The sequence below is a fragment of the Oratosquilla oratoria genome, chromosome 18 (genome assembly GCF_046742065.1).
Source record: "Oratosquilla oratoria isolate Oo_2021 chromosome 18, ASM4674206v1, whole genome shotgun sequence".
NCBI lineage: Eukaryota > Metazoa > Arthropoda > Malacostraca > Stomatopoda > Squillidae > Oratosquilla > Oratosquilla oratoria.
In genome coordinates this window covers 60,746,041-60,818,129 of record NC_134794.1, presented here as the reverse complement: position 1 = coordinate 60,818,129, position 72,089 = coordinate 60,746,041, and the positions used below count along the sequence as shown (strand labels likewise).

The 72,089-nt window shown below is 39.9% G+C and overlaps 4 protein-coding genes across 12 annotated transcripts in view; 1 reads left to right on the top strand and 3 right to left on the bottom strand.

The window, feature by feature from the left end:
* muc (dihydrolipoamide S-acetyltransferase muc) overlaps nt 1–9,524 on the top strand; it is an 18,467-nt gene extending 8,943 nt beyond the window's left edge. For both annotated transcript variants that reach the window (XM_076202196.1, XM_076202195.1), the window contains 5 exons: nt 904–1,097; nt 4,080–4,242; nt 5,159–5,298; nt 6,093–6,222; nt 8,468–9,524. In XM_076202196.1, coding sequence (XP_076058311.1) covers nt 904–1,097; nt 4,080–4,242; nt 5,159–5,298; nt 6,093–6,222 — 627 coding nt within the window. In that variant the 3' untranslated portion in view covers nt 8,468–9,524. The remainder of the gene's footprint in view (nt 1–903; nt 1,098–4,079; nt 4,243–5,158; nt 5,299–6,092; nt 6,223–8,467) is intronic.
* A 14,744-nt stretch (nt 9,525–24,268) lies between these two features.
* LOC143035301 (uncharacterized) lies at nt 24,269–33,811 on the bottom strand. 4 transcript variants are annotated; one of them, XM_076202191.1, is made up of 2 exons: nt 33,726–33,811; nt 24,269–25,590 (listed from the first exon to the last, which is right to left on the bottom strand). In XM_076202191.1, exon 2 carries the CDS (start codon nt 25,444–25,446, stop codon nt 24,793–24,795), a length of 654 nt encoding a protein of 217 aa, XP_076058306.1. In that variant the 5' UTR covers nt 25,447–25,590; nt 33,726–33,811; the 3' UTR covers nt 24,269–24,792. The 4 variants fall into 4 exon arrangements, with proteins under 4 accessions (XP_076058306.1, XP_076058308.1, XP_076058309.1 ...); XM_076202193.1 differs by lacking the exon at nt 33,726–33,811 and adding an exon at nt 33,476–33,712; XM_076202194.1 differs by lacking the exon at nt 33,726–33,811 and adding an exon at nt 33,529–33,712.
* Nucleotides 33,812–43,993: 10,182 nt separating this feature from the next.
* Nucleotides 43,994–48,573, bottom strand: LOC143035300 (uncharacterized). 5 transcript variants are annotated; one of them, XM_076202187.1, is made up of 3 exons: nt 48,395–48,564; nt 46,241–46,295; nt 43,994–45,356 (listed from the first exon to the last, which is right to left on the bottom strand). In XM_076202187.1, exon 3 carries the CDS (start codon nt 45,213–45,215, stop codon nt 44,442–44,444), a length of 774 nt encoding a protein of 257 aa, XP_076058302.1. In that variant the 5' UTR covers nt 45,216–45,356; nt 46,241–46,295; nt 48,395–48,564; the 3' UTR covers nt 43,994–44,441. The 5 variants fall into 5 exon arrangements, with proteins under 5 accessions (XP_076058302.1, XP_076058303.1, XP_076058304.1 ...); XM_076202188.1 differs by having other exon boundaries at nt 48,489–48,550; XM_076202189.1 differs by lacking the exon at nt 46,241–46,295 and having other exon boundaries at nt 48,489–48,573.
* Nucleotides 48,574–56,732: 8,159 nt separating this feature from the next.
* On the bottom strand, nt 56,733–60,153 carry LOC143034943 (uncharacterized). Its single transcript, XM_076201289.1, has one exon. It carries the CDS (start codon nt 59,947–59,949, stop codon nt 58,414–58,416), a length of 1,536 nt encoding a protein of 511 aa, XP_076057404.1. The 5' UTR covers nt 59,950–60,153; the 3' UTR covers nt 56,733–58,413.
* Between the last annotated feature and the right edge of the window lie 11,936 nt (nt 60,154–72,089).

The window sequence follows — 72,089 nt, the reverse complement described above, 5'->3', positions numbered from 1 at the left end:
CATCCAGGAGGTGCTAAAATAAGAGGTAGGGTGGAGGGGAGTGGAATGTATTTAAGGATGGAATGGGTGGGAATGTTTTTATGCCTTTTTCTTTTTTGGCTACCTCCCTTGTAAGGGGGAAAAAGCCTAGTGGAAAGGGAGTTGGGAGATAGGGTTGATGAAAGAGTATTAGGATGGTTTGGACACATGGAAAGAATGAGTGAAGAAAGACTAGTAAAAGAGGTATGGAAGGCAGATGTGGAGGGAGTGAACATGAGGGGACATCCTAGGATGAGGTGGATGGATGGGGTGAAGGGGGCTTTGGGGAAGAGGGGAATGTCTGTTGAGGAAGGACGGGAGAGGACAGAAGACAGGGGTGAATGGAGAGTGGTTGTATATAGATGATGTTGTGATGTCTAAGGTGGAATGGGTGGGGGGATGGGGGGGGAGGTAGTGTGTGTGATCAAAATTTGACGCAGCCCGAGGGGATTTCTCCCCGTCTTCTCCTTTTATGCATGTGGGGACGGAGAGGGGGGGTCACCAATTTAATGAGCGGCCTTGCTGTGGATGTGCTGTGTCTTGCGACACTGCTTCTGACCCAGGGCAGTGGACAAGGTGCAGGGATGACCCGTCATCCAGGAGGTGCTACGATGGGAGGGAGGGTGGAGGGGAGTGGAGTGTATTCAGGGATGGAATGGGTGGGAATGATTTTATGCCTTTTTCTTTTTGGCTACCTCCCTTGTAAGGGGGAAAAAGCCTTGGTATGTGTATGTAGTTTGTGTTTGTACTATATATTATCTACACTACTTTTATGGATGTTAAGACCATCTGTCATCTCTACCATCTATACTACTTTCATTTAAGTGTACTATTTATTTGTCTATCTATACTCTATTGATTGATATTGCCATTTGTCTTTTACAGACAATCCCGCACTATTATCTGAGTGTAGATGTAGAAATGGATCACATCATTGAGTTGCGTCGAGAGTTCAATGCTCTACTTGAGAAGGAAGGTATCAAGCTCTCAGTCAATGACTTCATTGTCAAGGCTTCTGCCTTGGCCAGCAAGAAGGTTCCAGAGTGTAACTCCTCATGGTTGGACACTGTTATCAGGGAGTAAGTTAATCCCAGTTGTCAAATGACCTTCCTCACATTCCTCTTTCTTGCATGTCTTTTCTATCTACATACGAAGGGGTTTATTCCCTTTACAAGGGAGGTAGCAAAGTCAAAAGGCATATACCCACTCCCATCCATTTCACTTCGATCCATTCCACTATCATGTGCCACCCTTTCCTCCTCTTCATCTTAGCTCCTCATGGATGATGAATCATCCCTGTATCCTGCCCAATGCCCTGTGTCAGAAATGTTGCAGCAAAATACAACAAGGCAATTTTACGTAATCAGCAAACACATATACACATACACACACACAGTTTGTGGTAATCTATGTGCCCCCAAAAACACGTTCTTGGAAAGAGTGACCAATCCAAAATGTTGAAAGACACAAGGCATACATTAAATGAAATGTTGAAAAAAGGAAAACTAGTAATTATGGGTGAGTTTAACTCTAAAGAAACATGTTGGGAGATGACAGTGAAGGGTGGAGAGGACCTTTGGGGAAGCATACTACTTGATATAACCATTGAATACACAATGACTCAATGGGTAAAAGAAAATACCAAATATAGAAATAACAAAGAACTGTCGAGACTAGATTTAATATTTACATCAGAGCCTGAAATTGTGAATAAAATTGAATACAAGACACCACTTGGGAAAAGTGAACACATACTACTTGAGCTCCAACTAAAAGAGTAGTGGATGTCTGGAACTAATTGGATGAAACAATAGTGTATGCAAATACCATACATGAATTTAAGAAAAACTAGATGTTGCAAGATACAAAGATGGGACACCATGAGCATAGCTCCCCTTCCCGTAGAATACAACTAGGTAAGTGCACACACACATACACAGACACACACTCCTTTGCGTCCCCTCACATAGAAAAAGAGAAGACAGGGCTGAGTCAAAATATCATTCACACATAACTACACACTATCCCCCATCCCTCACCCCCTCCTTTCCTTACATCATAGCATCATCTATACACAACCATTCTCTACTCGCCCTGTCTCCTGCCTTCCTTTCCTGATCAGTTGACATTCCCCTTTCAACCCATCCATCCATCTCATTATTGGTCATCCACTCAAGTTCAGGCCATCCACCTTTGCCCCCCACACCTTTTTTACAAATCTTTCTTCACTTGTTCCTTCCATGTGTCCAAACTATCCCAATACTCTTTTATTAGCCCTATCTTTTGGCTCATTTTCCATCCCAGCTCTCCTCTTCACCTTGTTTCTCACTCTGAGTAACCCTTACTACACCATCTCCGACATTTCATCTATCACACATTTAAATTTTTCCTCTCTGCCCCAGACAGTGCCATCGGCACAATCACCCATTCATATAATCTCTTTGCATCCATTCCCAAATGTATATTCCTCATGAAACTCTTCAATCACCCCCCCCCCCAAGACATTTACTTGCTTCTCAGTCTACAATTTACCTCCACCTCCACTCCTCCTTTTCCTGCCATGTGTGACCCTAAATACCAAGCTATCCATTTCCAGCTTGTTGCCAACCTCTCCCCTTATACATCTCATCACCTTTTACCCATATTTACCTTAAACTTTCTCCTATTGCATGCTTTCCCAAACTCTGTCACTAACTCCCTTAATCCCCTGTCTGGCCCACAGTCACAGTGTCATCAAGCAACAACTGGCTCAACTTCCACTTTTCTCTATTTTCTCTAACCATCTCTAGTCCCTTGCCCAGTCCTGTGGCACTCTACCCTCCATTAGACTCAAGCTCAAGAACCTCACTAGCCAGTCCACTATTACTGTACCTCCCTTTGTCAGACAGTCTACATGGCACCCATCAAACCCAGGTGCCTTACCTGCTCTCATCATTTTCAAAACAACTTGCATACATACATATACCAAAGGCTTTTTCCCCCTTACACAGGGGGGGGGGGTAGCCAAAAAGAAAAAGGCATAGAAATCACCCCCACTCATTTCATTTCCCATATATTCCACTCCCCTCCCTCCTATCTTGGCACCTCCTGGATGACGGGTCATCCCTGCATCCTGTCCACTGTCAACTTGCACCTCATCTTTATTTGTCTTCCATTCTCCTCTCCCATCACCATTTTCGTAGCACCTCCCACTACTACCACCGATCCCTCCCTATCCTCTGCATTTAACAGCTCTGTGAAAGACTGCCCACTTTCCACTTACTGCCTCCTCTTCTGTCAACATCTGTCCATCTGCACCTTTTACTTTTTCTTCTCTACTTGACTCTCCTCCTCTTCCTCTCTTAACTTCCTTCCAAAACATCTTTTTATTACTTTCAAAATTTTCTGTCATACTCCTTCCCCATTTTACATGTCTCCTTTTTGCTTCTTTTATCTTATGTTTTATTTTTCTTATTTTTTCTTCGTACCTCTCATAGGTTTCTCTTGTCCTACTTTGCAGCCAGTCCCTGAATCCTGGTTTCTCATCTACAACCTTCTTCATTTCATCATTCCACCACACACTACCTTTCCTTCTATTTCCTCTCATCCTCCTTGTTCCACATACCATCATTGTATACAAGGAGGGTGACCTATCTTTTAGTGTACAGCATTTGAACGTTTCTATTCTAATGCAAGGTTTTAGTTACCTCTGAATAAGGGTAACTGGAGTTTCACTGACTGGAAACCTGTAGTCCAACAAGAGTCAGCAGTAATCTTTAGACCCTACCTAATTCATTTCTGGGAAGAATATTTTTTGTCAAGGATACATGTAGGATGCAGTATTGTTTGACACAGCTGACTTTGTTTGCATTCGAGTTCTGAGAAAAGTTTGACTTCTGGGGCAAATTTCCAAAAGAATTTGTTTAGATTCGAAGTTATTCAGTCTCAGATGCTCAAATTACAAGTTATTGTTGTATTTGTGAGGGCTTGGCAACACTTACTAGCCACTGTAGGCTTGAAAGTGTCAGTGAGGCTGAAGTCAACATTGGATTGAAGATTGACCAGTTTGCATTCACTTGCAGGTATCATGATGTAGATGTTAGTGTGGCTGTCAGCACGGATAGAGGGTTAATTACCCCCATCGTCTTCAAGGCTGATGCAAAGGGTTTGGCTACAATTTCAACAGATATTAAGAGTTTAGCTGCAAAGGCACGTGAAGGAAAGCTTCAGCCACATGAATTCCAGGTAAGGAAGAAAAAATACGTCTTTAGTGGACACAAAGATCCTTAAATTTCCTGTATAAAGAGTGGCCAAGGTAAAGTAAACAAATCTATAGACTAAAAGGCTTTTTCCCTTTTATAAGAAAGGGAAGTAACAAGCCAAGTCATGCATCCACCCTTTACCCATCTTACATCCATCCAACACCCATTTGTTTTTGTTTTTTTGTCATCTTAGTTCCTTGTGGATGAAGGGCCATCTCTGCTTCACACCCACTGCCTTGGTCAGAAGCAGTACAGTGCAGATTTTACTCAGACAAATTGTGTGTACCTCTGGTCCATAGGGGTGTGTCAAAATAGTTTCTAATGTATTGGGAGGTAAGGATAATGAAAGAGTATTGGGAGGGTTTAGACACATGGAAAGAATAAGCAAAGAAAGATTAGTAAAAGAGGTGTGGAACGCAGAGCTGGAGGGAGTGAACATGAGGGATGATCAAGGATGAGATGGATGGATGGGGTAAAAGGGGGATGTCTGTTGAGGAAGGAAGGGAGAGGATAGGGGTGAATGGAGACTGGTTGTGTATGGATGATACTGTGATGTGTGGAAGGGATGGGTGGGAGGAGGGAGTAAGTGTGAATGATGTTTTGATGCAGCCCAAAGGGATTTCTCCCTGTCTTCTCTTTTTCTGCTTGAGAGGACAGAGAGGGGGGGGGGGGTGCCGAATAATTGAAGCAGCCTTGCTGTGGATGTGCTGTTTTGCTGCATTACTTCTGACCCAGGGTAGTGGGTGAGATGTAGATGTAGGGATGACCTGTCATCCAGGAGGAGCCAAGAGAAGAGGGAGGGAGGGTAAAATCCCTTGGTATATGTATGTATTACTATCATTACATTTGTTTATATTTTGTCACTATGTCTTTCTGATTCAGAAACTTTTGTATTTTAGGGTGGCACATTCTCTATCTCCAACCTTGGTATGTTTGGCGTTAAGAACTTTACAGCGATCATCAACCCTCCTCAGTCATGCATTTTGGCAGTCGGAGGCACAGAGAAAAGAGTGCTGCCAGATGAAGACAGTGAAAAAGGGTGAGTGATACATTTTGTCAAAGGACAGTATGAGATTAGTCAAGTGTTTGCTGTGAAGGTTAGCTGTGATGCCCTACTTTTCCTTCCCAAGAATTTGAGGAGATATTACATGATGCTGGGCATTATCATGGTATTTATATTGGTTTATTATTTGATTGATTGAGGGGTCAGGATTTAGGAAAGGGGATCAATCAATTCGTTACCCCTGGTCTCTGTTGCAGAAGATCAGCAGCCTTCTGGTAATCAGCAACACCCTCTGAGCCTAACCATAAATCATTTAGGGAAGATGTATTGTATTGTTTACAGATGATTAGTGTGGGGCACTGTAGTATGAGGTGTTCTCTGTGTGGTGGTTGCATTTGGGGCAATTTGAATCTGTGGCCAGGCCTATTCTGTGTTGGTACTGTCTTAAAGCTGGAAAGGGAACAGAGATAAAGGTAAATGTTGCCTAAAACTTGTACTGTCAGTATTCCATACAGAGAATTCAAGTCATAAAAAGGTAATTATGAATTTGTTTCAGCATCAAAGGTTACTTAACTGATTTTTACATTAAACATCGAGTGGAATGCAAATTGTCAATCTGTTGCCTGAATTCTCTCTTGTAAGAGACCACACCCACTGGTTCAGCCTGTAAATCATTTGAAGAGATTGTATTTTATTTATTTATTTATTTTATTTTTTATTTTATTTTTTTATTTATTTATTTATTTATTCTTTTTTAAAGGGAGAGTGGGAATAGTAGCAAATTAATCTTGGTTCATCAAGAAAATTAATGTTTTGTTACTTCTTTTCAGCTTCAAGGTTGCTCAGGTGATGTCGGTTACATTGAGTTGTGATCACCGCACAGTAGATGGAGCTGTAGGAGCCCAGTGGCTAAAAGCCTTCAAAAACTTCCTGGAGAAGCCGACCACTATGCTTCTTTAGGTAAAAATGTGATAATGTTGATTGTATTAAGTATGTGGATGTGCTCTGTTTGTGGATGTGTGACACTGTGTATTAAGTATGTGGATGTGCTGTGTCTTGCAACAGTGCTTGTGACCCAGGGCAGTGAACAGGATGCAGGGATGACCCGTCATCCAGGAGGTGCCAAGATGAGAGGGAGGGTGGAGGGGAGTGGAATATATAGGAAATGGAATGGGTGGGAGTGGTTTCTATGCCTTTTTCTTTTTGGCTACCCCCTGTGTAGGGGGAAAAGGCCTTTGGTATATGTATGGATGTATGTAATTAAGTATGTAAGAATATTGAAAATAACCCAGTGGGTTATTCTTAGGATATGCTCCTCATTGAAGAGTTTTTGTAAGCATACACGAAACCCTTCATTAAAGGGATAGCTGATTTAATAATTCAGTTGTTACCCAAAGTTCCACACAGTGGAAATCCTGCAGCCCCACTGTGGGGGCCAATGGTCCTTGGTTCCTCCCACAGACCTCAGAGGAGAAACCTCATAGTGTTTTTTGTGTTGCATTAGTGTGGGTTTATTATATGGTTTAATGTCACAAAAAAATATATATATATATAGTGTGAGACTCTTTCCATATCACTGGCCGAAAGTGATTAGGGAATGGGAGCAGTTGCAGGTTGTCAGTTCTCCATGCATGAAAAAGTCTGAGACGTACAGTTCAAGTTGATAGACAGTGATCTTGGGCCTGGTCCAGAGACCATGTGTCAGACCCTAATGGAGGCGAGGGGGTTGCCAGGTTTTGAATATGGGCAACATTGTTGCCCATCTTGTGGCACCACCGTATGTAGGTACTTGTCATTGGTCTATTGAGTGATTTAAGAAGTATCATATTAAAAAAGTTGAATATCATGTAATGAACTTTTTAAACGTGGAGTTACTTAGAGTATGGAGTTCCTTGAATAAAAAATACCTTAAATCAAGGGTCAAGTGTATACCATTTGCCCTTTCCCATTTGTAATAATTGGCCAATGAAAAAGGATTAGAAAGGGAACGAAAGGAGTAATTGGGGAAGAACGGTATGGGTTTCGGAAAGGAAGAGGATGTGTGGATCAAATGGATGTAGAGAAGGCTTATGACAGGGTCGGCAAAAGTCACTGTGGTAGGTGTGGCAGATATATGGGATAAGGAGAAAGTTGTTAGGTTCAGTCAAAAGTATGAGTAATAAAGTTTGTGTTATGGTTAGAATGGCTAGTTTGAAGTGAAGGTAGGGCCATGCCAGGTTTGTGTAATGTCACCATGGTTGTTTAACATGTACATGGATAGAGTGAGACAGTTGGTAAATGCTAGGGTGATGGGCAGGGGATTGGAGATTTAGTGAAAATGGAGAGTGGGAGGTGAACCAGTTGTTATTTGTTAACCCCTTCACTCCGGGCCAAAATCTCGCGGGCAGCATTAGCTGCCAGACGTGCAATGTTGCGTCATAATACTCGCATTATAAAAAATAAAGTCACCGCTGTATTGCTCATTCTCTCTTTCACCCGTGAATTTTGATAACCATAGAAAATATGATGAAGCCAGTTTACAGAGTATGGGGGTCACACAGGTACAACTACAATAAATATAATCAAGACACTGACATTGGCATCCTCACACACCCACTTGCTCCTCATGACGCCTACGTAGGCGTCATCGTATCAAAGGGGTTAATGACACTTTATTTGTGGCTGGGTCGGAGGAGGATCAAAGGCAGCTAGTGGCAGAATTTGCAAGGGTATGTGAGAGGAGAAAAGGGAAAGTAAATGTGGGCAGATGTAAGGTGATGAGTTGTACAAGTAGAGAATGCGGCAGGGAGGTGGAGAGTGTAAATGGTGAGAGGGTAGAGGAAGTGGAGAGTGACATTAAAGAAGCACCAAGAGGTGGGAAAATATGTTCATTTTAACAAATTTATTTTGTGCGGTATGGCAAAAGTTTGGAGACATTGTTAATAAAATTCTTTGAAAGGAAAAAAATGCTCTTAGACAGAGAAAACACAGACAAGAAACTCTACAATCATGAAGTCTTAGTAAAATATGATGATGATGATATGGTTTAACGTCACACACTCCACCCTATTGGGAGGCTAGGACGGTGCCCCTCACAGAGGGCTTTTTAGCTTAGTAAAATATACTTGAGAGAAAATCTCCTGTACACATAAATTTATATAGATGTACGTATACATCCATATATATTATATTTATGATATTTTTCTTTTCTTTTCCTCTCTTTCAGGGTGCTGTGTAAATGAATAGTGATTGAAGAATTTAATAGAAAAAAGGACTACTGGTTGTACTGATAATTTTGAAGAAAAATTTTATGTATATTAGGAAAGAAATAATAAAGGAAGAACTGTAGAGGGAGCCAGAGTTGCACTAGGAAATTTATTTGTATAATCAGTGATGATTTATGGTAACAGAAATGTAAAAAAAAAATATTAAGATATTTTGTAGCAAAAAAAAAAGTGGGGAATGGGAAGGGTATTGTGAAATGAATACAAGAGAAGGGTGTTGGGGTAAGTATATTAAATTTCAGTATCCCAATATCTTCATTAGGGTTATGAATTTCCAAGGTTTTCTTCTTGATGATACCCTGTGATGTATGTGGTGAAGCAACTGGTTTCAGCCAAAATAGGGCCTTCATTTATCTCAGGTTCATTTTGTCTTTGAATTTCCCCAGTACTGCATAAACACATTTGATATTAGCTAGAAGAATTTCTGTAAAAGTGTTACTGTTGTGAAAGGGTTAAGGGATGTTGAAAACAACCTCAATGTTTTCAAAATGGCACATGTATTAGGAAACGGAAAGAGGAACCATGACCCTGCCCTAGGGTATGGGGACCTTTATCACAAATTAGAATTACCTGGTAAGAGCCAAAAGAATTCTGTGCCTTTGTCCATAGTGTGTTAAATCAAGATTTAGCCTTTTTCCAGGGCCAAGTGCACTCGTACTAAATAAATTTGTAATAAACAGGAAGAATTGCAATTGTCAGACAGCATGTTGATGATGAATTAACAAGTTATCTCTAATGAATGTTCCTTTGAAGATTATGCATGAAAAGAAAAGATGAGTCAAAGTAGGTTTATATATACTAAAGGATAATAAATGTGAAGAGAATGAGGAGAGATTAGCAAATTTAGTAAGATAACAGCAGTAGCCTACCTTCACGAAAATTGCAAGGAAGGAAAATAGAAGAGGGAGAACAAGCTTGTGTAATATATTGTAATATAATTATCTTATTCCTGTTAATCTGGTGATGGTTTCACTGGATGAAATAAAAGGAAAATATGAACTAAGTGTGTTTCATACAAAAATTATTCTCTCACCTAGACTGTTTGGGAAAAAATCTGTCTTCGGAGTTATCCTGGAAGCTTCTTTCGCCTAAACTCCTTAGGATGTAATCTCTTTGTCTTTAAAGTTCAGAGGTTAGGTTCTTTGCCCCTATGAGACAAGAATTTAACTGCTGCCTTGCCACCACATGGTGCAACCTGGGATTGGTTCCCATGAGGAAAGTCGATGCACAGAATGAGGTAGTAACTTAATAACTGACAATATTGTCAGTCACTGTAATACTTTTTCCTCCTAATATACTAACAATACCTTCATTCTTCCTTTTTACTAAACCCGTAAATCATTCCATTGCCCCAAGTCTCTCACAGATCTATGGGTGAATGGATTGAGTAAACCCATGAAAATTCCTCAGTGGTGGTGTATGACAGCAGGAACCATAGAAGGTGATCTCTGGAAGACTCATTATGGTGTAAGTCTAGTGGTCACTGTACTAATATAGGTTAGCACTACAACTTGATAGCCATCTTGATGTCCGAGTAGCCCAATTTAGGATCTACTCTGCTTACTCAACATGGGGAAGGAGCAAAAGAAAAAGAAAAAAATATATATATATACAACCTGGCTTATTTCCACCTGGCTGGAGAACTATCCACAGTCTGCAAATAAAATAGATAACAAAGGAAACCAAAAGGTGCAGCACCCCTCCCGGATTTATTAAAGCCACCCTGCTGCTATCCCTTACCTCCCGCAAAACAAACACACACTTCAACGAACGGACGGCTTAGAGGACGTTCTGAAGAAAAGTGAAGTTTCGTGGATCCCAAAGCAAAGGAAGTGCCTATTGTATTTACAGGGTGGGGGGAAATTGCTCGTGGGGTAGTGGGAAAGAAGAGAAGGGGAGGGATTGCTGAGGGAAATGGAAGGAAATGAGGAAGGAGAAGACTTGGCCCAGGCAGACAAACGAAATGTAAACACCAAAAAACGGCCCCCCGACCAACTGAGTGACGACGAAATGTCTAATAAAAATGTAAAGATTAGAAGCATAGATAAGAGCAATACAGTAGAAAGTGATGAGAATATTTTCCAGGGATTTAAAGAGGGTGGGAGGGACACAACCCCCCCCCCGACTGACAAGACTAGAAGAGAAGTTCGATAAGATGATCGAGGACTGGGAGCATAGGTTCGGTCATGTTAACAACATTGTACAGAGGGTTGAAAAATTGGAAGAACTAGAGAAGGCGAACAAAAACTTAACTAAGGAAATAGAAGACCTAAAAAGACAGTTAAAAGAAGTAAAAAAGGAGAATGAAGAGTTAAAGATGAATAATAAAGAAAACAGAGAGGGATGGAAGACAATTCAAGAAAACAGTAAAGTTGCATTTACTGACATAAATAAACAGCAAATGAGAAAACAAACTGAAGACTCAGTTATTAAAGTGATGAGACAGAAGGAGAATATAGTAAGAGACTTAGCTGATAAAAAGAAATGTATAATTATATTAGGAATGGAAGAGAAACATAACCCAGATAGAACCTCAAGAACCAATGAGGAAAATGAAAAAGTAAGCAGTTTACTAAAATTAGTTCAGGAAGATGAACCAGAAATTATGAAGGAAATTGAGGAAAAATTCAGGCTTAGAAAGTATAGTACAGATAAGACCAGACCAATTAAGATTAAATTCAGGTCACAAACGACGGCAGAGAATATCTTATCCAAAACAGGGAAACTAGCAACAAGTGAACAATATAAAAAGGTATGGATAAAAAGGGAAATGAATATAGAGGAAAGAGAAGAAGAAAAGCAGAAAAGACTTGAAGCTAAGAAAAAAAAACGAGAGCAGAACGGAGTCAGAGAAAGAGTGATTCTATTGGAGAGTAGTGAATATGAAACTAAGGCGGTTCGACATACAAGAGAAAAACAAAAGGGAAACAGAGAACACAATGGAAGTGACAGAAAACTAAGAGTGTCTTACACAAATATAGATGGATTAATAACAGGATTGAATGAGCTGAATGATTATTTGAAAAAGAACCGGACATAATGGGAATTGTAGAAACAAAATTAAAAGGCCCACTACCACCCAACAGTGTAGGACATGATGCATATAATTATTGGATTAAAAACAGAGAGAAAAAGCAAGGGGGTGGAGTTATGTTCCTGACTAAGAAGGATATAAACGTGAGGGGTGTCATATATGGAAAGAATACAGTAGAGATGATTATGATAGAAGTGGAAGACAGAGATAAGAAGAGCAGAAAATTTGTGATAAATTATGTGCCTCCAAAAACAGCCTCATGGGAGGAGAGTGAACATAAAAGTATGTTAGAGGACACAAAGATAACATTAAACAAGATAATGGAAGATGGAGGAAGAATAGTTATGATGGGCGACTTTAATTGCAAAGAAATCTGCTGGGAAGAAATGACAGTAAAGGGTGGAGACAGCTCATGGGGAAACGCTCTACTTGAGATGATTACTGACCATACAATGACACAATGGATACAGGAGAACACTAGGTATAGAAATGAAGAAGAACCATCGAGACTAGACTTAATAATTACATCTGAACCTAGAATAGTGGACAAGATTGAATATAAAACACCAATAAGTAAAAGTGACCACATATTGATTGAACTGGAACTTAATGAAGAAAAATATATGAAAAGAAATGAACAATATAGACAAGGAAGAATGATGTATGAAAAAACAAACTTTGATAAAATAAGAGAATTCTTTCAACAAGAAAACTGGGAAGAAATATACACAGAAGAAACAACAGTGGAAGAGAAATGGAATATTTTGACAAAAATTTACAACAAAGGAGTGGAAAAGTATGTCCCAAGACAAAAACAAGAAAAAGAATATGTAAAATGCTGGTACAACAAAAGTTGTAGGGAGTTAAAAGACAAAAGAGACAAAGCCTGGACCAGATGGAAAAAAGACAGAAAACCTGAAAAATGGAAAATAGATACCGGTTATAGAAATGAATATGTACAAACGTGCAGAGAGGAAAAGAGAAAATATGAAAAAGATGTCATAGAAAAGTGTAAAGATCAACCAAAACTATTCTACAGATTTGTAAACAATAAACTGAAAAACAAACAAGACTTGGAGAAATTAAGACAAGGGGGAGTTGAATACACTGAGGAAATAGAAATGGCGGAAATTATGAACAAACATTTTAAATCAGTGTTTACAAGGGAGAGCATACAACCTGAAGAGATTGAATGGAAAGAGAAAGTCCCCCCTATGGAAGAAATAGAAGTAACAAAGAAGGAAATATTGACACACTTGAGTAATCTTGATGTCAGAAAATTGCATGGACCAGATGAAATAGCAAACTGGATTCTGAAAGAATGCAGGAATGAACTGGCAGACAAAATACATAGCATACTAAACAGTTCCTTGAAAGAAGGAAAAGTTCCAGAAGATTGGAAAAAAGCAAATATAGTACCTATATATAAAGGAGGAAATAAAGAAGAACCTACAAACTACTATAGACCAGTCTCTCTAACGAGTACAATAGCAAAAATTTGTGAAAGAATTATCAAAAGTAGATGGGTAAGATATTTAGAAAAAAACAACGTGCTCAATCCAAGGCAATTTGGATTCAGACAAGGACGATCATGCGTCACCAATTTAATATGTTTCTATTCAAGGCTAATAGATATAATACAAGAAAGAGATGGATGGGCGGACTGTGCATTTCTAGACCTAAAGAAAGCTTTTGACAAAGTACCACATAAGAAGTTGCTTAAGAAATTAGAAACTGAAAGAGGAATACAGGGAAAACTGCTAAATTGGATGGAAGACTTTTTGCAAGAAAGAAAAATGAGAGTAGTGATAAGAGACCAACACTCAAAATGGGATAAAGTAATAAGCGGTGTTCCGCAGGGAACAGTACTGGCCCCAATAATGTTTGCTATATATATTAATGATATGGATGAAGGAATTGAAAGCTATATGAGCTTCTTTGCAGATGATGCAAAACTACTAAAAAGAGTGAAAACAGAAGAAGATTGTGAATCACTACAGAGAGATATATATAAAGTAGAGGAATGGAGTAGGAAGTGGGAGATGGAGTTCAATACAAAAAAGTGTAGTATAATGGAATTTGGAAAAAGCAAAAACAGAATAACAGGATCATATAATTTAGGAGAAGAAGGAATAAAAAAAGTAGAAAATGAGAAGGACCTGGGAGTCATTGTTATGAATAATATGTCACCTGAGAAACATATAAATAAGATTTTTGGAGAAACTTATAATTTAATAAGAACAATCAAAGTTGCATTTACATACCTGGATGAAGAAATGGTGAAGAAAATCCTAATCACCCTGATAAGACCAAGATTGGAATATGCAGCAACAATATGGTCACCAAGTACAAAAAAATGTATAAAAAAACTTGAAAGAATACAAAGAGCAATTACAAAATTGGCACCAACACTCTCAAAACTATCATATGAAGAGAGACTAGAAAAACTTGAACTACAGACACTAGAGCAAAGAAGAGAGAGAGGAGATTTGATAGCTATTTACAGAATCATGAAAGGCATGGAAATTACTGATAGAGAGAATCTGATAAAATGGGATGACAGAAGTACAAGAGGACACGGAAAGAAAATAAAAAAAGACAGCTATAGAAGAGATTTGAAAAAGAACAGCTTTCCTCACAGAGTAATAGACAGTTGGAACAAATTAGATGAGAAAGTGGTGTGTGCAAAAACAATACATGAATTTAAAAATAGTTTAGATAAAATGAGATGTGAAGACGGGACCCCACGAGCATAGCTCCCCTTCCCGTAAAATACAACTAGGTAAATACACATCTCAACCCCTCCCCCCACCTACTGTAAACTCTCACCTCTTCCAATGCACTCAAATTTTGGACCTGTTTGACCCAATAGTATTGACAATTGCCTTCCCCCCTTCCAACAGATGGAATCTGCAATAAAATGACTACTGAGTCTCCACTATTAATTACTCCTGCACCATTGAAAGTTGTTGCATTTTTTAACCTTGCCCACTCCTCCAGGCCACCCCTTGCTTGACAAAAATGTCTCGGAGGAAATAGGGACTTCGTCTTTTCATGTGGAAAACCCTGCCAAATGATCCATTCAAACTGATCCCAAGTAGTAGGGCTTTAATGTGAAACCCAACTCATTTTAACCATTACAGGGGACAAGGTTTTTCTTACCAGCTGTGAATTCCATTTCAGAACTGCAGCCCTCTCATATCCTGCTTTAGAAAAGGATGACGATCTCAAAAACTGGATTTGGGAATGAGCTGAAAGAAATATATTTGCTATCTCTCCCATTTGGGTACTGATACCACAAGTGAGGCAGTGACTGAGAGTAATAGTATATTCATTCACTGCCAAGCTTTTCTCCCACTATCTAAGAATAATTTTAATCTTTCCATGCACTATATGGGCCAAAACATGGAACATGAGAGAGGAAGAGAGAAGGAGTTTGAATGTGTTCGAGATAAAATGCCTGAGAAGTATGATAGGGGTTACTAGGTTGGACAGTGAGAAATGAGGAGGATTATACCCTTGGGACCCCTTTTCCTGGTATTACACCCACTGTACTTGCCCCCGCTAGCGCTGTAGATTTTCACCTGTAAATATATCCACACTCATTCAGCTGGGTTTATCGCAACCACTCCGAATCTACGAAAGCTTTCTACCCTACGTAAACCCGATCATACATTGGTGGTAGAGGTGGTGTTTCGACAGATACGTTTACACTGTTGCCAACGGTACTCAGGTCCACTCCAACGCTCACCCCTGAAGAATACCGCTTGGCACAGTGCCGGGTGTGTAAATGTCTGATACGTTTACACAAGTTTGATGCAGACAAGGTCATCATATTAAGACGAGCAGAATTTGTTTTATTGGATTTAAATTGGACATTGGATACAAGAAGGAAAAAAGGCAAAAAATTATTTGCCAATAGAATGGTAAATGAATGGAATATACTTACTAACTATGCAGTAAGTACAGAAACTATTGGTTGTTTTAAGACGTTAAATAAGTTTATGATTAAGGATGATGGTGATAATGGACATGGAACTGCCTAATGTAGGCCTTATAGTCTCCTTCATTATGTTCTTACATAAAGCTTAAATTCCCACACAATTCTCTCAAAAATTATACCTAAGCACACTCAAAAAATCCCAACTACCATGATCATTAGATCTTACACCCGCCCCTAGGGAACACGACCCAAAACAACCATCATATTACATCAAGCCCAACAATAATGCACTTCATCATAAAATGGAATTGCCGAGTACTCATCCCAAACTGGGAAAACATATTCATCCTTCCCAAGGAATTTAATCTTGACTGCGTCTTTTTACAAGAAGTAGACACCCACCCACTACCAACCTAAAAAGCTATACCGCATAAACCCTTTCTCCCTACCCAAACCAAACGAAGAGGTACAGCAATCCTAGTCTGCCCAATCATCTCATCACTACCTTTATATTTCATGCCCCTCTCCAAGCCACTGCAGCCAAAATTTCCCTACATCGTTCGATAACAATCTGCTATTTATACCACCACCAAATTACATTAGAAACAACATCAGACCTTACCCGTCTAAACCCCATATCCTCTACGATTATGAAGAACAATGGTAACTGTCCATTCATTACCATTGTTCACTCATCTCGAGTTTGATTCTCCTTGGATAAACAATTTTTAGTGCGAATTTATGATTTGGAATTATATTTGTGAATTATATATGATTTTACATACAATTACGAGCAAAACAGACTTAGGTTTCTGGACCAATCTCCAAGCCAACAGCATTATTCTTAGGGTTAAAATATCGGCGTGTTTCAAGTATCGGTTATCGGTTCGCCCCCCCCCCCCCAAAAAAAAAAAACATTCCTGGATCCGCGCCTGCAAGGAGATTTCAGTGCAAGATATCCTCTTCAGGGAGGAACCACCACGACCCCTCGAGACAAAATAATATCCTCTCTACTAACAAATTGGCGTCCTTGTGCAAACTAGATCCCATAAACTAAAATTGGTTGGAGGTACCAGATCTACACCCTAGTGACCATTTCCCACTCCTTCCACCTTTTACTCTATCTTCCCCAACCACACACCAAACAAAGAGTCCCCCAAGAAAGTGGCCTCGACGATTTTCTTTTCCCCTGAAATGTCGATGACCTACTCGTTCTACATCGGAACCCACCCTGCTTGTAACAACCACCTTCTCCAGAAGAAACCAAGTGTACCAGTGAGCAGACTATGGATTGCGTTTCTTCACCTCAAAGTCAGTGAACATGCACTTTTGCAGACGGCGTTGGTTCAAAGATACATCAATGTTAGGAACAACCACCCTGCCAGTGGTACAACACACCTCAATTCTAGGCCTGATCCTCAACAAAATATACACCTGAACTACCCACCTTAGACAACTAAAAGAATCCTACCTCATAGCTTGTGGTCTTTTATGCTCCTCTTAACCCTTTAAACTCCGATGACAAGCTTCTTGTTATTTGCTCAAATAAAAAAAATCATAAAACACCAAAATGTTTGATCAAACACCAGAAAAATATGACGTCAGTTCTCGTGCGGTCAAGCCGCATCAGATGATATTCGGATGTACGGGCCGACGCGAGGCCTATCATAGCCAGTTTTCCATATCTACACCACAAGCGGCTGACATGAGTTGAATGGGTTAAAACTACTATTCCACACAAAATAAAGAACAAACATTAATCTTGATATCTTTAATATGAATACATTGTCACGAGGAAGCTGCACCGTGCAGTTGACATAGGAAATATTTTTCTATTGTGTGGGTCATCATATGCCTCTTTATATTAATCTGGCAAGAAATGTGGAAGATTTGTGTTAAACTTCAGGGGTCTCTATTTGGTGTTAATCCATCCCATGATTTTTGAGAAAAAAAACAAAAAAAAAAAAAAACTTGAGAACACTTTCCTGAGAAAGTTCCATCACACTGGTCGTACCGAAAAGACTTCTCTCATCTTTGGGTCATCACGTCATATTTGAGAACACTCCTGGGAAAGCTGCATCACAATGGTCACACCATTGTGATGCAGCTTTGAGAGTACCTGACTTAACACTTGAAATACATATGCGACAAAATTACCTTCCCTGTGGGATTAAAACCAAGGGCAGTATTTTCATGAGGAATTGTTTAACTATGTTAAGGATATCTAAGAGGCTAGCTGGAACTATATCCCTGACCTCACGACATTACTCATGCATCAATTCTCCAGATTTCGGAGGCGTATTGGGAAACATAGTGGCATCTTATTTGCTTGTGGGTTCTAGTCCCGCACTCCTCTCAGATTCTTAGGAGCGACTGTTACTTGCCCCTTCAGTCTAAGCGCATACTTGTAGATCAAAGGCGACTGCTCTGACTGCAGCTAGACGTCTCCTGGCGTAGAGTCTTTATCACCTCATTTAGGCCGTGGCATAATTGTACCATAGGCCTCGTGAAAGCACGGCCTGTGGTTTGACCCTCATAAAGAAGCCAATTTATTCAAACTGAAAACGAGTCTATATACAGGAACGTATAAATATGCAGCGTAGAATAATTCTAATCCACAGAGAAATGTCGACAGATAAGTAAAAGTTCACACGATTTCTACTGAAATTAATTTTCTTGACAGAGGATACTACCAAAATTTAAGAGAATCGTCTGACCAGTAAATAAATAATCAAGCGGGTATGTTTCATGTACCCATAGCTTAGCAGACTAAATTGTGACGATCTAAAACACAGTTACAATTGTAATAATGAAACATGCATATAGGAAACCTTATGGTCCATTACGAGGTTACACGAGGGAAAAAGTACAAAACTTAACTTTGGTGTTTATTCAAGAGAATTAAAAAAAAACTTAATTCTATTACATTCATTCGCCTTGACTGGAATCGTTAACTACTGACTGACAACGCGGTCGGCAACATCGTTTCTACCTACTTCATAGTTAATCTATTAAAAACGATATTTCTCAATTTGATGTTTTCTTTGGGATCTTTAAAGCTTTTACTAAGCCCCGAGTGTTTTCTTTTTGGTGAGTTTTATGGTTCACCGCTGTATCCTTTTCAATTTGTCAATATCTTATTTGGAGACCACACGAACACAGTATATTCCAAGTGTGGGCATACCAGTGATAAGCGGCTCATGTTGGACTATTGAAGTTAGTGAATGCAGGACTGGGCCCGGCATTTGGCAAATACAAGTTTTAGACATTTTAAGGTTACTCATAATTACACCAGGATCCTTTCCATTCTTCATATAAGTTGAGAGTTTTCACAATACAGTCAAACCTCACTTAACGATTACCTCACATTACGAATGATTAGCGTTATATATATAAATATATATATATATTAATAAATAAATAAATTAACATGTCTGTTTTTGGCAAAAATATCTAGCCGGTGACGGTGATTTGGTAACAGTCCACGAGAACCTGATTTGCTGAAAGTGGTGATGTCACGGCGACGGGGACAACTGATTGGCCGAAAGTGACGTCAAGGGAACGGAGACCACTGATTTTTGCCCGAGAACGCTGACGTCACGGCAACGGAGACGATTGATTGACCGCGAGCGAAGGGCAGGGCGCGAAGCGAGCAGCGCCGCAGGCCAAGCGCCCATGGTGAAGCCAGCGTTTGTGTGTGTGTGTGTGTGTGTGTGTATATATATATATATATATATCATTCGCTTAACGAGCTGCGTTTCGTGATTTGTATGCCCGACGCGAAGGCTTTCTACCTAGCTAGCCACAAGTCACGAGGAGTCTCTTTTCTGATTTGTGGCTGGCTCGTTCGCCGTCTGCTTCCCGGTCAGTGTTGCCACTGCTTGAAATGTTCTACTAGATTTTTTTCTTTTTCTTTTTTTACTTCGACCTTGAAGTAAATCTTGTAGTCTTCAAGTAACTCAGCTGATCGGTGCATAAAGATATCCAATATTACACCCGCAGCAAATTCAATTGTAAAATCATGATTATCTATTATTTTGGATTATTCCGACACATTTTCCTTCTGTCACTTCCGTAGTAAATGGCGCGTTTTCGCTATACCCATTTTCTTTCTAGCCAATCATATGCAGAGCCCTTGCATGGCTACGTGCCGCCCCAGGGCAAAGTTCTCAGTGACGTCACCCACCCCCCTTCCCATCTCCACTATTCCTTACTGCATATTATAGCTATTGACTTGCAAAATAATTAATCAGATTTTTAAAATGTTATTTAATGTCCCTATTGCGGAAAGGATAAGGGGAAAATATTACATGTTCTGTTGATTCTAACGCAACATTCGTATATTACGGTAAAATATTCAGAACTCCTTTGACCTTTATTATGATTATTTTATCAGCCTTGTGGGCTGCATGTCCTAGCTAGAACTGCCACCCCGGGGCATAGGCATATGCACCCTCCCCCCCATGTGAGGGCCGTGATCATATGTAACCATAAATGTCACGTGACTCTTCCAGCCAATCAACGTTTATCCTGCGGAGTCACGACTCCCGCCTTCAGTTTGAAAACGGTGGCTATGATGCTACGTTAGTCATGTGTGGGCTTGGGTAGATTACGTTAGGTTTGGTTAAGTTGGTAAGATTAGAAATAACCACTCATCTTTTAGTTCTTCGCCCAGAAACCCCCGATTCTTAGCTCCAATGCTTTGGCTCCCAAAATTGTGAATGGGGAGGGTGTGGTATACCTCGAAAACGAAGCATTTCTAACAGAAAATTCATAGAACTAAAGTCGTAGAGTCGTCCACAAATGGTATAAAACCCCGTTTCAATTTTGAAATTTTGAATATTTTACTGGCATTACTGTGTGTGGGGTGCATAACTCGAAAACGCGTCATTTTCGACGAAAATATCAAAGAAGAAAAGTATCTTAGAATTGTCCAAGACAGGGGTTCTTAACCTTTTTTTCTCCAATTCCCCACTTTTTAGTGAGCCAACTCTCCATTTCCCACCACAGCATCGGTCTTTGACAAATTCGATTTTAACCCATGAAGTGTTTAGTACGTAAATATACGCTTTGCTTTGTTGTGCCATTTTATGGCCCTTAATTTTTGTTTACATATATTAGATAAACAAACAAAAAGAAACAAAAACACATCGATTAAAAAAAAAAAAAAAAAAACCGTGGTTCTTCTGTCCGACCGATCATTCCCCACTTGGCAACTCCGCCATTCCCCACAGGTTAAGAACCACTGGTCCAAGACAACAGGAAACATGTTTTTGTAATAAAAAATTCTGCTGGTGCAATTCTGGATATTCTCTAACCGTTATGTCATTGTGGTAAGCGGGGTATGAAACGCAATTGGAAACGAAACATGTCAATGTGGTGATTGATTAGTGATGAAATAATGTGTCATAGATCAGTTTGTTATATACGTTCATTATGAAGCCAGTGATGAGAACTGGGCACGTATCATGCGCACAAGGAGAGAACGTTCTGTTCGTCTTACAGGAAAGCTCGGCTAATGAAATCAGCTATCTGTTTTTAGCGCTCGTTCCGCCAGCATGTTAGTGTCGCTTGTGATCGTCATACATATACCAAGGCTTTTTCCCCCTTCCAAGGGAGGTAGCCACAAAGGGAAAGGCATAAAAACACTCCCACCCATTTCATCCCTAAATACACTCCACACCCCTCCCACCCTTCCTCTCATCTGAGCACCTCCTGGATGACGGGTCATCCCTGAACCCTGCCCACCGCCCTGGGTCAGAAGCAGTGTCGCAAGACACAGTACATCCACAGCAAGGCCGCTTCATTTAATCGGCGACCCCCCCTCTCCGTCCCCCTTTGCATATAAGGAAAGTAACATGCAGTCGATACTTTAGGGTCTATATGGGGCGCCCCTACGGACCAGAGCCACACATCATTTTGTCTATGATAGAAGAAATTCTATTCATAGAGAAATGATGACACTTTTATACTACGACTGTCCCTCCGTTATGCTGTCCCCCAACCCCTTGTTGCTGTCCTGTACCATTTCTCTGAGTATTCTCTTTCTGATTGGGGGAATTCCCTGTGGTGGGGGAAAAGAATACTGCCACCAAGTTTTCCCACTTGGATCGTAAGAGGCGAGAAGAAAGGGACGGGGAGAGGGACTAGGCATCCTTCTCCCTGTAGCCCCACGGGGTACACATCCTAAAGACAAAAGTAAGGCCGCTTGTGATCGTAAATTTTCTAAATTTATGTTCAGACGCATTATTTGTGATTAATCCAGTGCAAATTTTAATAAGCCTTGCAAGAATATCCCTGAAGATAAAACCGCAACCCAGGGATATGAGAAGACAAATCACCGTAGAAGTTAAACGTGAAATAATTGAAAGTGATAACGAGGTGTGAGCGTGGCTGACTTAGTACGCGCATACAATCGACAATCGAACTACCTAAACAATTTACACTATCCTCAAGAACAAGATTAGTGGGATAGAGGATTCAAAAAGAGTGACAAGGATATCTATGCAACGACCACGTATTCTTGATATTGAAAGGTTCTCATATGGATCAACGAGAAGCAAATGCAAAGCGACATTTTTACCGAGAGCATCATTTGTGAGAAGGCGAAAGTAGTTTTCGCCGACCTCGTTAAAGAAAATGCAAAGAGCACCAACGGACAAAGAAGCATTCAAGGTAAGTCGTGGGTCGTTCGATAAGTTTAAAAGAAGAACAGGCATCCACAGCGTTGCGAGGCACGGCGAAGCAGCAAGTTCAGACACAAAAAACAGAAGACAACTTCATCGGTGACTTGTGGATTCTGAGGGTTACCTACTGTGGCAGGTTTTTGTGACGAGTCTTTTAATGAAAAACCGTCTCACGCTGCTGCTTTGTACCAATGTAAGCGGCGATTTGAAAGTGAATCCGCTGCTCATTTTCCATTCAGAAAATCCACGACCCTTCAAGTGTCAAGTCCCGAAGAGCAGGCTGTAATGTGAAAGTCCAACAGCAAGGCTTGGGTGACACGTGGCCTTTTTATTGACTGGATCAATGAGGTGTTTGGTCCTTCTATGAAATATCATTTACTCGAGACGAATCTGCCACTTTGTGTCTTGCTTGTTATGGACAACGTTCCTGCCCATTCTCCAGGTCTGGATGATGACCTTGAATTTCAAATCATCAAGATCCAGTTCCTACTTCCTTTACTCCAGCCCATGGACCAGCAAGTCATCTCGAACTTTAAGAAGCTTTACACTAAAGCGTTCTTTGGGAGTTGTTTTGAGGTTGAGGGACCTAATCTCACTCCCAGAGAGTTTTGCAAAGACCACTTCCACATCGTCACCTGCCATGATCGACAAGTCATGGGAGGGGGCCACCAAGAGAACCTCTATTTCGGCTTGGAAGAAGCTTTGACCAGACAGTGTTGTCAAGCGCGACTTCGAGGGGTTTGATTCAGTGCCCGTGGAGCCTGTAGTCGGTGGCAAAGACCATGAGGATGGAGGTGGATAACAACGACATCGACGAGCTTGTGGAAGAGCAGAGACAGGAGCTGACCACTGAAGAGTTCATGGAGTTGCATTCTGTTTCACAGCAAGTTGTGGAGGAATTTTCGTCAGGGGAGGAGGTAAAAGCTTCAGCAGAACAACATTCCAGTGCTATAGAGATGGTTAAAATGTGGGACACTGTTTCATCATACGCAGAGAAGGATCACCCTAATAAGCCAGTGGCTATGCATGCTACAACTTTATTTAATAATAATGTTGTGTTGCATTTTTGCCAAATTTTGAAGCGTAGACAAAAACAAATGTCTCTAGACAGCTTTCTTGTGAAAAAAGATTCTAAAGAAAGTGCCAGCCAGTGAGTCACTTAAGACTTTTATACCAGAGAGTGAAGAGGAATCTCCCTTGAAGATTCTTCTCCTTCACATCAATAATCCTCCCCGTCTCCGTTACCCTTGTGCCAGGAGCAAACTTTTTTTTTTCATAAATTGCAACTTTATTTATATCTATTTTTATCTTATTTATTCTTTCCAAGGTTCATTTACTGTGCAATAAAATCTTTTTTATCATATGCATTAATAGTCTAATAAACTATTTTAGATATTACTACAAATTATTTTGGGGTATTTTTTCTTAAACATAGGACACATTATCGTATTCTACAATGATTCCTATCAGAAAAATTTTTTTACTTAACGAGTGTTTCGCTTTACGAGTAAAATTTGGGAATGAATTTAGTTCATTATGCGAGGTTCCACTGTACTGTGTTTGCAAGGATATTTTGCGGGGAAAAAATAATTTAATCATTTATTGAAAGATATTCTGAAGTGGTTTGTACAGAAAATTTATAATTCTGTGGATGAAATACAATATCATGGCAGCATACAACAATTTTTTATACATAAAAAGTGTCTTATACACCGGCAAATACGTTAACTTAAAGTCATAGTACTACTATGTGTGAACCTTTCTACTTCTTTGGGTTCAATTTCCCAGGTCTAGTGGATTCTTTTAAATGCTGCATTCAATATCGCTAATAAAATCTGCTAGACTTACCTCTGCTATGTTCTAATGTCACCTGGTCAACACCAGTGTAATTATAATCTCCCATTCATGGCACATTATGATTGCAAAAGTTGGGTTTTCTTAAGCGGCCCATACACGATCAATTATATTGCGCAATTTCATTGTCAATACTCTGAATTGACAATTAAATTGACCGTGTATGGGCAATATATTGCCCATACACAGTCAATTTAATTGTCAATTCAGAGTATTGACAATGAAATTGTGCAATATAATTGATCGTGTATGGGCCGCTTTAAACCAAGCCATTATCCACCAAAGATAATGTTTGTGGCCTATAATTTCTTAAGATGAAATACACTTACCACCTTATTTCTTAGTTACTATATAATTATCACATAATAGGAATCAAGATAATAAGAGAGTGAAGTATGTATTCAGCATTTCTACACATCGATCATCACATCCTCAATGGGAATAACTTACCAGGGGAAATCTGCTTGATACAGTTTACATGAGACACTCCTCACCTGTGTAGGTCCTCATATAATTGCAACAGTCTGATCAGAATGGTGGAAGACATAGGTTATACTGAAAAGCCTGGGTCACCACATATTTGAAAGCCTTCATTCCTGGGAAAGCTGTACCACAATAGCCACACTTGAAATTTTTCTTCCCTGCGTATGTCACCACGATATGTATGAGTGCTCCATTTTGAAAAGCTGCTTTGCTTAGGTCACATAGGTGGAATTCTCTCCAGAGCAGATTTCCATATGCTGTTTGGCATTACTCTTTGGTGAGAAGCTGCATTGCACTGGTCACATTGTTACGTTTCCCTTCAGCATGGGTCTCCATGTGTCGTTTGGCATTACTCTTTAGTGAGAAAGCTGCATCACACTGGTCGCATTGGAAAGGTTTCTCTCTTGTATGGGTCATCATGTGCCGTTGGAGATGACTCTTTCTTGAAAAAGCCGTGTTGCATAATTCACACTGGAAGGGTTTCTCTCCAGTGTGGGTCAACACATGATATTTAAGAGTACTTTGATTTGAAAAAGCTTCTTGACACATGTCACATTGGAAAGGCTTCTCTCCAGTATGGGTAACCATATGCTCTTTCATATGACTCTTTCGTACAAAAGTTGCGTCACAGAGTTCACACTGGAAAGGCTTCTCTCCAGTATGGATCATTGTATGCCGTCTAAGATTACTCTGGGTTGCAAAGGCTGAATCACACATCCCACATTGAAAAGGCTTCTTTCCTGTGTGGGTTGCCATATGCTGTTTGACATAACTCTTGAGTGAGAAAGTTGCATCACAAAGGTCACAATGGAAGGGCTTTGCTCCTGTGTGGGTCACCATGTGTCTTTTGAGATCACTCTTTCGTAAAAAAGTCGCAGTGCATGAATCACACTGGAAAGGATTTCCTCCTATATGGTTCATTGTAAGGAATATGAGATTACTTTTCTTGAGGTAACAACATGACACATTAAACCAGATTTTTTTTTCCCCACAGTTTCTGTGGTTGTGGCAAATTTATGTTAACTCTGGATAATTTCCAATGACATTATGATGGTTACCCTGTACCTGCAAAAGAAAAAAAAAAAAAATTCATTGCATCAATCATAACCTTAAATTGAACATCAAACTTTCTTTTGAAGAATATGTAACATTGGGGGTAAGCAGGTTTTGTATACAAGTCATCCCATACCACATCAGAAACTACATACCATTTCATATAGATACTGCACTCAACTGCTAATTTAGTGACCTGAGTTCTGTCCCTGCCCTGGGTAAGGTGTGTGTGTGTGTGAAAAGTCACATTATTACTCATAGATCAAGCCATATATGTGCTCTGAACTCTCATCCTGGAGGGTAATAGCTACTGATTATGAGCCCAACACATGATCAAAGACCATGGCAAATCATATAACAGCACCAATAGGTATACTACCAAGATGTACTGTATACAGAATGAAATAAAGTTAAATAATGACAAGTTGAAATTCACACAGTTCGTCTTTAAATACTTAGAAATACTCACATCTTTACAAACAGGTAACTCAGGATTAGTTCTGACCCTTTTCAAAAACTTGGCAAATTCACACCAAATCACTCAATCTGTTGCTCCAAGCCTCTCTTGTAGACCTGTGGTCTTTACATTGAAACATCACAATGAATCAAAGTTGCCCCAACTTGCCACATACAACCTGTGTATATTCATTGACAAAGGTCTGCTCAAACTGTGATAGGTGATGACCCATTCACTTCCCAGCAGGTATTATGGACCATATGGCCTTCCACACCCAGAATGAAAGGAAAAGAGCCACTTGGTGCAAAAAGTGGTGTGTGTGTTTCATTTCCTTATACTCTATCACTGCACCATTCACAGTGCTGGGTATCTGAAAGCCTGAATACACACTTAAGGCCCCTTCATACTATGTGTCGAAAACTCATCCTGGATCAATATGGCTGATAGACATTTCCTTCCAGAAATTGAGATAGAAGGATGCAAGTTTTTTTTTTTTTCACAAGGACAGGGTTGGCAGGAGTGGAGAGGAGTAGCACTTTTCATTAAAAATACAATATACTATATTTTCAACAATTCAATTAAGGAAGAGGATAGTACAGAATCTATTTGGGTAGAGATTACAGGCAAGAATAAGAAATGTATTTTTGGAGTCCTATATAGACCTCCTAACCTCAGCATTGAGCAGACCAATCCCCTGATTCATGAAATTCCCACGGTGTCCCAGTACAAAAACATTGTGATCATGGGAGATTTTAATCATAGAAATATTAAATGGGAAATTTTTAGTAGATCAGAAAGCAAAATTTTTTTTAGATGTGGTGCAGGACAACTTCCTGAAACAAATGATTAATTATTGATCCTACAAGGGGAGAGAATACTCTGGACTTACTCTTAACTAATAATGAGTACCTAATGAGTAGCGTAAAAGTGGGAGATATTCTAGGTTCTAGCAATCATCAAGAAATAAGATTTAATGTTATTTGGGAAGAATTAAAAAGTATGAATAACGTTCAAGTACCAGACTTCAAGAGAGCCAACTTTGACAAGATGAGAAACTATGAGACATTTGATCACTTATGGGACCAACCCAGGGGGCTGTAACAGGGTAAGATATACAGTCAGTCCAGATGTCATTAGTGCAGTCAGGGGACGGGTCATGGTGACCTTGGGTCAGGTCACTAGCAGGTGCAGGGTCAACAGCCAGGTCAGTGATTTGGACAAAATGTATAGTAACCTAACAGATTTAATTCTAAATGCACAAAATAAATATATTTCCCTTAAGTCAATACGGAAGAATAGTAATACTCCCAAATGGATGATGGACAGGCTGAAACATGAGATCAGAATGAAAAGAGGACTTTACATAAGAATAAAAAATGGGGAAACACAACTTAGATCCAAATATAACGATATGGCAAAACTGGTTAAAGAGAGTACACACAGCAAAACATAACGATGAAATTAAGGTTGCCAGACAAGCAAGATCCAACCCAAGGGGCTTCTTTCATCTCTACAGAACAAAAAATAAGGGAAGGATAGGCCCAATTCAAAATGACGAAAATGTTATGATAGAATCGGAGGAAAAAATGAGTGAGGCATTTAACAAATATTTTCTCTTGGTGTTTACTAAGGAGAGGTTAGATAAGGTACCTGACTGTGATCCGATTTTCAGTTGGGATAAAGAAAGTAGACTATCTAATATCAGCATTAGTCAAGCAGACTGAAAGACTTATGGGTACAAAATCCCCAGGTCCAGACAAAAATTTTCCGAGAGTGCTTAAAGATTGTAAATTTGAAATCTCTGACCAGTTAACAGAAATATTTTATAAGTCAGTAGACACTGGTTTTGTGCCTATTGCATGGAGGCAGACAAACATTCCTGTTTTCAAAAAAGGGAGATAAATCATCTATATGCAACTACGGGCCAATCCATTTGACATAAGTTGTAGAGATCACATCCAGAGACAAAATTTGATTTGTGACACACAGCATGGTTTTTCCAAGGATAAGTCATGTGTGACTAATCTTCTATCCTTTTACACTAAAGTATATAAAGCATCAGATAACAACAATAGTTATGATGCTATTTACCTTGACTTAAGCAAAGCATTCAACAAGGTGCCCCACCAGAGACTACTAAATAAAATCAAAACCCATGGCATAGGAAATTGTTAGAATGGATTAGAGCTTGGATCAGTGACAGAAAACAGTGGGTCACTATAAATGGAGTAAAATCAAAATGGGGGGATTTCTAGTGGGGTTCCCCAGGGCTCGGTTTTGGGTCCCTTATTGTTCATTGTGTACATAAACAACTTGGACAATGGGATTAATGGTGATATTAATAAGTTTGTGAACAACACTAAAATAGGACACCAAATTAGGTCAGGAGATGATGCTGAGATTTTGCGGGACGATCTTAACAAATTGTTCATATGGTCAGTAAAATGGCAAATGAACTTCAATACCTCAAAATGCAGCGTTACGAGATATAGGGCTACCCAACCCCAAAAATATAGCTTAGTTAATACATTTTTAGAGAAAACTGATTACAGGACTTGAGAGTTCTAGTGAGTCCTGACCTTAAATCCAGGAAACAGTGCATTAGTACCAGGAATAAAGCAAATACAGCATTAGGTTTCACTGCTAGGATGGTTACTAGAAGAAGTGTTAGTTTGACCCAAAACTGTACCACATAGTCAAGGATGGGTCAAACTAACACTTCTTGTTTTTCTTCTGTCCCACTTTAATAAATCTTCTCTATCAAGGACTTCCATACTTTTCATGATTCTGTAAATGGCCAGTAGATCTCCTCTTTCTCTTCTTTGTTCCAGGGTTGTTAGTTCCAGTTTGGACAATCTTTGTTCGTATCTCAATTGTGAAAGTGTTGGTGCCATCTTTGTCATTGCTCTTTGGATTCTTTCTAATTTCCTTATATTCTTTTTTGTGTTGGGTGTCCATAGTGTCACAGTGTACTCCAATCTTGGTCTTATCAGTGTAACTAGCATTTTCTTTACCATTTCCTCATCCATGTAGTTAAAAGCCACCTTTATTGCTCTTAGTAAATTGTAGGTTTCTCCAACTGTTTTGTTTATATTCTTGTCTGGTGACATGTCTTTGCTAATAATTACTCCTAGGCCCTTTTCCGAGGTAACTTTTTTTTACTTCTTTTGTACCAACCTTATATTGCCCTGATATTCTCTTCTTACTTTTTCCAAACTCCATTATACTGCATTTCTTGATGTTGATGTTCACTTCCCACTTTTGGCTCCATTTCCAGACTTTGTCCAGATCTCTCTGAAGTGATTCACAGTCTTTCTCTGTACTTATTTTCTTTAGTAGTTTTGCTTCATCTGCAAAGAAGTTCATATAACATTCAACACCTTCATCCATGTCATATATATGGCAAACATTATTGGAGGTAGTACAGAACCTTGTGGGACTCCACTTATCATTTCTTCCCAGGTTGAGTTTTTGTCTCGTAACTACCACTCATTTTTCTACCATTCAAGAAATCTTCTATCCATTTCATTAACTCTCCTTGTACACCTCCTGTTGTTTCAAGTTTTCTTATTAGTTTTTTGTGTGGTACTTTATCAAATACCTTTTGTAAATCTAGAAAAGCACAATCCACCCACCCGTCCCTTTCTTGTATTAAGTCTATTAGCCTTGAATAAAAACATATCAAGTTGATGGCACAAGATCTTCCTGGTCTAAAACCAAATTGACTTGGATTCAGTATCTTATTTTCTTCCAGATTTTTAATCTATCTACTTTTGACAACTTTTTCACATATTTTAGCTATTGTGCTTATAAGGAAAACGGGTCTATAGTTTGTTGGGTCTTTCTTATCTCCCCCTTTATATATTGGTATGATATTTACATTTTTCCAATCTTGTGGTACCTTTCCTTCCTAGAGTGATCAATCTATTATTTTATATATCTTGTCCACTAGCTCATCTATACATTCTTTTAGTAACCAATTTGCAATTCCATCTGAACCATGTGATTTTCTGACATCAAGGTTTATTATTTGGTCCCTAATTTCTTTTTCTATCACATTTATTTATTTTATTGGGGGATCATACTACCTTTTCTTCTTCCCAATTATGTGCATTTTCTATTGTGAATACCAACTTAAAATATTTGTTCATAGCCTCCAAACTTTGGTGCTACTTTAGTATGTGGCCTACGAAATTCTTTCTCTGGTATATTATGTGGCCTACCTATTCAACACACCAAGGAACACACCCAGCTCTGCAGGTTAGGTTAGGGTTAGGTTTAAATGAAAACATTTTTAAGGTATCGTTCGTTTTAAATTTTTCCTGAGGTAGGATACATTCAAATAGGGTAGGCCACATACTAAACCAGTTTCAAAAAGGTAGACCACACACTAAAGCGGCAGCCGAACTTTTCCATTCATGGGTCACCACATCCATGACAAGAATGCCCTGCCATGAAAAGGCTGCGCTGTAGAGTTCATATGAGAAGGATATTTCATTTCTGTGGATCATTATATACAGTATTTTTTTTTATATCAGTCTTGTGAAAACAATAGAAGACATGTCACATTTTTTGAAGAATCACTCCTATGTTGAATAATTTGTTGATCATTAATCCCACTCTTGTGAGAAATTTAACTTACAAATATACCCCATTAGGTGTGGGTCACATTAGAAAGGCTTCTCTCATGTGTGGGTCATCATGTGATGTTTGAGATTGCTATCTTGTAAAAAAGATGCTTTGCACAGGTTATACTGAAAAAATTTCTCTCCTGTGTGGGTCATCCTATGCTGTTTTGATTTGACTCTTTCATGAGAATGATGCATTACACAGTTCACATTGGAAAATGCTTCTCTTCAGTGTAGGTCTTCCAATGTCTTCTGGGAGAATTCTGTCTTGAAAATGTTTTTTTCACACAGGTCACACTGGAAATGTTTCTCTCCAGAATAGATCATCATATATTGTTTGATATAACTTTTTCTGAGAGTGGTGCATTATATAGTCCACAGTGAAAAGGGTTCACTCCATGGTGGGCCTTCCAATGCCCTATCAGAGTACTCTGTGTTGACGCAGTGTCACACAGGTGACACTGGAAAAGTTTCTCTAGCATGGGTCATCAGATACCATTTATCATGATTCTTTTGTGAAAAATTGCATAGGTCACATTGGAAAGGTTTCTCTCCACTATAGGTCACCTTATGCACATTGAGAGTATCCTTATTTGCAAATACTTTTTCGCACAGTTATAGGAGAGACCTGAAAAACAACAGCTTTCCTTACAGAGTAATATACATTTGAAACAAGTTGAATGAGAAAGTGGTGTGTGCAAAAACAATACATAAATTTAAAAACAGTTTAGATAAAATGAGATATGAAGACGGGACACCATGAGCATAGCTCCCCTTCCTGTAAAATACAACTAGGTAAATACAACTAGGTAAAATACATGTCACCATGAAAAGGTTTTACAACAGTATGGATCATCATGAGTTGCTTAATGTGACTCCTTCCTGTGAAAGTATTGTCACACACATTACATTAGAAAGGCTTCTCTCCCATAAGGGTTACTATGTGCTGTTTGTCAAAACTCTTGCATGAGCTGCATCACAAAAGTCACACTGGAAGGGCCTCTCTCCTGTGTGGGTCATTGCATGCCTTTTAAGATCACCCTTTTGTGAAAAAACAATAGTGCATAAATCACATTTTTTTTTTTTTTTGTCCGTGTGGTTCTGTGGGAAATGTATGGAGCCTCTGGATACCTTCTGTCATTTCTATGGTTATCCTTTTTCTGCCAAAGAGCCAAAAATACTGATGATTTCCTCTTGCATTTACAAAATTAAAATACAACTTTTGGAGAACATGTAAAATTGGAGGTAGGGAAATTTTGTACACAGATCATCTCACGCTTTGTCGAAGTTTTGCACATACCACTTTATATACATATACATGGTGGTACCTAACAGATATACAAAAGGTAGCAGTTTCATCTGGTTCACTATGATATTCTACAATGAGATTGAGGTTGAAGAATAAAATATATAAAAATTCATACAATGGCTATTTCATACATTCACACCTACACCATATGACTTTTTCTGGTCAGAACAATAGTTCTGAGCCTGTTTAGAGGCTTGGGATATTCACACCTAATCATCACACTAAAATGAAGTTTATTCATCTAACTGCACACAGTCTCACATGCAAATTTCAATGGTGATAAAACTGCTCAATTTGTGATATATGATACTACATTCAATATCAACAGGGGGCCATAGAGATAATCAAAGTCCTAACATTATCCAGAATGTAAGAAAAAGTGCCACTTGGTATGAAAGGGTTTAGATGTCTCCATTTCATTTACTTCCTTATACAGTATTCCCGCAGCACTTCTCATGTAGGAAGTCAAAAAACTACCTAAATATTGATGAGTGTAAGATATATAAGGCAGCTCTGGGAAACTAATATTACTATAAGAAGCTACCGAGAGTACATTGTGAATTTCTACAACATGATGTTTCTTCATTTACTGAATTAGCTATCAAATCCTGTTCGATTCCTTTTCAGCTGCTACAAATGTTGGGAGCAAACATGATATACAAACTGCAAATCATGTCAGAGGACATGACAGATAGAGCACAGTAAATAATGACAATTGTAATGTTCAAACCCCCTGCCAAATTCAAGATTCAGAAATCAAGAGGATAAAAATATGTTTGTGTAATATCAGCAAACCCCTTTGGCAGACTATGTAAGTTGAGTTTACACTGAAAAGGGGTTCTCAACACAAGGAAAAGGTATACTAATTCATTACATAGTTACAAGTTCTGTGTGACAATAAACTTACACCCCCAGCTCCACCCAACCAAATGACAGAAATCCTGGATTATATTCTTCACATTTTTGTGTTATCCTCGGCAATTTGCAATTATCATTTTCAACTATATGTTCTTGTCATTATCTGCACTTCATGTATATTGATTCTTTGCCAACTAAATTTATTATTATTATTATCATTATATCATAATAGTAATTCAGAAGCACAGCAGGATAGGATAGGTTAGGTTATGATGATTGTGCGGCAAGTGTACCTAACTCAGGTTGTTATGTTTCAGATCACACAGCAGTTATAATGGAACTTTGACATGTAATGCAACCTTCACCTTGATAATACAGGGTTATCATTCTGTCATGAGTACTTGCACATGCTTGCTGACTTCTCCAAAAATATGCATTTCCTTGCTTTAAAGAAACACATTTTACTACTTATTGACTTTTTCTTACATGCAGTTTTTTTTACTATTATGCACTATAATAAAGCACACGATTTCGTCAGAAAATAGAAAATATACAATTAGGTTCCCCCCCCAAGATCATAAGAGGGTCGAGTTCGTGAAACCATTCGACTGTGATGGAAATTAGAATGATTTTTTTTAAATTCACATCGCAAATTGTTGGCCAACGATTTATTTTTATTTCAATTTTCCTGAGTTTACCTTCACTAGGTTCATTCGACAAACCTCAATCCTGTTGTCTAGACATTTTCGTCCTATGCAGTCTGCTCCAAACCTGATTTTGAATGGAGGTTTAGAATGCGTCCAAAAACAAACCCCTCCCCCAAATAAAGGAAAATTATATGTGAAATCGATAAACTTGGTGATTATATTGCCATCACCAAGAATGTTCAACCTACACCACCGTTGTTGCTGTTTTCTTCATTATGGTGAGATGGTTGAGCACACTGACAACAAATCAATCGTGTTACACTTTAATTAATCTACATTGAATAAGGGCACGTTAAGTAAATACACTTAGGAGAGTCTTCTAGTGATGTACAAGTATACTTAGGATTACCAACTATTTCAAGATACAGTAAAACACACTGTAATAACCTCATGGAGGTTTATTTATGTGTATATTTTTTCATCCCGTTTCTGAAGATGGTATTATAAAATACAATTGACAAATACATTTATCTTACCTTAAAACAAGAATAAAAATACCTTACTTGATTATTTAAAGGAATTTTTAGATTAAAAAATTAATTTGCTTCGGTGTTTTGCTGGCTAGGAAATGTGTTTTATCATTCATGTATTTAGCAAATTCCAAGCAATTATCTTTCAAGTTAATATATATGAAAGGTTAATTCTTTACTTCTACGGAGCATCAATTTCTTTCATCTTGCCATTTAGATTATTACATTTAGATGTTCCAGGAACTGATATCACCAATGAGAATTTTGAAAATATTGACACGTCTATTTACTTTGGGGTTTATGAAGACTCACTGGCGCAGTGGTAGCGTTCGCGGCCGCCACTACGGCGGTCCGGGTGCCTGCCCAGGGCTGAAGTAATTTCAGTATCGCTTTGCTGTGAGTCGTTACTTCAATTCTCGTGGGCGAAGAGTTGGGTGTGTGTATGTGTATAAGGTCGCAGCAGTGTAACATTACGTGAATGTTACTTGCGCTTAGGTGCCGAGGGAGTGAAGGAGACTCTGGTGAGTTTGGTGGCTTTATTCTGGTTAGCGCAAGTGTCGACCTAGGCTGGGTCGACGCGGGCAGGGCACGGAGCCCTGCCCTAAACCACAAAAGTGACCGCGAGCCTCGGGTCGGGCACTGCTGGGTACAAGTACTGAAAGGAACTGGCCGGGGACACCAAAACCTGGCATCTTTATATAGGCCTCATGCGTACGTTAAAGTAGCACACGACCCATCCTGACCGAAACATGGCTCGGCAGGGCTTAGGTTGTGCTTTCAAGAGGATACAAATGCATGTAGTACAGGCGTACTATAGACTTAACCTACACACAATTAATATAAGGCCGAAGGCCAGCTACTTCTACACACTCTATCCATTCCTGGTCCATCCCATTTCTGCGGCGGCGATGCTATAAGCCAAAATACCGCGTCGAAGCACATGTGGGGGGCTTGTCCACTACAGCAGTACCCATAGATCGGTCATATATGAGCTCTGAGTTCTCTTCCGGGAGGGTAATAGCCGTCAATCACGACTCCAAAATGTGATCCAAGACCATGGTGAATCACACACACATATGAGCTCTGAGCTCTCTTTTAAGAGGGAAATAACTCTCGATCACGAGTCCAACACGTGCTCTAAGATCATAGTGAATCACACACACACATACACAAGCGCGCGCGCACACACCCACCCACCTCGTGGCGCTGTGGTTAGAGTTCTCGCCTGCCACTACGGCGGTCCGGGTTCGACTCCCACCTAGGGTTGAAATAATATGAGTATTGCTGCGCTGCGGGGTGTTACTCCAACTCTCGTGGGCGGGGAGTTCGGGGTGTGTGTACGTGTAAGAGGGTTTAATGGGAAGGTTGCTAATTACTTCTTCCTCAACATGGGCCATGAAGGCTTGAGCAAATAAAACCCCTAGGGGGGACCCCATGGCAACCCCGTCAGTATGAATATACAAATTACCTAGTGTAACAACTGAACTGAAAATGTTAGAGGCTGTGTATATAAGAGAATTGTCTCCTGTGATCAATGTACAGGCTAATTTGGTGTCTGCTATTTCTTTATTTAATACGTCCACGCGACATGTTGTACATAACCTCCCTGTGCATGCTAGGTACGCCACTTCACCTCACCTTACTCCGACTCCTACTCTCCCCCCCCTCACCTCTCCCTCCTCCTTCCCCTCCCCCTCCTCAAGCTCTGAGAAAGTCTTCCAGGGTCAGGTCATCGGAGGTTTAAAGATCGCGCTTGACCTAAGGGTGTAGCATTCTAATTTTTTCCTGTGACCATGTAACGTATCTGTAAATTGTGTTGTCTTAACTGTTCTTGTATCTTGAAAATGACTCCTTGCAGTCGAAACGTCGAATAATTAAAATGGAGAACTTTGGAAAGTTCGTTTCCGCTCATCCTCCCAATATTAGAACTTTAGTGAGGAAACTTGAAAATATTAAGAAGAAAAAAATAATAACTGAAAATGCTGTGGTTTTCAATTCAGTATATATATATACATATATATATATGTGTGTGTGTGTGTGTGTGTGTGTGTGCGTGTGTGTTCAAACTTATAACCCACTTTCAGAGAAAAAAATCAACTCAGAAGTGGAATAATCCTTATATTTTGACAACTAACTGTGGTCCTCTTCAGAGGATAAGTACGGAGGATGATTAGAGTACCAAGAATATATACAAACGTGAAATGATACAAAAAAGAGAAGTGTTGATACTCAAGTGACATGCCCCCGGTGGGGTGGGGTGCTTGATTGACAACTAGTAAGATCAGGTCCCGGTGCCGTGGGAAGTAATTTGTTTATATCCAATGTGGTTATACAGTCTGGATACCATTATCCTTTAAAGGTGTTGATGTTAGGGTAGTGTTTAATTAAGGATGATTCTGTCATTTTTCTTCTGAAATTGCAGTGTGATTTGTAAATAATAGCTGCATTGTCCTAGCCCATGTAATGGTCCTTCGTGCTGGTGTGAAGGAAAACTACAGAATTTTTTTGGCCGTATTTGATAGAGTTCCTATGTTCTTTCATTCTAGTAGAAATATCTCTACCTGTCTGTCCCCAACAGACCTCGTCACAATATTTGCACGGTAACTTGTACACGCCGGGGCTATTGTCCGCTTTTGTTCTGTGGTAGACATTTACTACCTGTTTGAAAAGACTGTTGTGGTTAGGTTCGGGCAAGCCAGGGAAATGAAACTCACAATAACACTAAGGCACACAAGATTTAATGAATACTAGACTCGGAGGTCACGGACGAGGGCTCGTAGAGGGAAGGTCCGGAGTAAGGGCCTCTTTAAATGTGGGCTGAGAGCGAAGGGCCACAGGAGGGAAGGTCTAGGGTGAGGGCCTTCAAGTGTCGTGGGCTGAGTGCGAAGGGCCACTTGAAGCTTGGAGATGTGCCCGAGGCGACTTGCTGGAGAGAACCGCTTGTCTTGGCAAGACGCCGTCCTTTTAAAGGAGGCTGGAGGCTCAGTGAGGTTCCCGGAGATCTTTCCCGAGTTTTTGATTGGCTGCTGGCTGGAGCTGGCCGAGACGTCTTGCTAACTCCGGAGAGTATATAGGCCTAGCTCGAGTTGTGTGACGGCCAGTCTGGTTTTGACCAGCGCCGCGTCGCCACAATATTCACCCCCTTCTTTGGGAGCGAGCGCCGCAGAGGGTAGGACGAGACACAGGTGATGTGGGAAAATCGGGCCGGCCTTTTAACCACCCGACCGGAACGGGGGATTGTGCCGTCAGATGGCATCTCTGGAGAGGGCGGCCTGGATTATGGAGAAGGCAGCGGCAGCGTGCTGTAGGCGTGGTCGTTCTGTTGGCGCGGGGGGCCTGGTTGAACATGGAACTGTGGAGATATACGGTTAGGTGAGAATGGTTGCATTGAAAGGGAGAGTGAGTTCGAGGGGAAATTGGGGTACTGGGGGCTGGGGGGACACTTGTGCTGAGATGCAGGGTTGGCCTAGTTGAAGCAGGAGACGGGTCCGGCGTACCGTAGGTGTGGTCGATGTCTAGCGAGGATCCTGACTGAGCCTGGCGATGTGGGTTTGGGTGATCAGGTGGAAAGGGTTGGCCTAAAGAGACGAGTGGTCCCGGGGGAGGGGTAGGGTCTTGAACTTCGGGGGGAACACTCGATATGAGGTGCAGAGGTTGCATAGATTGACGTTGCCCAGTGGTGGGGATGGGGTCAGGACCATATTGTAAGAGGAATTGGAGGGGATGGGGAGGGTTGGTAGGGGAAGAAAGGTGAGCTGGTTTGAGCCTGTCGATGGAGATGCGATCTGGCTTGGCATTCGGTCAATGAGGAAGTGTTTCGCCGATCTGCTGATGACTTTGAAGGGTTCATGGTACGGGCGTTGGAGAGGTGTTCGTCTGGAGTCCCGCCTGACGAAAACGTAGTCACTTGCAGCGAGGGCCGGGGGAACATGCACTGGCTTTGATTGTGGCGTCCGAGGTGGCGGGGAGGTTGGAGTTGGGGTTGGCGAAGGTCTCCTTGATGAGTTGAAGGAAGGCGTAACGGTCGGGATTGCCAACGCCAGGGGTGGCAATCTCCCCAGGAAGGCGAAGGTTTTCAGCGTAAACTAGCTGAGATGGAGACAGGTCACTGTCGACCTTGGGAGTGTTGTGAATGGAGAGGAGCACCAGGGGGAGGGCGTCAGCCCTGTTACATGAGGGTTGCTGTGCCTTGAGTGACTCCTTCAGCTGGCGGTGGAATCTTTCTAGTCCATTGGCTTGAGGGTGATAGGCGGTAGTCCGGTTGCGGTTGGTGCCAAGGAACTTGAGCATTCTGGACCAGAGATCAGATTCGAACTGGGAGCCCCTGTGGGTGATAGTGGCGTGAGAGGCGCCGAATCTGAATACCCAACCGAAGAGGAAAGCATGGGCAGTTGTCTCGGCAGATATATCCGGGAGAGGGATCGCCTCTGGCCACCTAGTGTATCTGTCGACGCACGTGAGCAGGTAACGCATGTCACGGGAAGGGAGAAGGGGGCCTACAATGTCCACATGGACCGATTGGAAGCGTGCTGTGGGTGTAGGGGAACGCTGGAGTGGGATGTGGACGTGGCGCGTGGCCTTTGAAGACTAGCAGGGAAGACAGGTGCGGGTCCATTCTCTGACGTCTTTGTTGATGCCTGGCCAGACGACCTGATCCGTGAGAAGAATGTGTTGTCCGAATACCAGGATGACTGTGGTCGTGGAATGCCAAGAACACATCCTTACGATGACAGGCAGGGATGTACGGCCGGGGTTTGCCTGTAGAGACGTCACACCACAATGGTGCAGGAGTGTTGGGGAGCTGTCGGAGCTGCAGGGAGGAGGTGCCATGCAGGCGTAGGAGACGGAGTTCCTTGTCGTTACCCTGGGAGGCGGCGATGCGTGCGTAGTCGACATGGTGATCAGGGAGGATGATAGAGGTAATCCTGGACAAGGCGTCGGCCACTTGGTTATCCTCTCCCTTGATGTACTCGATGTATCAAATTGGGACAGGAATGACAGCTGGTGAGACTCTTGTTTAGTGGTAGTCAGAGATCCTGTCCAGTGCATGGGTGAGCGGCTTGTGCTCGGTAAGGTTGGTAAATGGCCGGCCTTCTAAGAAATAGAGGAAATGCTTTATGGCTGAAAATATGGCCATAAGCTCCCTGTCGAATGCACTATAGTGCATTTGAGAAGGGTCCAGTCGTTTGGAGAAGAATGCAATCGGCTGGAGCGGTCTGTTGACCCTCTGTTGGAGGACTGCGCCTATCGCTGTGGAGGAGGCGTCGGTGGTAAGGAAGGTGGGGGCGTGGGCCACCGGGTAGGACAGGCGGGCAGCCTCTGCCTTGACCTGCCCAAATGCTTGGGTAGCTTCGGGAGACCACTTCACGGGTACGACCGACCGCTTGGAACGGTTCTTGGTGAGGTCGTTCAGTGGTGCGAGTTTGGCAGCTGCATCGGGGATGAATCTATGATAATAGTTGACGATCACTAGGAATTGGCGCAGCATCTTGACGAATGTTGGCTGTGGGAAGTCTATGATGGTGTCCACCTTAGACGGGTGGATCCGGAGGCCATAATCTTGCAGTCGACGGTGTTGGTTGTGGTTGTTAGAGGCCATCAATATATTGTCGATGTAGACGGTGACGAAGTTGAAGTCTCTGAGGGCGTGGTCCATAAACTGCTGGGACGTTTGGGCGGCATTACGCAGGCCAAACGACATCATTTTCCACTCGAAAAGGATGAACGGAGTGACGATGGCTGTCTTCTGTATGTTCTCTGGTGCCACAGGAATCTGGTGGAACGCCCTAACAAGGTCGATCTTGGAGAGGACTTGCTTCCCGTAGAGCTTGAAGTGGAAGTCTTTAGAGTGCGGGATGGGGTAGCGGTCGGCCTTGGTGATGCGGTTAAGTTGGCGATAGTCATCAGATTATGTGTCAATTTAAAGGGAGGATATTGTAATATAGTATTTATTATTTACATTTTTTTGTGTTGACATTACAGTAAATGAATAATTACTTAAGGTTTTCTATGTTTACATTTCATGGTCTTCCTTCGAGGGGAGATTAATCATGACCGAGCCACACAAAATTAATTTGAATTTAGTTCCCCAAATATGGAGCACATCACGTTTAGTTTCTTTCACTTCCTCATTCATCAATGCAACATTCGTACTGCTGGGGATAAGAACGCCCGAATATGCACATAGTTAAGTGGATACAAAAGGCATGACGAGATGAATCAGTGTAGAATGCCTAATGTCGATTAAATTTTTAATTTTACCATTTACAAACTCGGAGTTTCTTCATTTGTCACATTAGTCTTTCAACCCAGATGTTCTTTTCGGTTTTGTTACAAATAATGGAATTGAGCATTACACACATTTAGATCAATATCAGGGCATGCGAAATACGTCAAGATGTGGTGACGCGGCTCTGGTCAAAACCAGACTGGCCGTCACACAACTCGAGCCAGGCCTATATAATCGCCGTAGTTAGCAAGACGTTCCGGCCAGCTCCAGCCAGCAGCCAATCAGAAATTCGGGAAAGCTCTCCGGGGACCGCGCTGAGCCTCCAGCCTCTTTAAAAGGACGGCGTCTTGCCGAGACAACCAGTTCTCTCCCGGTGGCAATAGCCCTCTTTTATACACTACTATCTTTTCATTTTCTTACAGACCTTCTTCCCCTCCCACAAAAAACCGATCTCGCGCAAGCGGGTGGTCTTACCTAGGAAATCAGAAATCAGTTCTCTCCAGCAAGTCGCCTCGGGACCAGTTCTCTCCAGCAAGTCGCCTCGGGACCAGTTCTCTCCAGCAAGTCGCCTAGGGCACATCCCCAAGCTTCAAGTGGCCCTTCACACTCAGCCCATGACACATGAAGACCCTCACCCTGGACCTTATCTCTTGTGGCCCTTCGCTCTCAGCCCACGACACTTAAAGAGGCCCTCACTCCAGACCTTCCCTCTAAGGGCCCTCGTCCGTGACCTCCTAGCCAAGTATTCATTAAATCTTGTGTGCCTTAGTGTTATTGAGAGTTTCATTTCCCTGTCTTGTCCGAACCTAATCGCAACAAAGGCAAATAAAGGGATTCGGACTGAAATCGGTTTCGCAATTTCTCCGTCTTACTCTTAAAAGGCCTGTTTTTATATGGATTTTTTCTTCTTCTAATACATAATCGGAAATCAATAATAATGGTATTGTATTTAATAATAATTGTATTGTATTTTTTAAATAAAAGTGATACGTCACGACCGAAATTACACACCATTTTTTTCGACCTTTGTAGTGTTGAAGAATGTCATTAACCTACAAACCCATCCCAGGACATACATTTTTGGGAGAAAGATCAGCGAATTCAATCGCGTTTTAAGAGTGTTTCCAACATAATATCACAGATTTTTCACTTAATCTAGACTCCTAGTCTCCGAGCTTTAGCATTTATCATATGCTAATAAGATGTCAGGTATTAGATATACAATTTCCAATGAAGAAACATAGTTCCTCTCATTCCTTAGATATATAGTTACTGTATACCAGAAGTCAAGATAATACGAGTATTTATTTTCTTATTGCTATTTTTTCCATGCAGGGGTCAGCACGCCCTTGACAAGAATACTTTCATGAACAAGCTGCACTGCTACACGAGAACATGATTCCTTAGCTGTGTGGGCAGTGGCGTGCAAAGGTTTGGTAATTCATGCTGGGGACACCTTATTTGTATGCCCCAAAGAGTCAAGTATAAGGCCTTGTACTGAGAACTATTATGAGAAAGGAAGATATTTTGGATATGTAAACACACGAAACAAACATTTTATTCTATTTAAACATAAATCAACAAAATTTTAAATTATTTTCCTCTCATGACCTAAATGGATGTCCCTCACCATCTGCATGCCTAGGGTCACTGCCCTTTCACCCCTTCTCTACACGCCACTGTGTTGGGTCGTCATATAGATTACTTTCTTATATATGTCTTGTGAAATAGAGGACATGCCGCATTTGTGATGAACCACACCTGTACTGAATGATCACATGGTTTCCCTGGTCAAAAAATAATTTATCCCAAGGAAAACAACAGCTGTATCTTTTTTTTTTTTTTTTTCATGCAGAATCCAAAAATAATGTCCATTTTTTTATGGCCCACAGTTTTTGTGTTCCACAGTATGTTACGTTACGTGGGATAAATTTCAAGTGGTTGGCAACACAGAGTGAGATTGTTATACATTTGGCAGTACTGTTTGAAATGTTGGTGCGAGGTTGCTTAGTGCGTATCTGTGTGGCAATAAGTTTGTGATATTCTCCAGTAGCATACCCGCCATTCACCTTCACAATGCCAAGAAACTGTATAAGCCACCCAGACACGCATTGCTTTATTCGAGGTGTACTGACATTCAAGTCACAAAGACGGTGTTTCACGCCACTGATTAAAAAGGGTTATGAACATTATTTTGGCTGTAAAGTGGGGGACCAGGATAAAAGCTGGACCCCTCATGTGTGTTGTGTAACCTGTGTCAAGCTTCTCACAGCATGGGTACAAGGTTTACGCCATATACCTTTTCCCATCCCTATGGTTTGGAGAGAACCAAAAGATCATACTTCAGATTGCTACTTCTGCATTACAAATATAAAAGGTATAGCATCAACATTCAAAGAGATTGTAAAATATCCTAATTTATCATTTGCTATGAGACCAGTACCTCACAGTCAAGACTTTCCTGTACCTGACCTCCATAACAAATGGAACCAAGTGATGATGAGTCAAGTGAGGTGGTTATGGAAAAAGAAACAGAAGACATGCACTTTCAGACAACCTGTTCTTCAAGTGAACCACATTTACTGAGTTCAGATCTGAATGATCTTGTGCGGGATTTAAACTTGTCAAAAAAAAAAAAAAAAAAAAAAAAAAAAAAACCTGCTTCCAGGTTCAAGGGCTGGAATCTTCTCCAGAAAGAATCCAATTTTATTTTTATTGCAAGCAACATTGTGATTTTGAACAGTTTTTCTCACTTGAGGATGGTGTGGCATTTTGTAATGATGTTTATTCTGTTAAGGAAGAACTTAACCATAAATATGACAGGAATGAGTGGCACTTGTTTATTGACTTCAAAAGTGAGCCTGAAACCTGTTTTGCTCCACAATGGAAAAAAGTTTCCTTCTGTTCCTCTGGACCATGCAGCTAACATGAAGAAAACATGAGAGTATGAAGCTTCTATGGTAAAAAATTAAGAACGAAGAACATAAATGGAATATCTGTGTTGACCTAAAGGTTGTACAGTAGCATTTTTACTTAGAATGCAGCTGGATTTCACAAAGTTTTGTTACTTTCTCTGTGAGACAGTCGGGATAAGAAAAATCATTACGACCAAAATGATCTCTGACCCCAGAAGAGACGTATGTTGTCAATCCTCCTCTTGTTGAATATATTATATATATATATATATATATATATATATATATGTATATATATCTGCCTCCATTGCATATTAAGCTAGGGTTGATGAATGTTTTTGTTAAAGGTATGGATAGAACTGACAAGGTATTTACATATTTGAAAAATAAGTTCCATAGAGTAAGTGACGCAGAAATCAAAGGTATTTTTGTTGGACCACAGATTAGGGAGATGATGAGAGATCAGAATTTTGATGAAGAGCTAAATCTTGAAAAAGCTGCATGGCTGTCATTTAAGAAAGTCTGCACAGAGTTTTTGGGGAATCACAAAGCAAATAACTATTCTGAAATCATAGAAGAGTTACTAACATCCTACAAGGCCATGGGATGCAACATAATTATAAAAATCCACTTCCTAGACTCTCACCTGGACTTTTTCCCTGCAAATCTTGGCGCTGTTGGTGACATTCTGAACATGGAAATCCAGTATTAACGGAAGTGGAGCTCTTCAACGTTGGCTGATTAGTGTCAGACACTAAAAAGGGATCTCCCAGAAGCAAAATACACTCGAAAATCATACATTTCTACATTTTAAAGGTAGGTTTCATTGAAATATCAGCCTCATTAGTTATAATTGTTTAAAATTTAATATGCTACCACAGAAAGACTATGCCTGACAGATACACTCTGGATACATATTTGAAATCAGCAGATCAAATTCTATCAAGTTCACCTCCTTTTACTTGTGGGACAGGTATTTTGATAAAATTTTGTTGACCAGAGTTATGAATCACACTCTCTTGTGTGAGCTTAATTGCAAATACACCACATTAGAGGGTGGGTCACATGTGATATTTGAGTGCATTATTTCCTGCAAAATTAAACAATGGTGGTCACATTAGAAAGGTTTCTCTTATATATCTAAGAGTGGTTTCTTGTAGAAAAAAAAATATATATGTTTTGCACAGGTCACACTGACAAAGTTTCTCTCCTGTGTGGATCATCATATGCTGTTTGATATGACTCTTTCACGAGAATGATGCATTACACAGTTCACAGTGAAAAGGGCTTCTATCCAATGTGGACCTTCCAATGGCTTCTGAGAGTACTCTGTCTTGTAAATGCTTTTTCACACAGGTGACAAGGGAAAGGCTTCTCTCCAGTGTGGGTCTTCCTATGAGTGTCACGAGTACTCTGTCTTGAAAATGCTTTTTCACACAGGTCACACTGAAAAGGTCTATCTTCAGAATGGATCACCATGTGCTGTTTGATATGACTCTTACGTGAGAATGATGCATTACACAGTTCACAGTGGAACGGCCTTTCTCCGGTGTGGGTCTTCCAATGCCTACTGAGGGCACCCTGTGTCGAAAATACTTCTTCACACAGGTGACACTTGAAAGGTTTCTCTCCTGTATGGGTCACCTGATGCCGTTTGACGTCAGTCTTTTGCGAAAAAGTAGCACTGCATAGGTGACACTGGAAAGGTCTTTCTCCTGTGTGGTTCACCATATGTATGTTGAGAGATTTCTTATTTGAAAATGCTTTTTCGCACAGCTCACACTGGAAAGGCTTCTCTCCAGTGTGGATCATCATGTGCTGTTTAACATAATTCTTCCGTGAGAAGGTATCTTTACACACATTACACTGGAAAGGCTTCTCTCCTGTGTGGGTTATCATGTGCTGTTTGACATTACTCTTGCGTGAGAAAGTGGCATCACAAAAGTCACACTGGAAGGGCCTATTTCCTGTGTGAATCATTGCATGCCTTTTGAGATCACCTTTTCTTGAGAAAACAGCCATGCATAAATCGCAACAGAAAATATTTTCTACTGTGTGGCTCATTGTATGGAATCTTGGATTACTTGTCTGAGACAGCAATATTTTATTTGCAATACACCTGCTTCTCTTCAGTTTGTCATTCTTTGGTTAATGTATGGAAACTCTGGATAACTTCTAATGTCATTTCTATGCTTATCCTTTTTCCTGTCAAAGAAGCAAAAAAATAGATGATTTACTCTTTTGTAATTCTATTTATATACCAATTTCCCCCCCTTACAAATGAGGTAGCCCAGTCAAAAGGCAATTACCCACTCCCATTGGCAAAAGATTACAAAGGAGGAGCATGCCAACAGGAGACCTTTTGGTCCATAACTAGGTCAGATGTGAAAAGAATTATAATAATGATATATAAAAATTATAACAACATAATAATAAACAAAATAAATAAATGCATAGGTATCATTGAATAATAAACACAGGAAAATAGTAAATAATAATAATAAATGAAAATCAAGCAAATAATGACAAAAAAGACAAATTATAACAAACAAATAAACAAATAATATAAAATAAATGGCAATTGTAATTTTGAACTATCTGTTCTTTTCATTGTCTGTATTTTATGCATTTGATTTATTGCCAAATAATCATTATTATTATCATTTCCTCCCTTTCATCTTAGATCCTCATGGGTAATGGGTCATCCCTATATCCTGCCCATTGTCCTGGGTCAGAAACAATTCAGCAAGACACAGCAGTATTGCTTTTGTATTACAAAATTTAAATCCTACTTTTGGAAGAGAATACTGAAGGTAGGGAAATTTTTTAAATAGATTATCTCATACTTTTTCAAAGTTTTGCAAACCACTTTATACACATATACATAGCAACACCTAACATATATATAAAAGGTAGCAGTTGTCTCAGGTTTACTAAGATATACTGCTATGAGAATGAGGCTGAAAGATGAAATATATAAGAATTTACACAATATATAAGAATTTACACAATGGCTAATTAATACTCTCATATATTCACACCTATAGTACACAACCATTTCTACTTCTGGTCATGAGAATAGTCCTTACCTGGTGGACTTCCCAGGCCTGTACTTGTGCAGGAAGGACCCATAGAATCCACGTACTGTTGATGCACCAGCCACAAGGAATAATATCAGGAAAAGAAAGGATAGGTGTAGAGACTGGAAAAGACGTTAACGCAGCTAGGAAAAAAATAATAAACAAAACTGATATTTTACTAGAGTAAAGAGTATAAGTAAAAATTGTAAAGAAGTTCACCAAGATGCAGTCACCAAGATGCAGTAAGAGTGGTTTTATATGCCATATTAGTGACATACTACTCAATCCAGTATGGAATTCCAAATGGATACATATCTTACATTAAAGAACCTTCTTCATAACTCAAGTTGGTGCCTTGTATGGGTGATTATAAAATGGAATCCCCTAGTGCTAGAGAACACAGGACAGGGAAAAAGCATATCTGATTGCATAGGAAAATTACCATAAAAATCTTCCAATAATCAATGAGATCTTGCCAAAGTAACCTACACTTAACTGAAAACAAGCTTAACACTCTTAGCCTCATTTAGTATAAATTTTCCTGACCACAAATTGGAGATCAAGCATATAACCTGTATTCCACATCAAAAAAGCATATGCTAATAAAGGGCAAATACATGAGGTATTCTGACCCTGTTCAGAGGCTTGGGATATTAACACTTAATCATACCTGTGAAGTGAAGTTTATTGAATTAGCTACACACAGACATTCTCACATGCAACATTTCAGTGGTGGGAAAGCTGCTCAATCTGTGATAGATGATATTCCATTCAATATCTACAGGATGCCATAGGGATGGAAAGTGCCACTTGGTATGTAAGGGGTCAAATGACTCCAGTACTTTTACTTTATGGAGTATTTCTGCAGCATTCCTGATGTAGGAAGTCAGAAAACCTGAATATAGGTAAGTGTAAGATACATAAGGCAGTTCTGGAAAACTACTATTGGATGTTGTAAAGATCAGCAACCTCAGAGTATATATGTAAAGGTAAGCTACCCCACATATTAGCTTGTTAAAGTGTAGTAACCCCAGAAATGAGCTTGTAAACATATATCATCCCAACAGTAATGATAATTAAGGATAGATAGATAACAAGGTAACCTAATCTAACATTTCTGCTAAAATAAAAAAGCGTTAGGAATTGTTAGTTATTCACACAAGCTTGTAATGATTGCCCATCCTCAGATTGAACTTAAGATCAGCCACCCAGGTATTCTGGGGTTATAATATTTACAACCCTACTATTAGTAATATTAGGTAGTGAGATTACAATTTGAGTCTTTACAACCATATGGCACTTCTTCATTTACTAAATTAGTTTCAAACCCTACTGGATTCCTTTTCAGCTGGTACAAATGGTGGGAGCAAACATTATATACATACTATCATCTATGGATCATGTCAGAGAACATGACAGATGAGGTACAGTAAATAATGATAATAGTAATGTTGAAACCCTCTGCCAAGTCAGAGATTAAAAAATCAAGAGAATGACAACATGGTTGCAGTAAAAAATATCAGCAAACCACTTCAGCTGACTATAAAAATTGAGTTTTCACAATTTTTTTTCTCAAGACAAGGAAAAGGTGCAGACTGATTCAACAAGTAATTACAAGTTCTGTGTGACAATAAACTTACACTCCCAACCCCATCCCACCCAATGACTGAAATTCTGGATTATATTGTTATCATAGCAATAATTTAAAAAGCACAACATCAATGGTTTTGATAAGTGTGTGGAAAACATGCCTAACTCGGTTGATACATTTCAGATCATCAAGAATAGTTATTAAAGAACTTTGACATGAAATGCAAACTTCATCTTAATATTTCATGTGATATGATTGTTATTATTCTGTGATGAGTATTTGTTGCTGTTTGCTGGCTTCTAGAGAAATAATATATATTTCTTTGGCTTTAGAGAAATGCTCATTTCTAAAAATTATAAATGCTAAATCTTTAAAAAAAAAATCATGCATTTTAAACTGGTAGGCATCATAGAGCACTTTCAGAAAATATCAAAATAAACTTTCCCCCCAATAATGTAAGAGGGGTGAGTTGGTGAACCCATTCGACTGCGATGGAAAATAGAACTAAAATAATTATAATCACATAAAAAAAATATTGGGCAAAATTTAATTTCAATTTCCCTGAGTTTTACCTTCAATGGGTCTATTCCACGAACCTCAAATATGTTAACTAATCGTTTTCGTCGTATGCAGTCTGGTCCAAACCTGATTTTGAATGGAACGAACCTTTTACCCAACTAAAGAAACGCCAAAATATGGAAAATCAATAAGTTCCTAATCCTTCCGCAGTTACCAAGAGTGCTCCGCCTTCTATCACCCCAGTGTTGCCATTTCTCACCAGTGGAAACAGCTAACATATATTTCAGATTCCGCTATATTTATTAATATTCCGCTAGATGTTGGAAACTGTATTTTTCTATTATTATAATATATATAACTATCTAACCTACATGCTATAGCTAAAAAAAATGCTGCTAACGTGTTTAATTACCTCGAAAAAATGTTTTCGTCATCGCTGTCTCGAACGACAGCCAGTGATGTTTGATGTATAAAAATTAGGAATAAAACAAAAATTAATCAACGATGCTGAAATGTTCCATATTAGAGATCAGGTTAAAGAAAACAAGCATTGTCATAAACAGTTATGGAAAACACTCAAAATATCTAGGAGGTGGCAAGTAAGGTAATGAATCTGTCAGCATAGATCTGAATGTGAAGGATTCCTTAACTATTTGAGAATGAATTAAATAATTTAATTTACTATAGTGGCTGCCAATTTGGTTGAAAAGTTACCCAAGGCAAATTATATGTATGGTGTGATATATGTCTGAGTATATTATATATCTAAATGCGTTTTTTCAGACTCATAAAATTAAAAATCTCAATGATGAACAAATCCGTAATGCTTTAAACATTGTCAACGACTGGTCTAGATTTAATCCCAGCATTATTTATCAAGGAAGTAGGAAGTACGAGAGGTCACTGGAAGAATTAAAAGAATTAAATTGGAGTCCCTGGGTATGACAAGGGTATAATTACTGAGGAAAGTGTGAGAGGTTCATTTGAGTCCCTATTCAGGTTCGTGGAATCTACGTGGGGGTTGAGTGACCTCGATACAGACACTGACAGAGGTTCGTCATCATAACAAGTTTGATATATATGGAACAAAGGAGGCTACCCACACATTCTACCAAGTTGGTAAAACTATTTAAAAATGCGCGCGCGTGTGTGTGTGTGTGTGTATTCACCTCGGATCTGCTGCAGTCTCTGTCGAGACAGCCAGACACCACCCTACGGCAGTGAGCTCAGAGCTCCTTATTAGCCGATCTCTGGGTAGGTCTGAGACCACTCACACACCACACACCGGGACAGCAAGGTCACAACTCCTTGACTAACGTCCCGTACCTACTCGCTGCTAGGTGAACAGGGGCTACACGTGAAAGGAGACAAACCCAACTTATCTCCGCCCGACCGGGGAATCGAACCCCGGTTCTCTGGCTTGTGAGGCCAGTGCTTTACCAATCCGCCACCGAGCCGTGATTGTGTGTGTGTGTGTGTGTGTGTGTGTGTGTGTGTGTGTGTGTGTGTGTGTGTGTGTGTGTGTGTGTGTGTGTGTGTGTGTGTGTTCCTTTATCAACGCTATGTTGTCTTCAAGGATAGATGCAGTGGTGAAACATTGGTGTTAATTTACAAGCAAAATTATTGAAAATAAAATCCAGATCCCCCATTTTTTTTTTTTTTTTTTTTTTTTTTTTTGACTATATAGATTTATCTATCCCATCGTCTTAGCTAAGCTGGGGACTGAGACGTAATATTTTTTTTTTTACAATAGTCATGTCCATGTTAATTTATGAATAAAATATAATAAACGAAAAAATAATTTTATTCGAATTCATACATTATTATACAAATATATCAAGAAATTATAAAGGGGATGAGCCTACGACAGGAGGCGCTAAGTAGCTGCTGCCGAAACCGTCACGCCTTATTCTGCGCTTTGGGGACTACGAGGGGGTGGGGGGGGTTCCAGGTGAAGAGTGCGGGATTCGAACCCACACGCTCCCGATGATGTCACCAGTGCACATATTAAGAAAATGTAACAAATAAGGTAATTACCTTGGGGAAATATAATGCATCGCTTACAACTGACGGTTACTTGGTCAGGCAGTCCATACACAAAGGGGCAAAGGTATATACTCACATTTTTATTGTCATCATCATCAACACCATCATTAACATCATCAGGGGCACTGATCTCACAATATTAAGTTGTGTAATCTATACTTTTTATCATCCATTTATATTTTCTCTGATATATCCTTTCATGGATCTTTTTTTTTTTCGAAATGTTTTGAGTTTGCAAGAAACCATCTGATGTAACCGTAGAACAGACTGAATGAGATCTGAATAGACTTATCTGAATAGGATCAGATCTTGTTTAGATGGTCCGAAATAGGTTGCGCTTCTATACTTAGATGCAACTTTTCTTTTGAAGTTGTAACGTTTCTAATAAAACCCAGTCCTGCTGACCTATCGATAGCCCTTCGTAGGCACTTTTGCTTTTATTCCGGCTTTCGCCAAGCGATTGTATCATCTTCAGTTATGAACGGGTATGTGTTTAAGGATTTACCAGTCTTGGATCACGTGCTAGACTCGTGGTTTATAGCTATTATCCCCCCCACACACCCCCGGTAATAGATCAGAGATCGTATATACCCAATCTATGGGCATACGGGCAACGAGAGTTGGAGTGCCGGCTCGCAGTTCAGCGATATTGAAACAGCCCTGGGCGGGAATCGAAATCGGATCACTGGATTAGCCGTTGCGAACGGTACCACTGCGTTGTCGAGCCATGTATAACAGGGACCTCTCCTTGTTACCAGTGAATGAATTTTCGCTCAATGGCTGAAATTAGACTTTGCTTTCAGGTGTTTCGTTCATGAATACGAGATTAAAAGAGCTGTTTCAGATATCACATACATCCTTTATGTCCTAGGCCGACGCCGCACGACCCATGGGCAGGGTTGGGGAGTCGGAACACAAAACCTCCGACTTCGACTCTGACCCCGACTCCTCTATTTTTGGCACCATCGACTCCGACTACGACTCCGACTCCTCTTCATGTAATTAACTGATTATGGCCTACATCTAGTAAATTAATAAAATTATAAGTAACTGAATATATCAAAGAATAACTAAAAAAAAAACAAAAAAAACAATTTACTCCCGGCTGTCTTTTAATGAACCCGGGTCCCGGCTGTCTTTTAATGAACCCGGGTGTATGTTTGTCCCCCACTGAACCGGCAAAAAGGGACACGTGTGTAATAAAAGTTTTAACCGTTAAAAAAGGAGGGCAACAAATCTTACGATTAGATCACCAGGAACAATGCCTTTAGAAACCGAAGCCGACAAAAAGAAGCGTCAAAGACATTTTTGGAAGTGGGTTACAGGTACTCGGAAAATTTCAAAAGCCGCTTTACAAAATTATAAGAGTTTGAGTTGCCGACTACGGAATGAACATGCCCAAACTTTTCCAAGCTTATACCAGGCTGTCAAAAATTTTTGTGTTAAGGAATCTGTGCGGGAATTTCATCGAAAGGTGATTAAGTTCAATGATTCTCTACGAAACAACAAAGATTTTCAATATTCCGATGAAATGTTTGACAGTCTTGAACTTTTTGATGGACAAATTGAAGACAGTGTTTCTGAAGGTTTTATGAAGCATTACTTTGTCGGGTAAAACTGGGCGTAGCCCGGGCGCGAAGCGCCCCGCGAGCGAAGCGAAGCGAGCAGCGCCGCAGGCCAAGCACCCACGGCGCAGCCGTGGCTGGCGAAGCCAGGTGCTTGTTAATCAATAAAAAGATAAACATATAAGTGAACAGATACATAAATAAGTAAATGAATAAATGTTTCTTGATCCTATAGGCTCTCGATTGAGGCCTTTTAACCCTACTTGACTTGATCTTTTAGATTCTTGAGATCTTTTAGATCCCTGAAATCTTTTAGATGCTTGAGATCTTTTAGATCCTGAGATCATCTAAATTCTTGATCTTTTAGATCCTTAAGATCGTTAGAGCCTAAGGTCTTTTAATCTTTGAGAGCTTCAAGATCCTCGAAATCTTTTAGAACCATTAGATCTTTTAGATTCTGGAAATCTTTTAGATGCTTGAGTTCTTTTAGACCCTTGAGTTCTTGTAGATTCTTGAGATATTTTAAATCTTTGATATCTTTTAGAACCATTAGGTCTTTTAGATCCTTGAGACTTTTTAGATTTTGGAAAACCTGTAGATCCAGTGAATCTTTAAGTCGTCTCAAATCTTTAGATATCGATGATCTTTTAGGTCTTCTAGATCTTTTAGAGCTTATGGATCTCTTAGATCTTGTGGATCTTTTAGATCTTGTGGATATTTTAGATCTTCTGGATCTCTTTGATCTTGTAGGTCTTTTAGATCAAGTGGACTTTTAGACCTCGAGGGCCTTGAAGTTCTAAGATCTGGAAGTTCTTGAAGTTCTTGAAGGTCTTGGAGGTCTCGAAGGTCTTGAAGATCTTGAAGCTCCTGTGATTCCCGAGGCTTTCGATGGTACTGAAGGTCTTGAAGATCTCGAAGGTCTTGAAGTTCTTGAAGATCTTGAATGTCCTGAAGGTCACGATGATCTCGAAGGTCTTGAAGTTCTTGAAGATCTTGAAGGTCCTGAAGGTCACGATGATCTCGAAGGTGCACTGTTTGTTCAGACGACGACCCCATCTTACTGATGAGTAGGCTGAAAGGTCCTTGATGAGAGGCTGTTAAATGTGCAACTTGGATAAAGCAATTGTTCGAGCGTTTTGCCTCTACGGGTCATCCGGATCTCGAATATAAAAAATCAGTCGTTTACATAATAGGATATATTTGTAAAATGTGTGTGTGTGTGTGTGTGTTTGTGTGTGTGTATGTGCGGGTGTGTGTGTGTGTGTGTGTGTGTGTGTGTGTATATATATATATATGTGTGTGTGTGTGTGTGTGTGTGTGTGTGTGTGTGTGTGTGTGTGTGTGTGTGTGTGTGTGTGTGTGTGTATGTGTGTGTGTATGTATAAATTTGAAAGCCAGCGTTGCACAAGGACGTTTTGGGGGTTTAGTGGAATGACCATGCACGAAGATAAGACGATGAGATTTATTACATTTTATATATTTTTTTCATATAATCTACTTATAAGGAGTGTGTACTTAATAACTCTTCAGACTAAACGAAGGCATTATAAAGTGTAAATTTAACTGGAGTCGGAGTCGGTATATTTTGACCGACACCGACTCCGACTCCAGTGACACCGTAAATGCTTCCGACTCCAGTGACCGTAATTGCTTCCGACTCCAGTGACCGTACTTGCTTCCGACTCCGACTCCACTACTCCGACTCCGACCCCGACTCCACTACTCCGACTCCGACTCCACAGCCCTGCCCATGGGTTAATATGTATACCCAAATCCTGGTCTTCCCTCGTTGGGCATGATGGTGGGTGGGGCCGTGATAGAGCGAATCACAGGCATATGTTTATGGTAACCATACTGGACACATATGGTGGGAATGTGTTTATAACCTGTCCCCGTCAAAATAACCAAAAACACTGCGTTCTGCCGAGGTGTTGTAAATGAAGTACCAACACGTCGAGCCAGTTCCGGGGTGAACCTTCGGCGGACTCTCCATGTGAACGGCTGGAATATTCATTCTCCCAGAACGATCGACTACCCTCTTTATCGGCGGGGGTCAGGAGGCTTAGCTTGGATATAGTGTCCCTCTCAGATGTGAGAAGACCAGGAAACAGCAAGATCAGTAGTGAGGGTTGGCTGAATAATAAAAGAGTGAGGGGTGAGGGGTGTAGTGAGGGGTCAGTAGTGAGGGGTGGCTGAATGATAAAAGAAAAAAATAATGATTTAAGTAATTTTATCCAAAGCACTGATCAGACGTGCGTACATTCCGAAGACGAGCAAGACTGCCCACGCCAACTCCTGCATTTGGCGGAAAAGACAGGCACGAATCGCCTTGCGATCACAAAATATACAATAACAAATATATATATTTATAAATAAACACAACAGGAAATATATACATAAAAACACAAGAAAGGTCACCATTATATTACCCCTACAACTGGCCGGGCCGAACCGATGTGTCCCACCGGGCAGGAGTCGCTACAGGCACATCTAGCCGACTACAATACGCCGTTGCAAGGGCTACCCCGGTTGATGAGCGTATAATTACTGGTTAGACTGAAGCACACCTTGGGTTTCATTTATCTTATTGCAGTATATGTTCCCACTAAGATATATAACCTTGAAGAGACGTTCTATGCCAAGCTTGAATCTATAGCTGACTAATTCCCGCCACAAGACACACTTATTGTTTTGGGCAGCTTCAATACGGTTGCTGGCACCGACGGAGCTGGTTATGAAGTATGTACTGGCCCCCATGTTTTTGGAACCAGGAATATCAACAGTTTTCTCCTGAATTTTTCAAAGTCCAGAAGACTGTGGATTGCTGGTTCCAGAAACGACAGCCACAGCGATGGATGTGGTATAGTAATACCAGATTGCCCAAGGAGATCGATCACATACATGTTAGCACTCGTTGGAATATCCTACAGAACTACAGGGTTTATCGAACGGTTGAATTCTTTTGGACCGACCATAGATGTGTGGTCGCAACACTCAGACTGGATATCAGATTAAGGAGAATCCTATTTGGGTTTTATCTGGAGAAACTCAGGGATGCTGCGTGTGCCCAGGAGTATGCGGTAGCAATCTAATAATTTTTGAAGTACTTTGCTCTCTTGAGGACCCTGAAGAACTGTGAAACACTTTTAAACGCGAAACTCTGAAAGCTGGCGAGGAGTGCGTTGGAGAGCGCCCAAGGTCGAGGAGTGGTGTGGAGTCGAGGGAGAATCCAGTTGGAGTGTAAAGAATCAGGCCGTGCTGCTAGAATAGCTGGAGACCTGGGTCAATACAGGACTCAGAAACGGTGGACTTGAGTTCTCATGAGAATGAATATGGAGAGGTACGTAATGGGAATCAATGAAGATTATTGTATATCCATTTTCATAGTTTAAGTAAATATATTCATCCTTAGGAATTAGGAAAGTAATGCGTAATTGGAAGTGTGTTTGTTCGTATGTATGTGTAATTATTCTCAAAGTTTCCGTGAAGTCGTAGTGATCGCCATTCCTGAATGCTTATTTAATCAACAATTCAATTCTTGTAATGTGAAAATGGGATGAATGTGTAATGGGATATCTTTGAACATATATCTATATTAGTATATCATTTTGAGTGTCTGTTGTTTTCTGTGTGAAAGGGAATAAATGGAACTAATTGGGCAAATGGCAACTTGGGTTAATTTCCTGCGTGCCCAGAAGGACGCAGTCAGTCTGAGCGAGAGCGTGAACTGGATAAGAAATATAGCAGATACGTGCCCTGTGTCCTTCGTACGGAGACAGTAACCCTGCTGTTGTTAGTAAACAAAACCATGTAATAATTTAGCACGGGGTTACAACTAAGACTTGTTCTTTACCCGTTTGATTTTCTACTGTGTGCGCAACCCTGTGGCACTTCTGGACAGACAAGTCACAAACATTGAAAATATTTCTGCAATTCTTTACCAATCACCCTCATTTAGAAATTTTACCTCCAATCCTTTCTTCCTGGCTGGAGACAAAATATTCGACGAATGACCAAAGAAAACGATATTGTTTATCAAAGAGATAATACTTTCATTTACCTATTATTTATTTGTGTTTATTTGTCGTTGTTCTTTTACCAGTAATATTTATTTATCCTGTATATTTTCAGTGAATACCTTACTTTCCAAACTTCTTCTTGTTGATTCTATCAAAGGTATCAGAAATAATTAGTTTCGTAATCTTCACCACTATTTTACTTAAAAAAAATACACCATTACCAGAATGCATTTTCTGGCCCAGCAAACCATTTTGCTAATTTGTCTGTAATGCTACATCATATTCTCCATACGTCGACAGTACATTTTCATACTCCCACATTTCCCAAACATTTCATAAAAGAACCTAATTTCTGATATAACATGATTTTAGATAAAAATACCTTTGTTCCAAGAAGTGATTTGCATCTGTCCTTGGCTCATATAACTTGAATAGAGTTTGAATTCAGCGAATATAGGCTCATTGCTCCCCATACATGGTTATGGTCATTATCTCTGTGACGGTCTCCTGGTGGAAATACCTCACCTATGAAGCCCAGACGACAAAGAACCTCATTACTTACTATACCTGACATAATAGTAAATATATATATATATATATATATATATATATATATATATATATATATATATATATATATATATGATGATGATGAAGGTGGAAAAAGAAGTCACGGGTCTAGTTCCGAGATTTTGAGTTTATTCCTTACCGGTTTCGCTCTATGCTTCTTCAGAGGAATTCCCCTGAAGCATGGAGCGAAACCGGTCAGGAATAAACTAAAAAATTCGGAACTAGACCATATGTACATATGTACGTGTGAATAAATAACATTCCATCATGGGATTCGAACCCTAGGCTGTGCAGTTACTGAGCGAAGACGTTACAGCTCCGTCACATTGTATGTCTTGCTGAAACTGAATGGAACTATTCCTCTAGCCTTCCGACATAAACTCTAACACTGCAAACCAATATATGCTGGACCTCAATGATGAAGAGGCAACGTGACAATGAAGTCAGTAAAAGTGCACCTATATCTTCCTGACTAGTGACCTCATCACAAACAAGTAGACGGCCAAAATGCTCGTCAGCATAAAGTATCATATTCCCTCAGTCACACATCGTTGCTCCTACACAAAATGAGGTGCATGCAATACAAGAATATACATCATAATTCAATATATAACTCGAAAAAGATAAATGCAACACAATAGATATAACACAACAATTTACTTCACCTTTAAATCTGTAAGGAGAGCCAGCACTTTTTAACAATTAGTCCTCTCAAAGATTTCTTCCTACCCCAATGTCTCTAGCCTATTCGCCTCCAGGGTTTCAGCGTTTTTGTTTTTGTTTTCTCTCTTTTCTGACGGATGTTACTCCAATCATTTCTATTTCATCATTTCTTATTCGATCTCTTCTAGTTCAGAAATTATGATAAATATATACAACACAAAAAAGACACACAGCACAATACATATGAAATAGCGTGCATGAATTCCCGAGCGAGTTAATGTCGGAAGGTCAGGGGTATGTCTCCAAGCTTTTAATAAAATAACAGTGAATTATATAATAATTGCCACCGCGAAAAGTCTATAAAAAGGCTACATATACTGTTATGCTTTGACCATACCCAATTATGTCAACATAATTGAAATATCCTATTGTCACTATGTCCGGACTGCAAATGTTAAATTTTTCTTAAACACGTCATCATACGCCTAATATCATGTCTGTGGCCTAATGTTACTAAAATATTTTCTAATGAAGAAAGATGCCAACCTTCTCATTTTTTAGTTGTGATGTAATTGGTGTAAAAATAAAATCATTATGAAAGTAAAATTCGGGCTCAACGTTTCCTCTGTGTATAGGTCAGGTTTGGGTCAACACCACTGCACTGCAAACTGGTACTCCAACACTGGTGGGCAAAGAAATTTTAGTGTGTGTGTGTGTGTGTGTGTGTGTGTGTGTGTGTGTGTGTGTGTGTGTGTATGTGATCACAACATTATCCATAGATCAGGCCATATATATTTAATATCTTACCCGGATGAGTAATAGCTGTCGATCAAGAGTCCAACACATAATCCAAGGCTGTGATGGATCACTCAAGAATAATACACATTTCTCTTCAAAAAGGTTCTTCAACTGTGTGGGTCATCATATACCTGTATACATAAGTCTGGTCATAATGGTGGAGGGCATAGTTCATAGTTGAAAGGTTTCTCGTGTGCAAAATCCTCACATCATAACTAGGACCACTCTTTCGTTCGAGCTAACAATCACGTCACACGTGGGTCCCCACATAATATTCAAAAGCAATCTTCCCTGGCCTAGCTGTAGCACAATGACACCACTAGAAAGGCGTCTCCCCTGTGTAGGTCATCACGTGATATTTTATTATTAATAATATTATTTTAACAGCTCCGCTCAGGTCACACTAGAGGATTACTCTCCAGAATGGGTCATCATGTGACGTTTGAGATCACACTTTCGTGAAAAAGCTGCATCGCAATGGTCACACTCGAAAGGCTTCTCTCCTGTATGGGTCATCATATGCCGCTGGAGATCATTCTTCCTTGAGAAAGAGGCATCGCATAATTCACACTGGAAAGGCTTCTCTCTTACGTGAGTCATTATATGATTTCTGAGAGTTCCCTGATATGAAAAAGTTTCTTGGCACAAATTACACTGGAAAGGCTTCTCTCCAGTATGGGTCACCATGTGCACTTTTATTTGACTCTTTCGTGTGAAAGTTGCATCACAAAGATCACACTGGAAAGGCTTCTCTCCTGTGTGGATCATTATATGCCGTTTGAGGTGACTCCTTGTCGAGAAAGCTACATCACAATGGTCACACTGGAAAGGCTTCTCTCTTGTATGGGTCATCGTGTGCCGTTTGAGAACGCTCTTTCGTGAAAAAGCTGCATCACACAGGTCACACTCGAAAGGTTTTTCTCCTGTATGTGTCATCATATGCCGCTGGAGAGAAGTCTTCCCTGAGAAAGAGGCATCGCATGAGTCACAGTGGAAAGGCTTCTCTCCTGTGTGGGTGATCACGTGATATTTGAGAGTTTCCTGATATGAAAAAGTTTCTTGGCATAAATTACACTGGAAAGGCTTCTCTCCAGTATGGGTCACCATATGCACTTTTATTTGACTCTTTTGTGAGAAAGTTGCATCGCACAGGTCACACTGGAAAGGCTTCTCTCTTGTATGGGTCATAATATGCCGTCTGACAAGACTCTTTGTTGAGAAAGCTGCATCGCAATGGTCACATTCGAAAGGTTTCTCTCCTGTGTGGGTCATCATATGCCGCTGGAGATAACCCTTTCTTGAGAAAGATGCATCGCACAAGTCACAATGGAAAGGCTTCTCTCCTGTGTGGGTCATAACGTGATATTTCAGAGTTCCCTGATTTGAAAAAGCTTCACTACACAAATTACACTGGAAAGGCTTCTCGCCAGTATGGGTCACCATGTGCGTTTTCATATGACTCTTTCGTGAGAAAGCTGCGTCGCACATGTCACACTGGAAAGGCTTCTCTCCTGTATGGGTCATTATATGCCTTCTTAGACTACCTTGATCTGAAAAGGCCGAATCGCACACCCCACACTGAAAAGGTTTCTTTCCTGTGTGTCTAAACATATGCTGTTTAGCATGACTCTTGTTTGAGAACGTTGCATCACAACGGTCACATTGGAAAGGTTTGTCTCCTGTGTGAGTCATCACATGTCGTTTGACATGACTCTTGCTTGAGAAAGTTGCATCACAACGGTCACACTGGAAAGCTTTGTCTCCAGTGTGAGTCAGCATATGTCGTTTGAGATTACTCCTCTGCAAGAAACCTGTATCGCACAGTTCACATTGAAAAAGCTTTTCTCCTGTGTGAATCTTCACATGCCGATTGAGATGACTCTGGGTAGAAAAAGCTTGTCTGCACTGGTCACACTGGAAAGGCTTCTCTCCTGCGTGGGTCATCATGTGATGTTTGACCTAATTCTCTTGTGGGAAAACTGGAGTTCCTAAATTACACTCGAGTGACTTTCCTTCTGTGTGCTTCATCGTATGGAATCTGAGGTTATTCCTCTGAGATCCCAACATATGACTCATTAAATCAAATTATTTTCAGTTTATGTCGTTGTGTAGTAAATTATACTGGATAAATTCCGATGGCATTTTGATGCTTATCATTTTCCTGTCAACGAAACAAAATATGGGTTATTAGCCCGTTCGTAACCATAAAATCCTATTGGAGATTATGTGATACTGGAGATCGGGAAGCTACGTACATACCATCGCTGTTAACAATATTATTGGAAGCCAAGTTTACAGAGAAAATGGTGCTCAAGAAACGGGAAAATACTGAAATGTTCATCAGTTTTATGTAAAGTACATAATTACCATTTTTGCGTGACGGCATCTAAGACTGAAATCCTGGGTTGCGTTCTTGCCAGCCAGTAAATCGGATACACATTAGAATAGGTTATGTTAGGTTACTATAAGTGACATAGGGCATTATCTAGAGCTGATGAGGTTCAGATCAACAAAAAGAGTGCAGTTCTTTTATAACTTCACTTTGTAACTACATCTTGATGATTAGTGGGACACGAAAACTTCCTTTGAACAACGCTTCTATTATATTTTCAGCTTCCCAGGCCTAAACATCTCCCCGTAACCCCTCCCCTTCACAAGTTCTTATATCTTAGTCTTGTTTTTACATGTCAGTTATTTGGTTTTGTTACTGATCTCCCGTATTATTATCATCACAACGTCCAACACTTCTTAGAACAACTTCAACAACAATTTTTGAGTCTGTGATAGTAGTAAGCAACAGGATCATGCAATAATTTAGCGACCTCCTGAAAATAAGTTTTGTTCATTAGATGTGTAACTATCTACTGCAGTGCAACTACATGATACTTCTGGATTATATATATATAAATATATCTCACGTTTTTCAAAGGTTCCTGCAACTGTACAAAACGCCCCTCTGTAGAAATAGTTTCAAAATCTTTCTTCCTAGCTGCAGAATAGTAGTTTACGAAGAGCCAAAGAAAACTTATAAACAATGCTTGTTAAGGGGTAACTATTCTCTTATACTAATTATCGCGAGAAAGGTTACTAATCTTGCAAAATTCTCTAAGTAACACTTGTTTTACATTCAACAACAAAAAATAAATTTTGGAATGTACTATGATAAAGGTAATAATCGGAAGCGAAAATACGTGAAATTTATTATTCCTTACTTAGGTGTCTCATCCACGGATTACCATTTAATGGTCTCATTGTGTGTACACAAAACTACACCATACAATACAAAAACAACACAGTAAGTGGTTAACTTAATCCAAGAAAGAGTAATCTAGATTAGTTGTCTACTACAGGAGATCTACAACCTTTAAAGTACTATGAGAAGAAAATTTGTATTATATGACTGTGATTAATGAGCTCTGATGGGAAGGTCTCGTCTACTGTGCAATGCATGCATCCGTGATAGTGTAAGTTGATATTGTTTTATTGTTGGTTAATTGTTCAGAGGACAGTCATATGATTCCTGTATGTCTTAAGATAATCTTCACGATTTTTAAATATTTGTATGCTACAAATATTCACAGAGGAATATATGAAAAAAAAGAGGAGATAGGGCAGAGAATGCCCACGGATTAGGAGAGACTGGTATATCAAATAGCGAAAATCATTGAAAACAGAATAATATTGTATAAGAAACGTGAATAATATAGAAAAAAGACAGCTGAGGCAGGATCGAATATTACAGTTATACAAGAGACTAGTTTAACTGGCAAAAAGAAAACATCACCAGAAACAACAAAAATAAGTATATAGTGGAAATTTTTGGTGTTTCTGGAGATAGTAAATATTAGTATTGGAAAAAAGACCTTCCGAATTGATGAATAGATATTAATTGTGAAACCCATAGTTAAGATAAATTATACCCACGGTGCTTAAACTCTTGTAGACCTGTATCAGATTTCATATTTCTCTTTAGAATGATTGAAAGTGTGACTGGATCAGTTGATGGAACATCTGAAGAAAGTAAACACTTTACCAGATAATCAGTCTATATATAGACAGCTTTATTTCACTGAAAACAGCTTCATGCAGTGGTGAATTATCTATTTTACTGATGTACATGGGAAATTGTGGTCTTTTAATCCTACTTCACCTGAGTGCTGTTTTTGACATTGTAAAGATTTCATTACTTGAAGATTGTAAGACTATTGGCATTGATAGTGAAACATTAACCTTGGAAATAGAACCTATTGTGTATAAATCATCAGAATCTTATTGGCCACAAATCCACATGGAGTTAAGTTTACATTACTTGCTGATGATACTACATTCTCCATGTCTGAACAATATATTGGACACGGAAGGAAAATTTGATATCATGGGAGAAGTCAAGGTCTGGATGAGTATGAAACAATGATTTCTTATTTTATCTCTTCTAGTTCAGAAATTATTATAAATATATACAACACAAAAAATAAGACACAAAAGACACCCATCATAATACAGATGAAATAGCGTACATGAATTCCCGAGCGAGTTGTCGAAAAGTCAGGGGTAAGGCTCCAAGGTTTTAATACAACAATCATAGAATAATCATATAATACTTTTCACCGAGAAAAGTCTCGCAAAAGACTACATATACTGTCATGCTTTAATCATACCCAATCATTGTCACCATGGCAGGACTGCAATGGTTATATTTTTTTTAATTAAACACGTTATCATGCTCCAAATATCATGCCTGTGGCCTTATGTCACTATAATAATTTTTAATGAAGAAAGATGCCACTTGGCTTTTAGTTGTCATATAATTGGTGTACAAACAGAATCGTTATGGAGGTAATTCATGCTCAATGTTTCTTTTGTGCATGGGTCAGGTTTGAGTCAAGACCACTGCACTGCAAACTGGGACCCCAACACTGGTGGGCAAAGAAACCTTAGTGCGTAAGACCACATTACCCATAGATCAGGCCATATATGAACTTTAATATCTTACCCGGATGAGTAATAGCTGTCGATCAAGAGTCCATCGCATGATCCAAGGCTGTGATGGATCACTCAACAAGAATACACATTTCTCTTCAGAAAGATTTTTCAACTGTGTGGGTCATCATATACTTTTATATGTAAGTCTGGTCATAATGGTGGAGGGCATTAGTTAATAGTTGAAAGGTTTCTCTTCTGTGCAAAATCTTCGCACCATTACTAGGACCACTCTTTCGTTAGAGAACTAAATAACAAGCACGTCACATTTGGGTCCCCACATAATATCCAAAAGCATTCTTCCCTGGCCTAGCTGTAGCACAATGACAGCACTAGAAAGGCGTCTCCCCTGTGTAGGTCATCACGTGATATTTTATTATTAATATTATCTTAACAGCTACGCTCAGGTCATACTAGAAGGTTAATCTCCAGAATGGGTCATCGTGTGCCGTTTGAGAACACTCTTTCGTGAAAAAGCTGCATCACACAGGTCACACTGGAAAGGCTTCTCTCCTGAGTGGGTCATCATATGCCGCTGGAGATAAGTCTTCCTTGAGAAACAGGCATCGCATGAGTCACAGTGGAAAGGCTTCTCTCCTGTGTGGGTCATCACGTGATATTTGAGAGTTCCCCGATTTGAAAAAGTTTCTTGGCACAAATTACACTGGAAAGGCTTCTCTCCAGTATGGGTCACCATGTGTACTTTTATATTACTCTTTTGTGAGAAAGTTGCATCGCACAGGTCACACTGGAAAGGCTTCTCTCTTGTATGGGTCATTATATGCCGTCTGACAAGACTCTTTGTTGAGAAAGCTGCATTGCAATGGTCACACTCGAAAGGATTCTCTCCTGTGTGGGTCATCATATGCCGCTGGAGATAACTCTTTCTTGAAAAAGATGCATCGCACAAGTCACAGTGAAAATGCTTCTCTCCTGTGTGGGTCATCATGTGATATTTGAGAGTTCCTTTATTTGAAAAAGCTTCACTACACAAATTACACTGGAAAGGCTTCTCTCCAGTATGGGTCACCATGTTCGTTTTCACATTACTCTTTCGTGAGAAAGTTGCGTCGCACTTGTCACATTGGAAAGGCTTCTCTCCTGTATGGGTCGCCATATGCCTACTTAGACTACTATTATTTGAAAAGGCCGAATCGCACACCCCACACTGAAACGGTTTCTCTCCTGTGTGTCTAAACATATGTTGTTTAGCATGACTCTTGTTTGAGAACGTTGCACCAAAACAATCACACTGGATAGGTTTCTCTCCTGTGTGGGTCATCATATGTCGTTTGACATGATTCTTGCGTGAGAAAATTGCATCACAAAGGTAACACCGGAAACGTTTGTCTCCAGTGTGAGTCATTTTGATGCTTATCATTTTCCTGTCAACGAAACAAAATATGGGTTATTAGCCCGTTCGTAACAATAAGATGAACCTATTGGAGATTATGTGATACTGGAGATCGGGAAGCTACGGACATGCCATTGCGGTTAACAATATTACTGGATTACGCAAGGCAAATTTACAGAGAAAATGGTGCTCAAGAAACGGGAAAATACTGAAATGTTCATCAGTTTTATGTAATGTATATAATTACAATTTTTGTGTGACGGCATCTAAGATTAAAATCCTGGGTTGCGTTCTTGCCAACCAGTAAATAACATACACAATAGAACAGGTTATGTTAGGTTACTATAAGTGACGTAGGCCATTATCTAGAGCTGACGAGGTTCAGATCAACAAAAAGAGTGCCTTTCTTCTATAATTTCACTTTGTAACTACATCCTGATGATTAGTGGGACACGAAAACTTCCTTTGAACAACGCTTCGATTATATTTTCAGCTTCCCAGACCTAAATATCTCGCCGTAACACCCCTCCCCTTCACAAGTTCTTTTATCTTAGTCTTTTTTTTACACGTCAGTCATTTGGTTTTGTTACTGATCTCCCGTATTATTATCGTCACAACGTCCAACACTTCTTAGAACAGCTTCAACAACAATTTTTGAGTCTGTGATAGTGGTAATCAACAGGATCATGCAAAAATTGAGCGACCTCCTGAAAATAAGTTTTGTTCATTAGATGTGTAACTATCTACTACACTGCAACTGCATGATACTTCTGGATTATATATATATATATATATATATATATATATATATATATATATATATATATATATATATATATATATATATATATATATATATATATATCTCACGTTTTTCAAAGGTTCCTGCAACTGTACAAAACGCCCCTCTGTAGAAATAGTTTCAAATTCTTTCTTCCTAGCTCCAGAATAGGAGTTTACTAAGAGCTAAAGAAAACTTATGCTTGTTAAGGGGTAACTATTCTTTTATGCTAATTATCGCGAGAAATGTTATTGATCTTGCAACATTCTCTAATGTTAATGGAAGTAATTGTGGCGTCAGACTCGTCTAAATTCTTAATACTAATGTCTATCTACTATATTTGCAATATTTCATGTAAGTTTCACATATCATCACTTAATTTCATTAATCTTACAGAGCGTACTGACATACCTGTTAATGGGAGTAATTGGGGTGTCAGACTAATCTCAGCTACGCACAAGAAACAGAGGGACGGGCTATATGTTCGCATCCATGCGTAAATCCACCACCAACTCCCCCTCTTGCTTTATATAATGAAACTTCATTTCACTTCTCAATACTACCTCTAGCTTCTGAAATCTCTCCCTAAACTATTCCTCTGGTGGAATCCTGAACTGGAAGTTGGGAATTTTTCCTAATCCTCTTAAGTTAATGGCTCTAGTTTATGTGTCGGTCCGAACGCGTCTTAGTTACGTCGCTTGCAGTACACTAAAAATAAAACGCAACTACGAAAATAATATTCCTCTAACATTCCTGGCCTTACAGTAACACTTGTTTTACATTCTACGAAAATTTGTAAATTTTGGAATGTACTACGATAAAGGTAAAAATCGGAAGCGAAAATACGTGAAATTCATTATTCCTTACATATGGTGTCTCATTCACGGATTAACATTTGATAGTCTCATTGTGTGTACACAAAATCACACCATACAATACAAAAACAACACAGTATGTTAAAGTTAACTTAATCCAAGAAGAAACTTTGTATTATCTGACGTATATGAAAAATAAGATCTGATGAGATGCTCTCTTGTCAATTGAGCAATGCAAGTGTGGTGCCGTCGATTGATTGTTTAACCAAGAGCACCTCCAATGGGAGTGATCAAAGATACCCGTATAAGGACGATTTGGGAAATAAGAAATCGAGCTTGATTATTTAAAGGTACACGCTGCCACCACCCAATCGCCTATATGGATATATATGATCACAGATGGAAACTGCTCCTCGTTATTCACGTCTGACTCCGTCCCCTTTCCTCACGTCGTTCGGGGTTGGTTCTGGGTAGCGAAAAGGCCTGTCGTGACTCTACCATAGTGATGTCCAGGTTGGGTAATAAATGAATATAAGTGAAGGTTTTCTATGCCTTAATTATTACACTGTAGCAAAAATATAGTAAGATAATACAAAAGTATATTGTGATTTTCTCCAACTAGACAATCTATTGATCCTTACAGTGTGAAAAAATATATGGGTATGTTGGTCCTGTCCAACAACTACAATGACCTAGGCATGATAATATGGATATGCGAGATATCTAATAACACAGTTGATGCTTATGGATATCATAAGTAGGACACAGGCGCGTGGGTAAACGTGGTTATTTACGCTCCAACCTTCCGGTCACTGTATAAGTCTACTTACAATATTGTGTCTACTTCCAACACTGTGTCTACCTTCAACCCCGTATTCTTATTAGAGAACGATCACAGACAGAATTGTACTCTAAGGATTACACCTTCGTAGCTAATGTATATATGCGTGACACCGTCTAACTCCTTCCACGCAACAAGTGTTTGTGAATTACACTCCCTTAAACCCTTTTTTCCCCTATTATCGGGGTAGTTCTTGGCATCAGACTCAAAACTTAATAATAATAACTATCTACCTACTATATCTGCACTACTGTATATCATTTAACTTACATATTGACATTTATTTTCATTAATCATACAGAGCGCACTGACATACATGTTATCGGGGTAGTTCTTGGCATCAAACTAAATTTTAGCTGCGCACAAAAAAAACGAGACGGCTAATGTGTTCGTATCTATGGGTAAACCACTAACCTCCCCTCTTGTACTATTTCGTAAAACTTCATTTCGCTTCTCAACACAACCACTAGCTGCTGCAATCTCTCCCTAAACTATTTCTCTAATGGAATCCTGAAATGAAAGTTGGGATTTTTTCCTAATCCTCTTAAAGTTAATGGTCCTAGTTTACGCCTCCGTCCGAACGTGTCTTAGTGACGTCACGGGTGGGCGGAGCTACGGTGCGCCCGCTATGTTCTAGAACATTCTAATATCGTCTCTAAGATCAGTTGAACTAAGGTCAGTTGAAATATATTCGTAGCTACCTCCTATTGTATGTTTTTCTTCACAATGGTTATAGTAAGGCTCTTTGCCAACACATTTTGATGGGTAGACACAGAACAAAATAAATTCTTGATCTATTAAGGCCCTATTTTCTACTTTGTTTGCTTCTTGGTTGAATAAATCCGTCACGACGCCCACCCAGTCTCTCAAGTCAAAACTAAAAAAAAAAAAAAAAAAAAGAAAAAAAAAAAAAAAAAAAAAAATAGAAATAATAATAATAATAATAATAATAATAATAATAATAACAATAATAAAATAACATAGCCATTGTCAGATAACATTGTGTGTGGTATGTTGTATCTACAAAAGATATTGTTGACCAGGGTTTTGGCTACAGTCTCTGCTGTTTTGTCCTGGAGTGGTATTAAGATTGTGTATTTAGAGAAATAATCAACTGCTGTGAGTACATAATTGGAACCTTGATGGCTCGTTGGCATTTTCAGTAGGTCAATGCCAAGTGTTTCCCATGGCTCAGCAGGGAGTGGGATATCTTTTATGTTGATTTGCCTCAGGTTAGGGCCTCTGAATTGGTTGCAAGTTACACAAGAATCTATGTGTGTGGTTATATCTCTTTTCATGTAAGGCCAGTAATATGTGTGCCTAGCAGTGTTTAGTGTCTTATCTCTGCCCGAGTGGCCTCCCATTGCACTGTCGTGCAATATGTGTAGGAGCTTGGGGACTAGGGCTCTGGGGATAACAGTAACCTCTCTTGTATTAATGGTTCTCCTTATGACTCCGTCGACCAGATTGAGTTCCGCAATAGGGACAGGTGGTCGGGAGTGTAAGGGGGTTTGTGAGATGAGATGCTGTTTTATTGGAGACCATATTGGGTCTCTGTCAGTTTCATTTATGAGTTCTTGCATAGGTATGCATGTGGTTTGGGTTATGGGGGTGATGTGAGTTTGTCTGCTCAAGCAGTCTGCCACTACGTTAGCTTTCCCAGCTAAGTATACGATCATGGGATCGTAATCAAGGAGAGTTGTTTTCCATCAAGCAACTCTCCCATGTAAGTCTTTGGAGTTAAAAAGATAGACTAGGGGTTGGTGGTCTGTTAGTATGGTAATCTTGTAGCCTAAAATGAGGTATTTAAAGTGTTTTAGTGCCCATATGATTGCAAGTCCTTCTTTGTGTGTAGTTGAGTAGTTATTTTCAGTGTTGTTTAAGACTCTACTTGCGTATGCTATGGCGTGTTCTTTGCCATTGTCATCTTTCTGTTGTAGGACTGCGCCTATTCCTTTAGAGGAGGCGTCTGTGTAAAGAAAGAATTCTTTCTTCATGTCAGGGAAAACTAGTACAGGGGCTGTGGTGAGTGCGTGTTTGAGAGTGTCGAAACTTTGCTGTTCTGTTTCTGACCATTGAAATGGCTCGCCTTTCCTTGTGAATTTGGTCAGAGGGGAAGCAATATCAGCAAAGTTTCTTATGAAGTGTCTGTAATAGGAGGCTAACCCAATGAAACTTCTTGTTTCATTAGCGTTTGTGGGGGTTGGGAAATTGTTTATTGTATCTATTTTATCTGTGGTTGTGTGAATCCCTTTTGCATCCACTTTATGGCCTAGGAAGATGAGTTCCTTCATGAGGAATCTACATTTCTTTAATTGAATCTTTAATCCCGTATGTTTGAGACGTTTGATGACAATCTCTAAAGTGTTAAGGTGGTCTCTTTCTGTGGGACTATATATAATGAGGTCGTCTAAATAGACGAATAATGAGATTCCTATCATGTCACTGAAAATGCGGGTCATCAACCTTTGTTGGGTTGAGGGGGCATTCTTAAGGCCAAAGGGCATACGTTCGAAATGAAAGTGTCCTTTGTCAGTGGAAAATGCAGTTACGGGTTTTGATTCCTCTGTTAGTTCGACCTGCCAGAAGGCTGACTTGAGGTCTATTGTGGAAAAAACAGAGTTCCCGTTGCCAATGCATTGTAGTACATCTTGCATGGCGGGGAGGGGGTGTGGGTCAGATTGAGTTAGGTTGTTTACTTTCCTGAAATCAACAACAGGGCGTAAGGTTCCGTCTTTCTTAGGGACCAAAAAGAGGGGACTGTTCCATGGGGAGTCTGAATGGGAAATCACGCCTTGATGTATCATCTCTTGTACACTGTCATTGACTTGGGATTTCCTACTGTGGGGTATGCGGTAAGCGGGGGTGTATGAAGGGGTGGTGTTCGGGGGAGTTTGGATGTGATGTTTGATTATATCACATTTGCCTAGTGGTTCGTCTTCTAAGGCGACAGCTGATCTATTCCTCTGTAGGAGAGCTAATAGCTCGTTATGACTTTCTCCGTCAGCTGATGTCGTGATTTGGTCTGGGGGAATAGGGGGAAGGGGTTGTGTTGGTCTTACTTGGTTTATGTGTTGCGGCAGTGGTTCTTGGATAGGGGAATTATGGAGATGGACTGCGCAGATGTTTGTATTCTTCCTGATTTTACGGTGTTGGTCTGAGATGTTTGTTAACATAGCTAGTGTATGTTTATTTTCTGATATTGTGTCCCAGGAGGACTCAATGGTTATGTTGTTAATCCTGGACGTGTCTGAGTCGATTATGACGTCCTGATGGTCTATTGCACCGGGTATGTATAGTGGGACTGTTATTGAATGTCTAGGGGGTATGATGACTGTGTTAGACATCAGTGCCTTTGAGGTGACATAAGGGGGTGGTCGGAAGAAATAGCTGTTAGTGGGATTGGGAGTATTGAAGGAAGGTAGACATGAGAGATGTTGTGTGTCTGAGTCGGGTGTCTCAGGAACTGTTGACTCATTATTTACATCTCGGAAGGAGATTTTGTTAGTCTCAAAGTCTATCTTAGTTTTCCAAATCCTCAATGAGTTTAGTCCTATTATACCTTGTTGATCAAGACTCCATTCATCAGCTATGTGGAAAGGTGTGAGACCTACCTTACAATTATTGACTTCAATGTTTAAGTCTATGGTGTCGTGTAGAGAAATTGTGCTCCCTTCTATTAGGAGTCCTTCCATATTGGAAAATTGAATTTGGGGTGGGTCATTTAATGCTTCATACAGAGCTCTTGGGATGATGTTCAGGTTTGTTCCTGTATCAACCATCATGTCAACTTTAAGTTGGTCTACACTTACTTCTAGGGTGAGGTATTTGTGTTGTGTATGAGATATTCCTATGGTGGTTTGGTGCGTGAGGCTGGTACACGTTCCCCCAATCGTTGTTGAGTATTGCTTGTCGTGTGGGAGGGAGCTGTTTGTCGAGGGGTGGTGAATGGTTTGTTAGTTCTCTGATGCGGTTGTTGTTGTGTTTTCTGTAGGTAACACTCTTTGTTGGAGTGAGTTGATGTTTGGTGTAGGTTGCAGTATTTGATTGGATGTGTTGGTGTAGATAGGAGTGGGTGTTTAAAGGGGGGTGGAACTTGTTTGTTTTGATTCTGAATTTGACACTGAGCATTCGTATGTGAGGTAGTAGCATGCACTGAGCGTGGGTGTTGTTTTTGCTGTGTCCAACACTGGGCATCGGTGTGGGAAATGGTTCCATGAACTGAGCAAGGGATAGGGTGGTGTTGTACCTGCGGGTATTGTTGTTGCTGTATGCAGTCTTTTGTGTTGTGACTGTTTGATGAATGGTAGGAGCACCACTTAGAAGGTTGTCTTTGATTGGTGGGAGGGGGTTGCTGTGAGTGAAGGCTATTTAGTCTGGGGAGATGGTTGGGGGTATCTAAGGATACATTGCAAGCATTCATGATATCTAAGATATAGGTATAAGCTAGAGGATTTCTAGTGTCTAGTTCCCTTTTGGAGGCTTCCTTTAAACACTTTGGAGGGAGTTGGGAGAGATAGGAAGCTATTTCAAGGAATGTTAGTAGGTGTTTTGTTGGGATTACATTTTGACCAAATTGATCAGTGTGAGTCCAAGGAGAGTTATTTTCTAGGTCTTCTCTGACCTCTTTCATTCCGTTTGCAACAAAATCCATAATGTTAGTAATGGAATGTGGTTGGACTCTAGTGTTATTGAGGAAAGTGATGAGAAATGAAATGTTGTTAGGTTGTTTGTTATGAAAGACCTTAAGAAGGTGGCGTTTATATTCCTGATATGTGATTCCACATGCAACTAAGCTGTCTAGCATCCTTGCCTTTGAACGGCAAATGTCAGATGGGTTTATTTTCTGACGGCACAAATTTATTTTATCTGTCTCCGAGTATTGGATGTTCTTGGAGAAGAACAGGTCACATGCTGTCAAGAAATCTGTAATGGATAGTCCACTATCTTGGGAAAAGGTTGGGATTTCTGTGAGGGGGGTTATGGTTTGATAATTGTTAATTATTGTTGGTTGAGGTAGTGGGTAAGGGTAATATTGTGGGTTTGGAGGAAGGTTAGGTGGTGGTTGGTGGTATGGTGTGGAGTGGGTTTGAACAGGTGGGGTATGGGGGGAAGGAAAGGGGAAGGTTTGGTACTGTTGCTGAATGGGAGGGGGGTTATTATGTGTTGGGATATGGGGGTTGGATGGATTATGGTTTATAGGAGGTTTTGTTTGCATATTTGGTTGGATGGGAGGAATGGGTGGTTGTGATTGTGAGGGGTGAAAGGGGTCTACTTGAGGAAGCTGGTTGAAGGGCATGATATTAGGAGGAGCAA

Excerpts from the sequence above, each read along its gene's own strand:
- LOC143035300 (XM_076202189.1), bottom strand. The coding sequence starts at position 45,215 with ATGAGCCACACAGTAGAAAATATTTTCTGTTGCGATTTATGCATGGCT.
- LOC143035301 (XM_076202191.1), bottom strand. The coding sequence starts at position 25,446 with ATGAACCATATAGGAGGAAATCCTTTCCAGTGTGATTCATGCACTGCG.
- LOC143034943 (XM_076201289.1), bottom strand. The coding sequence starts at position 59,949 with ATGATGACCCACGCAGGAGAGAAGCCTTTCCAGTGTGACCAGTGCAGA.